The 72,089-nt window shown below is 41.7% G+C and overlaps 5 protein-coding genes across 5 annotated transcripts; all 5 read right to left on the bottom strand.

Moving 5' to 3' along the window:
- Positions 1 to 7,113: 7,113 nt before the first annotated feature.
- On the bottom strand, positions 7,114 to 10,090 carry LOC136884755 (cuticle protein 21-like). The gene is made up of 2 exons (XM_067157045.2): positions 10,079 to 10,090; positions 7,114 to 7,722 (listed from the first exon to the last, which is right to left on the bottom strand). Exons 1-2 carry the CDS (start codon positions 10,088 to 10,090, stop codon positions 7,114 to 7,116), a joined length of 621 nt encoding a protein of 206 aa, XP_067013146.2.
- A 9,379-nt stretch (positions 10,091 to 19,469) lies between these two features.
- Positions 19,470 to 23,903, bottom strand: LOC137502879 (cuticle protein 21-like). Its single transcript, XM_068230049.1, has 2 exons — positions 23,892 to 23,903; positions 19,470 to 20,078 (listed from the first exon to the last, which is right to left on the bottom strand). The coding sequence occupies exons 1-2, from the start codon at positions 23,901 to 23,903 to the stop codon at positions 19,470 to 19,472; spliced, it is 621 nt and encodes a 206-aa protein (XP_068086150.1).
- A 7,900-nt stretch (positions 23,904 to 31,803) lies between these two features.
- LOC136884756 (cuticle protein 21-like) lies at positions 31,804 to 35,974 on the bottom strand. Its single transcript, XM_067157046.2, has 2 exons — positions 35,963 to 35,974; positions 31,804 to 32,412 (listed from the first exon to the last, which is right to left on the bottom strand). The coding sequence occupies exons 1-2, from the start codon at positions 35,972 to 35,974 to the stop codon at positions 31,804 to 31,806; spliced, it is 621 nt and encodes a 206-aa protein (XP_067013147.2).
- Positions 35,975 to 45,031: 9,057 nt separating this feature from the next.
- Positions 45,032 to 49,275, bottom strand: LOC136884757 (cuticle protein 21-like). Its single transcript, XM_067157048.2, has 2 exons — positions 49,264 to 49,275; positions 45,032 to 45,640 (listed from the first exon to the last, which is right to left on the bottom strand). Exons 1-2 carry the CDS (start codon positions 49,273 to 49,275, stop codon positions 45,032 to 45,034), a joined length of 621 nt encoding a protein of 206 aa, XP_067013149.2.
- A 7,698-nt stretch (positions 49,276 to 56,973) lies between these two features.
- LOC136884758 (cuticle protein 21-like) lies at positions 56,974 to 60,678 on the bottom strand. Its single transcript, XM_067157049.2, has 2 exons — positions 60,667 to 60,678; positions 56,974 to 57,582 (listed from the first exon to the last, which is right to left on the bottom strand). Exons 1-2 carry the CDS (start codon positions 60,676 to 60,678, stop codon positions 56,974 to 56,976), a joined length of 621 nt encoding a protein of 206 aa, XP_067013150.2.
- Between the last annotated feature and the right edge of the window lie 11,411 nt (positions 60,679 to 72,089).

Genomic DNA, 72,089 nt, shown 5'->3' with positions numbered 1-72,089 from the left:
CCCTTGAGGTGGTAGAGGTGGGATCCTTCGCTGAGTCCGAGGGAAAACCCAACCCTGGAGGGTAAACAGATGAAGAAGGAGAAAAAGAAGAAGAAGAAGTATTCGAAATTTGAATATTTTTTTCATTTCGTTACACCTTGTTCCATTATGGGTCGATGACTTAGCTGTTAGGCCCCTTTAAATAACAAACATCATCAAATATCGCCCACTCGGCTCAAAATCGAACCCGGGACCGTCTCATCCTAATTCCTCGAAATTGACTATTCAACCCAGAAACCGAAAAAGTACATACACCAATTACTCGGTCACCACTGTCAGTTGTACCTAGTTGGAAATTTATCAAACATCTTGCGCGATAAATTATTTCAATTCCTAATTCCTCTTCCTATAAATTTGTCCTATTGAATTGCAATTTGATGTGCCTATCATGATCTTTCCTATGTTTAAGAACTCCACTCAAGCTTATATTCGTCTACTAATGTCATTACTCAATCCTAGCCATGCCGGACTGAGTGGCTCAGACTGTTGAGGTGCTGGCCTTCTGACTCCAACTTGGCACGTTCGATCCTGGCTCAATCTGGTGGTATTTGAATGTGCTCAAATACGCCAGCCTCGTATCGATAGATTTTCTGGCACGTAAAAGAACTCCTGCGGGATTAAATTTGCGTCTCCGAAAACCGTAAAAGTAGGTAGTGGGACGTAAAGCGAATAGCATTATTATTTAATACTAGCCATCTCTCCAATAACAGCTCGAAACATTCCACTTAGTCGAGTAGCTCGTGTCCTTACCTTGAGGTCTTGCCAGCCCAATGTCTGCAACATATTCCTCACACTGCCCTTCTGTCGAAAATCACTCAGAACAAATCGAGGATCATTTCCAGATCTCGTATCAGTGGAACCATACTCTAATTGGGTACTTGCCTCTGCTTTACATCCTTAGAACAACCACTAAATACCCTCATAACCATATGATGAAATCTGTACCCTTTATTTACAAACCCATTTATGTGATTATCCCAATGCAAATCTTTCCTTGTATTAACACCTAGACACTTACAGTGATCCCCATGAATTACTATCCTACCATCAATACAATAATTAAATTTGAGAGGACTCTCCTTCTCATTTTGTTTTCGTAATCTTCTTGCAGTCACTGACAGTGGCGTAAATTATTTGTTACGTTATACAGTACGATATCATCCACAGAAAGCCTGATCTGTGATTCTAGTTCCTTGATCATGTATATAACGGAACACAAAGGTCCGATAAAAATGCCTTGCGGGACACCCCTCTTAATTATTGCAGGATCAGGTAATCTTTTATCTATTCTAATTCTCTGAGTTGTATTTTCTAGAAATTTAGCCTCAAATTCCTTCACTATTTTGTGTCTGTTACCAGATGTATGCATAATTTTTGCCGGTTCGTGTGCTATAGAAAACACACAGTTTCAAGGGAATCCTTTCATTGTTTATTCAAAATATTGGTCATCGGCTTCTACACACTTCGCCGATCTTTCAGGTAAATTATGGAATCCATGCCAGAAAAACGGCTTGTCTTTTGCGGCAAACCATTCGTGAGCCATTTTCCAACTTCGTCGAAATTGCTGAAGTGCTGCTCTGCGAGCGCGTGCCCCATTGATGCGAAGAGGTGATAGAGGGTGCCAGGTCGGGGCAGTACGGCGGGTGCGGAAGGATGTCACATCCAAGCGATTTGAAGGTGTCTTTCGCTGGTGTGTGGGACAGCGCATTGTCGTATAACAAAATCACTTTGCCATGTCTTCTGGCCCATTCCGGTTCTTGCGGAACCATGAACCAACTACGCTGGCATAGCAGGGGGAGAGGTGATACACGTACATAATTTCAAGTATTTAGGATGTGTGTTCTCCCAGGATGGTAGTAGGCCTATAGTAACTGAGGTTGAATTAAGGTGCAGTAAAACTAACGCAGTGAGCTCGCAGTTGCGATCAACAGTATTCTGTAAGAAGGAAGTCAGCTGCGGACGAACTCTGCTTTGCGGGAGTGGAAGCTGGGTGGACTCAGGATATCTTATTCATAAGTTTGAAGCAACATATATGAAAGTAACGAGAACGATTACGTGTATAAACAGGTGGGGACAATGGCGGGAGGGTACAAATGAGGGTACAAAATGAGGAGATAAAGGATAAGGTTGGAATGAACTCGATGGATGAAGGTGTACGCGTAAACTGACTTCCGTGGTGAGGTCATGTGAAGTGAATGGAGAAAGGTAGGTTACCTAGGAGAATAATGGGCTCTGGTATGGAGTGTATGAGAATTAGAGAGAGAGAGAGAGAGAGAGAGAGAGAGAGAGAGAGAGAGAGAGAGAGACACCAAGACGACGATGGTTAGACTCACTTTCTAACGATATAATTATAAGAGGTATAGAACTAAACGAGGGTAGGATTGTGGCGGCGTTTAGTAAATTCACAGAGGCTTGCAGACCGAAAGCTGATACTCCCACGTAGCGCGTTCCAGGTGGCGGATAGGTGGGTAACTGGCTTGCCGGTGGACTTGCGGGAAATAAAATACCTCTCGCTGACCAATCACACAACCCCCTGTAGGTGGGGGATGCAGACGAAGAATTCACCCACCGTATTCCCTGCCTGTCGTAAGAGACGACTAAAAGAGGCGACCAAGGGATGATTGTATAGAACCATTAATCTACTTGTGATTAGTACCACCACGCTGGGAACATCATGGGTCGCTTTTACTTGCGCGTAGTACCACTATGTTAGGTACCAAATAGGATTGTAATTAGTAGCAACCGTAGCTTTTACAGTACCTGTGATTATTGCCAATTTTGGAGCGACACCATGGGTGAGCAACACCATGGTTCTTGATGATGATGCTTGTTGTTTAAAGGGGCCTAACATCGAAGGTCATCGGCCCACACCATTCTTCTAGCTTGCCTATGATTAGTACCCACTATATGAGGAACACCGCTGGTTTGCGTTGCCTGTAAATGGCTCCGCAATGTGCGAAACACCACAGGTCTATATTACATGTGCGAATTTAATTACCTGTGAATAGTACCATAATATGTGGAATACCGCGATTCTTCGCTACTTTTGATTCGTACCGCAATATTGCACACACCATGGTTGTACTTTCCCAGCGATAAGTACCGTTAAATAGGGGCCAATGATTTGGGTTTTGAACTCCTTTAGACTGCAAGCATCATCAAGTCAGTATCATGCTTTAGAAGCAGTCCCTTGGTCAGTAATACTATTGTTTTATGTCAGTTTCTGTGGATGTGAAGCATTGCGGGTCGGATCCACTGATTGTTTTAAATTCATATCCATCCTTTCATTCTTCGTCCTCACGTTTTGAATTCTGGTCAGTGGAGGATTTTGGACTTTTAATTTGTCATAACATTTCGTACCATTAGGGGCCGGTGACCTGGATGGTAGGCTTCTCTAAACAAGAAGCATCATCATCATCTTGCCGAAGGGATTTTTTGAAACCATGTCGTACATGTTCTAATCGATGGAGAGTGTTCACCATATGTTTCTACCAGCAAACGATGACTTTCCACAGCCTTTCTCTTTTGATTAAATAAGAAAAGCAATGCGTGCCGCAGATGTTCTTTTTTCGGGCACAAACGTCGACATGATCACTGAACGATACAACACAGACACTAGTGTTTGGCGGACTCTACTTGTGTGTGTTGATATGTCAGACGAACAAACTGACGTAAGTGTCAAATTCATACGCTGCGTACTGTTCGCTGGCGCCATCTCTTAGTGAAACTTGCAAACACCCCCCCCCCTCCCCATAGCTCTCAGGGAAAGGAAAACATCTAATGTAGTCAGGTGTTTTTCTTTCAAGAAAATGATTTAAAAGTCGATATTACGTAGGTGTGGTAGTACGGCCCCCACCCCCTCCTCTTCAACACGTAGGGGATACCGTGGGTGTTATTCTTCCGTGGAATACAAGTCGCCATTTTTCTTCCAAAATATTAAAAATACTACATACCCCCTTTCTGCCCCTCTCCCCCCACAAACTTTCATATGGGCGTCCATGCATAAGCCTACGAACATACATACATACGTGTCGGGACATAACATCGACAGCATCCCTTGCTTGTCGTACGAGGTGACTTAAAGCAAATACAGTAGAGACAATACGCGATACTCTGCGAGATATCGAGGGATAGCGATTAGAGCTCTACCTAGCGGAGTGACCTGGAGTTACTGATTCTGTCATAACAGCACGTGCAAATGTTTGTGAAGTTTTTGGTGTTACTTATGCGTTTGCATTAAGTTGTAAGTAAATAGTAGCCTGTGTCATTCCTTTATATCTCCTGTCAATATGAGTGGAAATATATATGCTGCGTTTGGCTGCAATAACTATGAAGTGCAGAAGGATTCGCGGTCTTTCTTCCGTTTCCCTCGTGAGTAAGTAAATACTGTGTTTGCATATATATTCTTACAGTTACAAATATATTTTTATAGAAGGCCGACTTCCTAAACCTCTGACCTACGCGACCCATATTTTAACTGGCTTAAAATATAATTTTATTTTATTGTATTAGTGCAGCAGTCAACCTTCAATACCGATGTGTTGTTGTAGGTGTGATCTGTGGGTTTGGTTTGATTCAGGGAAATGCATATGTGTGTGGCTGGTTGTGTTCCAAGTTACCCCATTTGGAATGCCATAATGCGTTGTCAAGCACTGAAGAAAATATGGGTGATTATAGAAATATACATATTTTGTTGAAACAATATGATGCAAATTTGTTTCACCCTAGTGTAATGGCAAGTATTGCTTATAGGGAAATTTTGAATGTTTTCGAGGCTAAATTTATAGATTTTCTTTCTGTTAGTAGGCTTCAAGTTAAAAGGAAAATTGTCCAGCTCTTCACTGTAAATTCATTGAATCATGTGTGTAAGAAATGTGTCTATAATTTTATTGACAATTAGTGTTTTAATGTGATGATACAATGCTTTTAAATGAGAAAAAAGATAAATCTAGCCGTGGAAGTTCAGGCAGGTATGCTAAAGCTAAAAAAGTAATGCATAAATGAAAGATCAAGCCCTTTCATAGCAGTCCATTTCACATCTTGATTATATGTCTAATTTCCGTCTTTAAATAATAGCCTGTTAAATGATTCTTCATTCATTTATCCAGAATTGCATTAGCAACTTTGAAGTTAATATTTAGTAACACTTTCTTTCTAGACATAATTTATTTATCCATTTCCGTATATCCATTTCCATTGATATTTGAATTTAGCGCGAATTTCCAGGTCACGCCACTAGGAGCGCCACTTGCGAATTGTCTCCAATTTTAACAAGGCTAAATCCGGAAGTGTCGCGTATGGTCTCTGTTGTATATGCTTAAAGCCGATGAATCGCTAGGCTGGCCTTCTGACCCTAACCTGGCAGGTTCGATCTGGGCTCCGTCCGGTGGTATTTGAAGGTGCTCAAATACGCCAGCTTCGTGTCGGTAGATTTACTGGCACGTAAAAAGAACTCCTGCGAGACTAAATTCCGGCACAGCGGCGTCTCCGAAAACAGTAAAAGTAGTTATTATTATTATTATTATTATTATTATTATTATTATTATTATTATTATTATTATTATTATTATGTATCACTAGGCATTCTCAATTTGGGGAGCATGGTTTGTCGACAGTGGTTTTCCTAGCCGAGTCTGCCTTTGCTTCCTCTGTCTTGTTCCAGACTCCGAACTTTCATCTTTCCTGTTCGACCTTCATTGGCGAACTCTTGTTTTCTTCCGACCCCTACAGTATTAGGTTTGCGAGTCTACTGTCTTTTAGAATGTGAAGCGGTTAATGGGACCTGTCGCATCATCACGGGATGTCTTCTGACTACACCTGTTACGGAGAAGGATATTGCAAAAGAGAAGCTAGTTAGAGCAATTTCGTACGCAGTGTTTGCTGTTGTAAAGTGCATTTTGTTGTTCAGATTGCTTTAGGGTTTGTATTATAATTGTAGTATTAAATTCCTAAATAATATTTTTTCATTCTTTGTTTGTTTGTTTGTTTGTTTGTTTGTTTGTTTGTTTGTTTCTTTCTTTCTTTCCTTCTTTCTTTCTTTCTTTCTTTGATTTATTTTCTGTGAAACCTTATATTATTATCCATGATACGATGCTTTTTTTTTAATTTCTTGCCACACTATTGGCTAAGTTCCATACTGTAACTTAGCATGAATATTTATATCGCAATAAAACTTATAATACCGGGCGAGTTGGCCGTGCGCGTAGAGACGCGCGGCTGTGAGCTTGCATCCGGGAGATAGTAGGTTGGAATCCCACTATCGGCAGCCCTGAAGATGATTTTCCGTGGTTTCCCATTTTCACACCAGGCAGATGCTGGGGCTGTACCTTAATTCAGGCCATGGCCGCTTCCTTCCAACTCCTAGGCCTTTCCTATCCCATCGTCGCCATAAGACCTATCTGTGTCGGTGCGACGTAAAGCCCCTAGCAAAAAAAAACAACAACTTATAATTGTCAAGTAAATAGATAATGCACTCTTGAATTCCTACTAACCCACACATCTCGCCATTGCAGTATTAAATTCCAGTAAAAATATTAATTCTTTATTTTTTGCTTTCTTTAAAATTTGTTACTGTTTCCTGTGAAACCATTTATTATTATCCATAACGTGATGTCCTTAATTTCTTACCGTACTATTGGCTGTTCCATACCTTAACTTTGCATGAGTATTTAGATCACAATAAAATTATAATAGAAATGTCAAGTCATTTAAATATACACACGTGCATTCAAACTAACACACACACAAAAAAAACCACACACACCAACTTCAAAGAGTTCTATATGGTGTGTTGTAATGTGTATGAAACACTATTAATTCTTTCGAACACTAAAACGCGATGCAAAGTATACCCATTTTACAGTAGTCTTGAAATGACCAGCTTCATTAGGGAAGAAGGCTGTTCCTAAAATCTTTGACTAAAGATGAGCAGGAATTTGCAGGTGTTAATAAATAAGTCAGATAACATTGTACTTCAAATTTTATTTGTATATTTACATTCTTAATCTAAGAGAAATAAATAATTGCCGGTTGTACAGAGAGAAGATGTTATGAGGCTTAACAGATGGTTAAAGTTTAACCGTAGTAAGCCCTACCAGCCAGAGGGGCGGCGTAACCGAGAGGAGCGGCGACCTTAGCGTAGGCGGGGGCGGCATAAGCGAGGGGAGCGGCGACCTTAGCGTAGGCGGGGGCGGCGTAGGCTACAGGAGCGTGGGCTACGGCGACGGGGGCGGCGACCTTAGCGACAGCGGCAACAGCGGGAGCTCTGTGCACTACAGCGTTGAATCCGTTGATGGGGTCAGCGGTGTACTCTACGGTACGGGTGGTGCCGTCGGGTTCGACCAGGCTGTAGCTACCCTGGACAACATCTCCTTGACGGCTCTCCTGCTGGTTCTTGGAGTCTCCGGTCAGAGCATCCTTGACGTCGTAAGCGTAGCTGTAGCTTGGGTTGGGGTCGAAGTCGGTGTCGACGGCGACCTTGGCAATGGCGGGAGCGGCTACAGCGACCTTAGCGACGGCGGGAGCAGCGGCGTAGGCTACGGGAGCGTGGGCGTAGGCGGGAGCGGCGTATGCTACGGGAGCGGCGTAGGCACGGGCGGCCAGAGGAGCGCCGGGAGCGTAGACGGCTGGAGCGCCGAGGAAACCGGCCTTAGCGACGGCCACGAGGGCGGCGAAGACGACGAACTGTGGACACACAAAAGAAAACAAGTGATCAGTGATATTCGGGCTTTTATGAAATATAATGCATTACATAATGTTTTCCAATGTGGATAATGGTTGTGTTTCCAGCCCTGTTCGGCTGGTAGTAACACTAACTCCCATAAGGTGCCGGTATTAGGTTTGTATGGTGGTAAAAAGGGAGCTCGTTTAGTTAGGTACTGTTTGTACTACTACTTCTAATATTTTTTCTATTACACCTCCCATGTTCTTCCCATTGGAATGAGGTTTCTGAAACCTTGAAAATTTTAACTTTCCAGTAAACTAAATTTACAGGCCTAGAAGATATCGCTGTTTTGCACCTTGAGATGCTCCATTACTATCAAGTGAGGTAGTTAAAACTGTTTATTCCCGTAATATTCAGGTCCAAATTATGCATGAGCAAATGCTCAATCAAGAATGTCTTTAAACCAGTAAATGTCCATAAGTGATCTAAATGAAATTAACATCAGATGAAGTTTGTCCACTAGTGTCAAGCTGATGATTTTAAAATTTACTATTCGACCTCCCTCAGTCAATTCTTGTTCTCTTCCGACGTAACTGCTCCAAGAGTTCCAAATGAAACATTTTTAACCGCTATTGTTTATGTAAATCTGTCTACAGGATATTCGGGTGGCTTGCAGAATCCTAGCAAAAATATTCTAGTGATATTTGACTTACTTTAGTGTGATCGCGAATAGTTCAGTAATTCATGTAAAAGAACAGATAATATACGAATTATATCCAGATTTTGAACTAACTTCACGAATTCAATGAGGTTTATTTGATCGAACTGCAGGAGGTTTCGACCACTGTGTAACATTGTCGGTCATAGTTTCAAATCCCTAACGAGGTCACATCTCATGAAGCATAATGTGACGTAATCTGACATTGTTTCTACCAGCGATTGACAGGCTCGTATCTTCCCTGTATAATACCCGTTCGGCAGCTCTTGTGTTATTCTTATTGTGAAAATATTATTTTTACTAGTTCAGGAAGTCCTTCTTTTCTCATTTTACTAGGCCCGTAATTTTCTTTAAATTTATACATCCATTACTTCGATTGATGTTGAGAGGGCTTGATCATCCCGTTTGTCTCCTAAAGTAACAATAATATTCATTTCACTGTGGTTATATTCCTAGTCCTCTAGAAGCTTGAAACTTTCCTGACTCCAACAACAGATTCGGAAGCTAATTTTGTGTTTCTTATTTAGTGCGACTGTACATTCCCTAGATTGATTTCATTTTCTCAGTAGTTTGTTTCGTAATCCTTTCCCTGTCATCTGCGACGCAATAAATTCCATTTCATAATACGTTGCTTCTTATTCCATCGATAGAAGATAACCTAGTGTAGGTCAGTGTAACTTTCACACCCGTTCTGAACTCAGACGCAGCCAACAAATAGTTTACCTACGTTGGGGAACCTCAGCTCATTAAGGCTACGGCATCTTCTTTCCCACTTCTAGCCGTAAAAAAATCTCTGTTTGAATTTTCACTATATTTTTATCTCGGCTTATACATCTGTGCACGGTTTTCATATCACCGTGAACAAATCGTTTAATTTCTGCTCGTTGGTTTCTGAACACACTCCCGATATACTCAGCGTTCAGGGCAAGTTGATTAAGTAAGTATGTGTGCAGTATCAAAACCCGACTGAATTTATAAGAGTTTAAATTCGGTTGATTCGAAATGTTTACTGGAGTCTTTCCAAAGTAATTTTCTGGGTATTTAGTGTTCCCCACGAGGTACTATCATCCCATCAACACAGTAATTAAAACTGAGAGGACTTTTCCACTTGGTGAAACAACTTGAATTTTCAAACCATTTACCATCATTCTGTTATCTGCTGTCCATCTCGCAACATTTTCTATGTTTTTTGTAGTCTCTCTCAATCCTGAAATTCATTTATTACCCTGTGTAGTATAACATTATCAGCTGTACATTTAGGAGACGGAGGTGAAGGGGCTGATTCTCACTGTCGGCTGTCCTCTGAATGGTTGTCCGTGGTTTTTCCATTCTCTGGCACTAAGGATAATCCCGGGTCACTTCGTATTTTAGGCCTGAGAGACGGCGTTACCGGAATGGAAACTTCTACCCACCCAAGATTGCAGCGATATGGAATATTGGAGACAAAAAAAAAAATGCACGTTCACTCTTTCACTCACTAGTGTATCGAATGAGAGGGAAAAGTCACTGTAGTTACTCTATAAAAACACTGCGATAACATCTGGAACTATTTAACACTTCCCTGGTATTACCCCTTAGATCTGTTATGAGAACTGCACGATTCTCGCACTGTATGAAGCACAAACGAACTGGCTTCACGAACCACAGGCTCCACTCACCTTGTATGCCATTGTTGGTTGATCGTTGACGAACAGATAGTGTTTCTCCAGTTTGTGTCCACTTTATATAGTATTGTGCGCTGTGGTGAAATTGAGGCAGGTTTTTTTCTCGAGGAGGCGGAGAGCCACGCCTGGTCACTTTGAACTTGACCCACATTATTCTACCCCTAGGTACGGTCTCTCTTTACTGACACAGTTTGGGCTGCACCCATACATCATTCTGGTGCAATACTCGTTACGAGAATTGTAGCGAAAAATTTCTCACTTCACCTCAAATGGATGTGACTTTCGTCTGTTGACTGCGATTGGAATCGCGAGCGCTTTTGTGACGAGTTACTGACTGCACCACTTAGCTATCTCGCCCTCTGCCTCACCGTATTGGAATACATAGTCTACATATATTTATACTGATTATCGAATTGAGGTATGGTAGCTTACGAAAACGACAGAGTGAATGGGATCAAACTTCGAAGGGTCCACTTAGAAAATTATTCTTGCCCGTTGTGACAGAGTTTTTCAACGAATTTCAGCACGATGGTGACTTGGCATGGCAAATTCATAGTCTATTTTCATCCTTTCAATCATAAACCTACTACGCTGGCGTAGCAGGGGGGAGAGGTGATATTCCCACGTGGCGCGTCCCAGAGGGCGGATAGGGGTGTCCTAACCGGCTTGCCGGCGGACTTGGTGGGGGGAAATGAAATACCTCTCGCGGACCAAACACACAACCCCCTGTGGGTGGGGTACGCAGACGAAGAATACACCCACGGTATCCCCTGCATATCGTAAGAGGCGAGTAAAAGGGGCGACAAAGGGATGATTGAATTAGAACCATGAAACAATTTGCGATTAGTACCACCACGCGGGGAACACCATGGGTCGCTTTTTCTTGCGCGTAGTACCACTGTGTTAGGTACCAGATAGGCTTGTGATTAGTATCAAAAGAGTACTGTGCCGGCTTTTACAGTACCTGTGATTAGTACCACTATATGAGCGACACCATGGTTCTGGCTTGCCTATGATTAGAACCTACTATATGAGGATAGCGCGAGTCCGTGTGGTTGGTACACTTACGTGATGAACACCCTAGGTTTGCGTTGCCTGTAAATGGCGCAGCAATGTGCGAAACACCATAGGTCTGTGTTACATGTGCGAATTTCATTACCTGTGAGTAGTATCATACTGTGTGGAATGCCGCGAGTCTGCGCTACTTTTGATTAGTACCGCACCATGACATATACCGTGGTTCTACTTTCCTAGCGATAAGTACCATTTATGACGGGCCGATGACTAGGATTTTGGACCCCTTTAGACTAAAAGCATCATCGATTCAGTATTGTGCTTTAGAAGCAGTCCCTTGGTCAGTAATACTATTATTTCACGTCAGTTTCTGTGAATGCGGGACATTGCGGGTCGGATCCACTGATTGTTTTAAATTCATATCCATTCATTCATTCTTCGTCCTCACGTTTTGAGTATTGGTCAGTGGAGGATTTTGGACTTTTAATTTGTAATTTCATTTTGTGTCATTTCGTACCAATAGGCGCCGATGACCTAGATGTTAGGCACCTTTAAACAGCAACCATCATCATCATCAGGTTGTAGATTACCTCTCAGTTGTTTACCTAGTTGGAAATTTATCAAACATCTTGCGCGATAAATTATTTCAATCCGTAATTCCTCTTCGTATAAATGAATATTTGCCCCAATTTGTCCTCTTGAATTGCAACTTGATCTTCATATTATGATCTTTCCTACGGTTAAGAACTCCACTCAAGCTTGTATTCGTCTACTAATGCCGTTACTCAATACTAGCCATGCCGGTCTGAGTGGCTCAGACTGTTGAGGCGCTGGTCTTCTGACTCCAACTTGGCAGGTTCGATTCTGGCTCAGTCCAGTGGTATTTGACGGTGCTCAAATACGCCAGCCTCGTATTGGTAGATTTTCTGCGGGATTAAATTCGTGTCTCCGAAAGCGGCAAAAGTAGTTAGTGGGACGTAAAAGAAATAGCATTATTATTATGATTATTATTATTATTATTATTATTATTATTATTATTATTATTATTATTATTATTATTATACTAGCCATTCCTCCACTGACAGCTTAAAACATTCCACTTAGTCGAGTAGCACGTTTCCTTACTTTCAGGACTTGCCAGCCCCCAATGTCTGCAACAAATTCCTCACACTATCCTTCTGTCGAAAATCGCTCAGAACAAATCGAGCTGCTTTCCCTTGTATCATTTCCAGTTCTAGTATCACTGGAACCATACTCTAATTGGGTCCTTACCAGAGACTTAAACTTCCTGTGCTTTACATCCTTATTACAACCACTAAATACTCTCATAATCATATGATGAAATCTGTACCCTTTATTTACAAACCGCCAATATCCAGTAATCGGGAGATAGTGGGTTCGAGTCCCACTGTCGGCAGCCCTGAAGATGGTTTCCGTGGTTTCCCATTTTCACACCAATCAAATGCCGGGGCTGTACCTTAATTAAGGCCACGGCCGCTTCCTTCCAATTCTTAGGCCTTTCCTATCCCATCGTCGCCGTAAGACATATCTGTGTCGGTGCGACGTAAAACAAATAGTAAAAAAAATTACAAACCCATTTATGTGATTATCCCAATGCACATCTTTCCTTGTATTAACACCTAGACACTTACAGCGATCCCCATGAATTACTATCATACCATCAATACAGTAATTAAATTTGAGAGGATTCTCCTTCTCATTTTGTTTTCGTAATCTTCTTGCAGTCACTGACATTGGCGTAAATTATTTGTTACTCTATACAGTACGATATCATCCACAGAAAGCCTGATCTGTGATTCTAGTTCCTTGACCATGTATATAACGAAACACAAAGGTCCGATAACAATGCCTTGCGGGACACCCCTCTTAATTGTTGCAGGATCAGGTAATCTTTTATCTATTCTAATTCTCTGAGTTGTATTTTGTGGAAATTTAGCCGTAAATTCCTTCACAATTTTTTCTCTGTTACCAGGTGTATCCATAAGTTTTGGGCAGTTTGTGTGGTAAAGAAAACACGCAATTTGAAGGGAAAATCATTTTCTGTTTATTCAAAATATTGGCCATCTGCTTCTACACACTTCGCCCATCTTTCAGGTAAGTTATGAATACCATGCCAGAAAAACTGCTCGGTATTTTGCGCAAACGATTCGCCGAGCCATTGTCCAACTTCCTCGAATTGGCTGAAGTGTTGCTCTGCGAGTGCGTGCCCTATTGATGCGGAGAAGTGATAGATGGCGCCTGGTCGGGGCAGTACGGCGGGTGTGGAAGGATCTCCCATCCAAGCGATTTCAGGGTGTCTTTCACTGGTTTTCCTGTGTGAAACGGCGCATTGTCGTGTAACAAAATCACTTTGCCATATCCTCTGGCCCATTCCGGTCGTCTTTCGATCAATGCGTGATTTCAATTAATCCTTTGTGCTTGATAGCGTTGTGCATTAACGGTTTTGCCGGCCTTCGCTACCAGAGCGCTCTGTCTGTCTTTCACATTGAAATCATCGCGTTTAAATTGTCGAAACCATGTCTCACATGTTGTAATCGATAGAGCGTGTTCACCATATGTTTCTACCCGCAAACGATAACATCCCACAGCCTTTTTTCTTTTGATTAAATAAGAAAAGCAAATACTTACCGCAAATGTTCTTTTTCAGGCACAAACGTCGACATGATCACCGAACGATACAACACAGACGCTAGTGTTTGGCGGACTCTACTTGTGTGTGTTGGTAGGTTAATGTCAGACGAACAAACTGACGTATGTGTCAAATTCATACGCTGCGTACTGTTCGCTGGCGCCATCTCTTAATGAACCCGGAAAAGACTTATGCATACACCTGGTACATACATACATACATACATACATACATACATACGGGTGGGGTCATAACATCGACAGCATCCGTTGCCTGTCGTACGAGATGACTTAAAGACGATGAATTGCTAGGCTGGCCTCCTGACCCCAACTTGGCAGGTTCGATCTTGGCTCAGTCCGGTGGTTTTTGAAGGTGCTCAAATACGTCAGCCTCGTGTCGGTAAATTTACTGGCTCGTAAAATAATAATAATAATAATAATAATAATAATAATAATAATAAGAATAATAATAATAATAATAATATAATAATAATAATAATAATAATAATAATCGTTTGGCCTGAGCTACCGTGTGCAGACATTTCAATTTGACGCCATCTGGCTGTCTGCTCGTCAATTTCGACGTTCCGTTTTACTCTAGGCTCACTAGACGGCAGAGCGAGTAAACGGAATCTCTCTTGGGCGTCTGTGGCTGAGATTTTAATGAATTTTGTCGGGTAAACGCCAAATGTGTCACCAAAGAACTTCTACATGCCGACATCGTACGACATGGAGTGTCGAATGGACTTTTTCCGCCCTTCAAAAATCCAACAATCTCTGCCGGGTTTGAACCCGCTATCTTGGGATCCGGAGACCTACATTCTACCACTGACCCTGCGGGACTAAATTCCGGCACATGTGCGTCTCCGAAAACAGAGACGTAGAGCCATTATTATTATTATTATTATTATTATTATTATTATTATTATTATTATTATTATTGTTACCGTGTTTTTGTGGTAGTTATGCGTGAAAGAAGGTGCGGGGTGGTGAACAGGTCTCAAGCTACTAAAGTAAAATTAATTATAAATTTAACCAGGTTATATTTTCTTTTCAAAACAAAGAAATAACAAGCATGGCAGGTACAAAGTAGCAAGTCCAAAGGGTAGTTACAATATTTACAGAATTTGGGGCTTAGCGCCCTGACTTCACAATGCTAGGGTTATCAGCTCAGTTTTACCCCAAACACAAGTTTCAACAGAGGGGCAGAAAACCCCATTCATGCCTAGGAGCCCTTGCTCCAAATTACACTGAAAAGCCTCCACGAGGCATACAACACTCAATTTTCAAAAGAGCCACTCGCTCTCAAATTTAAGCCTCTCCCAGGCCACACCAAACTCTACCTTCAAGCTGTCCTCAACGGACATAAACACAGGGGTAAAATACCCAATCTACTGAGGTCTATTAAATGAAAAGAAGGTTAATTAAATGACCTCTAAAATAACAATTTGCGAGGAGGCGAACTTGCACTCCTAATACACTTTGATTAAGACCTACTTGGCACTAGGCCGTTAATAAAAGGGCTAATCCCATACTAAAGAGGTGACTTAAGAAGAGAACAATTTGTTTTACTTTAACGAAGAAAAGGTTGAGAAAAATAAGTTCACCTCAAAACAATATGAGTGGGAACTCGAGAGGGTTAGCACTCTCTATCCCAGTATGTAGCTTTGAAAGAGGATATATGAAACGAGTAGTTACATTTAGGAAAAGGTTACATGGTGGAACGCTTCGAACCCGCCCCGAGAGTTAAACTGCTGAGCTAGCAAAGAAAGAAGTTATTAATTGGCCATTACCTTGTTGTTGACCGCTGCCGAGGAAAGAGGCGCTTCCCGCCTCCTGCTATGTACTTAATACACTGAAAGATGGAACAGAAGTGGCCCGGAGACCCTAAAATCAGCAGTTTAAATACTCTCGCGGAAGGTTCTAGGCGTTAGGGGAATGAAAACACCCTCCCACGAGGATTTTATTGGTTGATCAATAAACCCCCTACACAATACTAAGAAGAAACACATAATTGGTGGAAAATTAATTTAAGAAATTCGGGATAGGCTAGATTTAAAACAAGGGGAAAGAAGGGGTAAATATTGCCAACTTAACTAAAGACTGAAAGAAATTTAGCAAAGAACAAACATTTGAAATAAAAATTTCTCCAACAAAATAGTTCTTTGACTCCGCACTAGGTTGCACTATTGTTGATCTTCAGTAGTGTCCTCTAGAAGAGAAAGTTCACACTTCTTACTTCAAGCGAAACAAAACACATAAAAAATGACACAGTTCAAAAACTCAAAGTTTTCCACGTGGTGACATCTTCAGTGAAAGTAGAGAATTAATAGCGTAGATAAAGTTCAGACTTCCTCCAGCAGAGGAGTTTCAACAGGCGCAATTTTTAAATTAGCGGCGTGGAGGTGTACCGCCCGGTACAATTATTATTATTATTATTATTATTATTATTATTATTTATCGTTAGGAATCCTCCTTTTGGGGAGCATGGTTTGGCGACAGTGGTTTCCCTAGCTGAGTCTGACCTTGTTTGCTCTTTCTGGTTCCTGACTAATAACTTTCATCTTTCCTGTCCAACATTCATTGGTGAACTCTTGTTCTCTCCCGACCCCTACAGTATTAGGTTCGCGAGTGTAGTGTCTTATACCGAGCGAGTTGGCTGTGAGCTTGTATCCGGGAAATAGTGGGTTCGAACCCCACTGTCGGCAGCTCTGAAGACGGTTTTCCGTGGTTTCCCGTTTTCACGCCAGTTAAATGCTGGGGCTGTAACTTAATTAAGGCCACGGCTGCTTCCTTCCCATTCGTAATCCTTTCCTATCCCATCGTCGCCATAAGACCTATCTATGTCGGAGCGACCTTAAAGCAATTAATAATAATAATAATAATAATAATAATAATAATAATAATAATAATCTAGTGTCTTTTTGATTCTGAAGCGGTTAATGAGACCTGTCGCATCATCATGGGATGTCTTCTGACTACACCTGTGGAGAAGTTGTACTGCCTTGCTGGGAATACACCCCCTGACACTCGGCGAGAAGTGAGATGAAGAGGATGTCGACATGTGAAGCCTACCCTCTCTGTACGGCTATCTGCCGGCACAACCAAGATAGAAATCGAGTAGAAGATTTCTAGAGCCCTGCACGGATGCGGATATCCGCGGATTTATCCGCGAAGTTAGCGTCTTGGCGGGTGCAAATTGTGTGGCATTGCTAATGATTTTGCCGATAATTTCTAATTAATGAATTTAATTGATTTTCGGTCAAATATACTCTCATTTTTGTCTGTGGTTAGGCGACCCTTGACAGTGGTATGGGAGAATGGTGATATATAAAGAGCCTTGAGTCCATAATGCCGTAAATCTGACCTAAGTCTAATTGGTTCCTGCCCGCAGTTAGTAGAAGGAAGGAACAAAAATCAATACGTTGGTAATTGTCGCAAGAGAAAATCCCTCATAAACCCGTGATTGTAGGGGCTCTGGTTCCAGGTGTCAGGCCGATTACATTAAGTTAACAGATCTATCATTTTTAATACCTTGGGTGTAATTTACTATTGTTACATATTTCCATTAACCGCGGATAACAATTCGCGGATGTGGATCACGATACGCGGGTGCGGATAAAGTTCTGCACACACCAACGCGGAATGCGGGAGCGGGAACGATCCCGACGCGAACTATTATGAGTACATCGGGATATGGGTCCATTCAAATCGGTGCATCACTCTCCCGCCTACATGGCGGTATTGCAGCGAACCATTTCATTTCGGAGCATGCAGCGTTTTTCCGCGTCCCGCATTCAGTGTGACAGTAGCATTGGCGACTGAACAGTTGATAGAATGCGTTAAGAAACATCCAATGCTTTACGACATGAGTAATGAAGATTACAAGAATGTAACGAAGAAAGATGTGCTGTGGGATCAAATAGGAAAAGAACTGCGTATACCTGGTAAGTATCAATTCTTTAATTATCACTGGTTGTGTGTGACTTCTTTGCACACATTTCTCCGTTCGTAAACTTCCAGATACATGTAAGATGTATACTAAAACTATGGAGAAGGGCCAACGGGGCGAAAACATGGAGCTGCTGTGTGATTTTTCTTAAGGTTTCCTCTAAGACATATTTATGTATTGACTAAGGTGGACTAATTATACCTATTTTTGGTTTAGAAGAGGGAACAAATATGAATTTTTTTGAAAGATCATCTTTGGCAAATCTGTTTACGAGATTTCCACTGGACCTTTCTTTTGATGGACCTCCTTTAGCTTTGCGATTTGAGACTGAAAGCATATAACTCTTTGGGACTCCTGTGTCTGATTTTAATTTTTACTGCTTTAGCGGCAAAGATGAACAGACATGATATATTTCGCCGTATGTAAAGAGCAAACCTCATGGAATCCTTAGGTTTCACGCAGGACTGCGCGCCCTCAGATGAGGAATTCAGTTGACCACAACTGTTCTCAAAGTTTTAACGTGACTAAAAATCCACATGGCAGAAACACAAAATACAGAGTGTTTCTAAATTAGACCATGGGACTTTGGAATCGAATAGGTAAAGTTCTTTAAGTCACCCATGGGTTAAGATGCTTCGTTTCAGTGGAAGAATAAAAAAATGTGGGATGTATCTCGAATATGTAAACCATCTGAAATATTTGCTGACAGGAGCTCGGTTTGGGTACTAATATCCAGTGTTATATTTCTTGTTTCCTCTGGTACGTCTGTAGAGGAACGTAGATATAAATTCGAAGACATTAATGACAGTGTAATTCTGCGTTCTGTAGAAGGGGTTTACTTTGCACCTTCAGAGGTTAAGTTGCATTAAAAGTGAAAAGAGAGAGAACCTCCATCTGCTGGACAGAAAGCGAACTGAAATTAAGTAGTTTTTGGCATAGTCCAGTAGATGGAACTTCAAAGGAAGCCTTTGAACAATTTTAATATATATTCCCGTCATTTTGGTTAATCTGCTGTCATATGTACATTCTTGTGACCATAAGCTGTTTAAGAAGTGGTCGGAATCCACCAAATTGTTAAACTATTCTATGAATGGAAGAGCCTTATTGGAGGTATACACCCCCGAAAGAGATTGGGTGAGAGTGAAGTTTTTAGAACTACTGAACTCGAAAGGAAATTGTAATATTGAAGCCAGTTTGGTGTAACTTCGTACACAATGTTTGCTGTTATAAATTGTATTTTGTTCATCAGATTGTTTTTAGGTTTTGGATTATAATTGTAGTTTTCAATTCCAGTAACATCATTATTTCTTTCTTTCTTTATAATTTGCTATTTTTCCTGTGAAACCTTTATTTATCTTTATCTTTATCTTGGCATGAATATTTAGATCGCAATAAAACTTATAATTTTCAAGTTATTAAATAATGAACACTTGAATTCCTACTAACCTACACATCTCCTTTAAAGAGTTGTGTGTATTTTCTGGCGTTATATTTACTCTAAAACAGTGTTAGTTCTTTCGAAGTATAAAATGCAAAGCAAAGCGTGCCCATTTTACGGTAGTATTGAAATGGCGAGCTTCATCAGGGAAGAAGGCTGTTCCTAAAATCTTTGACTAAAGATGAGCAGGAATTTGCCGGTGTTAATAAATAAGTCAGATAACATTGTACTTCAAATTTTATTTGTATATTTACATTCTTAATCTAAGTAGAAATAAATAATTGCCGGTTGTACAGAGAGAAGAGATTACTGGCTTAACAGATGGTTAAAGTTTAACCGTAGTAAGCCCTACCAGCCAAAGGAGCGGCGTAACCGAGGGGAGCGGCGACCTTAGCGTAGGCGGGGGCGGCATAAGCGAGGGGAGCGGCGACCTTAGCGATGGCAGGGGCGGCGTAAGCTACGGGAGCGTGGGCTACGGCGACGGGGGCGGCGACCTTAGCGACAGCGGCAACAGCGGGAGCTCTGTGTACGACGGCGTTGAATCCGTTGACGGGGTCAGCGGTGTACTCTACGGTACGGGTGGTGCCGTCGGGCTCCACCAGGCTGTAGCTACCCTGGACAACATCTCCTTGACGGCTCTCCTGCTGGTTCTTGGAGTCTCCGGTCAGAGCATCCTTGACGTCGTAAGCGTAGCTGTAGCTTGGGTTGGGGTCGAAGTCGGTGTCGACGGCGACCTTGGCAATGGCGGGAGCGGCTACAGCGACCTTAGCGACGGCGGGAGCAGCGGCGTAGGCTACGGGAGCGTGGGCGTAGGCAGGAGCGGCGTATGCTACGGGAGCGGCGTAGGCACGGGCGGCCAAAGGAGCGCCGGGAGCGTAGACGGCTGGAGCGCCGAGGAAACCGGCTTTAGCGACGGCCACGAGGGCGGCGAAGACGACGAACTGTGGGCACACAAAAGAAAACAAGTGATCAGTGATATTCGGGCTTTTATGAAAGATAATGCATTACATAATGTTTTCCAATGTGGATAATGGTTGTGTTTCCAGCCCTGTTCGGCTGGTAGTAACACTAACTCCCATAAGGTGCCGGTATTAGGTTTGTATGGTAGTGAAAAGGGAGTTCGTTTAGTTAGGTACTGTTTGTATTACTACTTCTAATATTTTTTCTATTACACCTCCCATGTTCTTCCCATTAGAATGAGGTTTCTGAAACCTTGAAAATTTTAACTTTCCAGTAAACTAAATTTACAGGCCTAGAAGATATCGTTATTTTGCACCTTGAGATGCTCCATTACTATCAAGTGAGGTATTTAAAACTGTTTATTCCCGTAACGTTCAGGTCCAAATTATGTATAAGCAATCTCTCAATCACTAGAAATGCAAGCCGCAAATCCAGGAGGCAGATCGTAGTTCGGAACGAACCGCCAGATGGAGGCAGAAACAGACAATGAATTCAGTGTCGGCTACTCATTCTTAGACAAATATTGATTAAGGTTTATAGGTATTTTAGATTTAAACTACTGTCTACGAACAATAAATTACAACATTCCTTTTACAATTATTTCTCTAAAATCTGAGATTATTTCATTTGAAGCTATTTTTAGGCACGCCAGCGTGTTCGTCAGTTAAACGAGACTTTGCATAGTTCATTTGTAAAACCACTTGTTGTCACAAGTAAGTAGAAGTGATAATAGCCAAAATTTGAGCTGCAAATTTTCCTAATTTCGTGTTCTTTAAAGCCTTAAAAAATGTTTGAATAGCCATCATGTACTCCAAATTTGCCGTGATACAGATATCAAATGAAATGAAATGGCGTATGGCTTTTAGTGCCGGGAGTGCCGAGGACATGTTCGGCTCGCCAGGTGCAGGTCTTTTGGTTTGACACCCGTAGGCGACCTGCGCGTCGTGATGAGGATGAAATAATGATGAAGACGACACATACACCCAGTGCCCGTGCCCGTGTCAACGAAGCTAACCAATTATGGTTAAAATTCCCGACGCCGTAGGGAATCGAACCCGGAACCCCTATGACCAAAGGCCAGTACGCTAACCATTTAGCCATGGAAAAGGACTACAGATGTCAAAAAGGATACGTAATTTTTTTACTGATATTTGTAGACATTAGGACTTTGCAACATGAAATTGTTTTTTTTTTTTCATTTCGTGAAATTTGCCTGTATATGATTATTTCGTTAGTTAAAATGTGTCTTGGACAATTTCCAACTGGAACTAGACCATTATTCGCTTTACGGTACGAAACAGTGATGGACAAATAGACACAGACCTTCCAGCTCTTACGTCAAGAATGTCTTTAAACCAGTAAATGTCCATAAGTGATCTAAATGAAATTAACATCAGATAAAGTTTGTCTACTTGTGTCAAGCTGATGATTTTCAAATTTACTATTCGACCTCTCTCAGTCGGTTCTTGTTCTCTTCCGACGTAACTGCTCCTAGGGTTCCAAATGAAACATTTTTGAACCGCTATTGCTTATGCAAATCTGTCTACAAGGTTGTTTGGTGCGTTGCAGAAGCCTCAAAATTTTTAGCAAAAATATTCTAGTGATATTTGACTGACTTTAATGTGATCGCGAATATGCAGTAGCATCATGCAAAGAAGCAGATAATATCCAGATTTGTCACTAACTTCACGAATTTAATGTGGTTTATTTGAACGAACTCTGGGAGGTTTCGACCACTGTGTAACATTGTCGGTCATAGTTTCAAATCCCTTACGAGGTCATATCTCATGAAGCATAATGTGACGTAATCTGACATTGTTTCTACCAGCGATTGACAGGCTCGTATCTTCCCTGTATAATACCCCTCCGGCAGCTCCTGTGTTATTCTTATTGTGAGAATATCATTTTTACTAGTCCAGGAAGTCCTTCTTTTCTCATTTTACTTGGCCCGTAATTTTCTTTAAATTTATACATCCATTACTTCGTTTGATGTTGTGAGGGCTTGATCATCCCGTTTGTCTCCTAACCCTTTCAGACCGAGTACGCACAATTGTGCGGGTTCGTATTTTAGTTATCCCTGACCGTATTTGATGTTTTTTCGGCGCTACACCGGACTGCAGTGATTGTGCAGGACACGTGGCGTGTATTTCAATTGATTTTAGTATGCGCTTGACCGCCAGGGCGAAGGAAGAAGAGTTTAAAAAGCACAGTTGATCGGCGAGATGGCAGGAAGCAGTAGTGCCGAAAGTAAGTATTTATTTACTGCGTTTATATTAATCTAGAAGCTTTACTGAATACCGGAATATATTCAATGAAGTGTGTACTTTGGTTAGTGAACGTAAATTTTGAAGCTACACCATCGTACGTGATACAACGGGGTTTTGAATTTTGATACGCACGATTGTGTGGGTCCTGTTTTTCGGATGTTAGTTTTTATTTTGTAAAATAAACTATTAATATGTGTATTGAGGAGCATTTTAGTCAGTTCTTGATGTACAAACAAAAATTCACACCTCCAGTTTTCTTTCAGGTCTGAAAGGGCTAAAGCAACAATAATAATCATTTTTTCTGTGGTTATATTCGTAGTCCTCTTGAAGCTTGAAACTTTCTTGACTCCAACATCAGATTCGGATGCTAATCTTGTGTTTCTTATTTAGTACGACTGTACATTCCCTAGATTGATTTCATTTTCTCAGTAGTTTGTTTCGTAATCCTTTCCCTGTCATCTGCGACGCAATAAATTCCATTTCATAATACGTTGCTTCTTATTCCATCGATAGAAGATAACCTAGTGTAGGTCAGTGTAACTTTCACACCCGTTCTGAACTCAGACGCAGCCAACAAATAGTTTACCTACGTTGGGGAACCTCAGCTCATTAAGGCCACGGCCGCTTCTTTCCCACTTCTAGCCGTAAAAAAATCTCTGTTCGAATTTTCACTATATTTTTATCTCGGCTTATACATCTGTGCACGGTTTTCATATCACCATGAACAAATCGTTCAATTTCTGCTCGTTGGTTTCGGAACACACTCCCGATATACTCAGCGTTCAGGGCAAGTTGATTAAGTAAGTATGTGTGCAGTATCAAAACCCGACTGAATTTATAAGAGTTTAAATTCGGTTGATTCGAAATGTTTACTGGAGTCTTTCCCAAGTAATTCTCTGGGTATTTAGTGTTCCCCACGAGGTACTATCATCCCATCAACACAGTAATTAAAACTGAGAGGACTTTTCCACTTGGTGAAACTTACAACTTGAGTTTTCAAACCATTTACCATCATTCTATTATCTGCTGTCCATCTCGCAACATTGTCTATGTCTTTTTGTAGTCTCTCACAATCTTGAAATTCATTTACTCTGTGTTGTATAACATTATCACCTGTAAATTTAGGAGACGGAGGTGAAGGGGCTGATTCTCACTGTCGGCTGTCCTCTGAATGGTTGTCCGTGGTTTTTCCATTCTCCTGCACTAAGGATAATGCCGGGTCACTTCGTATTTTAGGCCTGAGAGACGGCGTTGCCGGAATGGAAACTTCTACCCACCCAAGATTGCAGCGATATGGAATATTGGAGGCAAAAAAAGAAAAAAATGCACGTTCACTCATTCACTCACTAGTGTATCGAATGAGAGGGAAAAGTCACTGTAGTTACTCTATAAAAACACTGCGATAACATCTGGAACTATTTAACACTTCCCTGGTATTACCCCTTAGATCTGTTATGAGAACTGCACGATTCTCGCACTGTATGAAGCACAAACGAACTGACTTCATGAACCACTGGCTTCACTCACCTTGTATGCCATTGTTGGTTGATCGTTGACGAGAAGATAGTGTTTCTCTGGTTTGTGTCCACTTTATATAGTATTATGCGCTGTGGTGTAATTGAGGCAGGTTGGTTTCTCGAGGAGGCGGAGAGCCACGCCTGGTCACTTTGAACTTGACCCACATTATTCTACCCCTAGGTACGGTCTCTCTTTACTGACACAGTTTGGGCTGCACCCATACATTATTCTGGTGCAATACTCGTTACGAGAATTGTAGCGAAAATTTTCTCACTTCACCTCAAATGGATGTGACTTTTGTCTGTTGAGTGCGATTGGAATCGCGAGCGCTTTTGTGACGAGTTACTGACTGCACCACTTAGCTGTCTCGCCCTCTGCCTTACCGTATTGGAATACATAGTCTACATATATTTATACTGATTATCGAATTGAGGTATGCTAGCTTACGAAAACGACAGAGTGAATGGGATCAAACTTCGAAGGGTCCACTTAGAAAATTATTCTTGCCCGTTGTGACAGAGTTTTTCAACGAATTTCAGCACGATGGTGACTTGGCATGGGAAATTCATAGCCCATTTTGATCCTTTCAATCACAAACCTACTACGCTGGCGTAGCAGGGGGGAGAGGTGATATTCCCACGTGGCGCGTCCCAGAAGGCGGATAGGGGTGTCGTAACCGGCTTGCCGGCGGACTTGGGGGGGGGGGGTAAATAAAATACCTCTCGCGGACCAAACACACAACCCCCTGTGGGTGGGGTACGCAGACGAAGAATACACCCACGGTATCCCCTGCATATCGTAAGAGACGAGTAAAAGGGGCGCCAAAGGGATGATTGAATTAGAACCATGAAACAATTTGTGATTAGTACCACCACGCGGGGAACACCATGGGTCGCTTTTACTTGCGCGTAGTACCACTGTGTTAGGTACCAAATAGGCTTGTGATTACTATCAAAAGAGTACTGTGCCGGCTTTTACAGTACCTATATGAGCGCACCATGGTCCTGGCTTGCCTATGATTAGTACCCACTATATGAGGATAGCGTGAGTCCCTGTGGTTGGTACACTTATGTGATGAACACCCTAGGTTTGCGTTGCCTGTAAATGGCGCAGCAATGTGCGAAACACCATAGGTCTGTATTACATGTGCGGATTTCATTACCTGTGGGTAGTATCATACTGTGTGGAATGCCGCGAGTCTGCGGTACTTTTGAGTAGTACCGCACCATGACATATACCGTGGTTCTACTTTCCTAGCGATAAGTACCATTATGAGGGGCCGATGACTTCGGTTTTGAACTCCTTTAGACTGCAAGCATCATCGAGTCAGTATCATGCTTTAGAATCAGTCCCTTGGTCTGTAAGACTATTATTTCACGTCAGTTTCAGAGAATGCGGGACATTGCGGGTCGGATCCACTGATTGTTTTAAATTCATATCCATTCATTCATTCTTCGTCCTCACGTTTTGAATATTGGTCAGTGGAGGATTTTGGACTTTTAATTCGTAATTTCATTTTGTGTCGTTTCGTACCAATAGGCGCCGATGACCTAGATGTTAGGCACCTTTAAACAGCAACCATCATCATCATCATCATCATCATCATCATCATCATCATCATCATCATCATCATCATCATCATCATCAGGTTGTAGATTACCTCCCAGTTGTTTACCTAGTTGGAAATTTATCTAACATCTTGCGCGATAAATTATTTCAATCCGTAATTCCTCTTCGTATAAATGAATATTTGCCCCAATTTGTCCTCTTGAATTGCAACTTGATCTTCATATTATGATCTTTCCTACGTTTGAGAACTCCACTCAAGCTTGTATTCGTCTACTAATGCCGTTACTCAATACTAGCCATGCCGATCTGAGTGGCTCAGACTCTTGAGGCGCTGGTCTTCTGACTCCAACTTGGCAGGTTCGATTCTGGCTCAGTCCAGTGGTATTTGAAGGTGCTCAAATACGCCAGCCTCGAATTGGTAGATTTTCTGGCACGTAAAAGGACTCCTGCGGGATTAAATTCGTGTCTCCGAAAGCGGCAAAAGTAGTTAGTGGGATGTAAAGGAAATAGCATTATTATTATTATTATTATTATTATTATTATTATTATTATTATTATTATTATTATTATTATTATTATTATATAATACTAGCCATTCCTCCACTGACAGCTTAAAACATTCCACTTAGTCGAGTAGCACGTTTCCTTACTTTCAGGACTTGCCAGCCCCCAATGTCTGCAACAAATTCCTCACACTATCCTTCTGTCGAAAATCGCTCAGAACAAATCGAGCTGCTTTCCCTTGGATCATTTCCAGTTCTAGTATCACTGGAACCATACTCTAATTGGGTCCTTACCAGAGACTTAAACTTCCTGTGCTTTACATCCTTATTACAACCACTAAATACTCTCATAATCATATGATGAAATCTGTACCCTTTATTTACAAATCGCCAATATCCAGTAATCGGGAGATAGTGGGTTCGAGTCCCACTGTCGGCAGCCCTGAAGATGGTTTCCGTGGTTTCCCATTTTCACACCAATCAAATGCCGGGGTGTACCTTAATTAAGGCCACGGCCGCTTCTTTCCAATTCTTAGGCCTTTCCTATCCCATCGTCGCCGTAAGACATATCTGTGTCGGTGCGACGTCAAGCAAATATTAAAAAAATTTACAAACCCATTTGTGTGATTATCCCAATGCAAATCTTTCCTTGTATTAACACCTAGACACTTACAGTGATCCCCATGAATTACTATCATACCATCAATACAATAATTAAATTTGAGAGGACTCTCCTTCTCACTTTATTTCCGTAATCTTCTTGCAGTCACTGACAGTGGCGTAAATTATTTGTTACGCTATACAGTACGATATCATCCACAGAAAGCGTGATATGTGATTCTAGTTCCTTGATCATGTATATAACGAAACACAAAGGTCCAATAACAATGCCTTGCGGGACACCCCTCTTAATTATTGCAGGATCAGGTAATCTTTTATCTATTCTACTTCTCTGAGTTGTATTTTCTAGAAATTTATTCGTAAATTACTATTTTTTTCTCTGTTACCTGGTGTATCCATAAGTTTTGGGCAGTTTGTGTGGTAAAGAAAACACGCAATTTGAAGGGAAAATCATTTTCTGTTTATTCAAAATATTGCCCATCTGCTTCTACACACTTCGCCAGAAAAACTGCTCGGTATTTTGCGCAGACGATTCGCCGAGCCATTGTCCAATTTTCTCGAATTTGCTGAAATGTTGCTCTGCGAGTGCGTGCCCCATTGATGCGGAGAAGTGATAGATGGCGCCTGGTCGGGGCAGTACGGCGGGTGTGGAAGGATGTCCCATCCAAGCGATTTCAGGCTGTCTTTCACTGGTATTCCTGTGTGAGACAGCGCATTGTCGTGTAACAAAATCACTTAGCCATATCTTCTGGCCCATTGCGGTCGTCTTGCGATCAATGCGTGATTTCAATTAATCATTTGTGGTTGATAGCGTTGTGCATTAACGGTTTTGCCGGCCTGTCTTTCACATTGAAATCATCGCGTTTAAATTGTCGAAACCATGTCTCACATGTTGTAATCGATAGAGCGTGTTAACCAGATGTTTCTACCCGCAAACGATAACATCCCACAGGCTTTTTTTCTTTTGATTAAATAAGAAAAGCAATACTTACCGCAAATGTTCTTTTTCAGGCACAAACGTCGACATGATCACTGAACGATACAACACAGACGCTAGTGTTTGGCGGACTCAACTTGTGTGTATTGGTAGGTTAATGTCAGACGAACAAACTGACTTATGTGTCAAATTCATACGCTGCGTACTGTTCGCTGGCGCCATCTCTTAATGAAACCGGAAAAGACTTATGCATGCACCTGGTACATACATACATACATACATACGGGTGGGGTCATAACATCGACAGCATCCGTTGCCTGTCGTACGAGATGACTTAAAGACGATGAATTGCTAGGCTGGCCTCCTGACCCCAACTTGGCAGGTTCGATCCCGGCTCAGTCCGGTGGTTTTTGAAGGTGCTCAAATACGCCAGCCTCGTGTCGGTAAATTTACTGGCTCGTAAAATAATAATAATAATAATAATAATAATAGTAATGATAATAATAGTAATAATAATAATAATAATAATCGTTTGGCCTGAGCTACCGTGTGCAGACATTTCAATTTGACGCCATCTGGCTGTGTGCTCGTCAATTTCGACGTTCCGTTTTACTCTAGGCTCACTAGACGGCAGAGCGAGTAAACGGAATCTCTCTTGGGCGTCTGTGGCTGAGATTTTAATTAATTTTGTCGGGTAAACGCCAAATGTGTCACCAGAGAACTTTTACATGCCGACATCGTACGACATGGAGTGTCGAATGGACTTTTTCCGCCCTTCAAAAATCCGACAACCTCTGCCGGGTTTGAACCCGCTATCTTGGGATCCGGAAGCCTACATTCTACCACTGACCCTGCGGGACTAAATTCCGGCACATGTGCGTCTCCGAAAACAGAGACGTAAAGCTATTATTATTATTATTATTATTATTATTATTATTATTATTATTATTATTATTATGTATCGTTAGGAATCCTCCTTTTGGGGAGCATGGTTTGGCGACAGTGGTTTCCCTAGCTGAGTCTGACCTTGTTTGCTCTTTCTTGTTCCTGACTGATAACTTTCATTTTTCCTGTCCGACATTCGTTGGTGAACTCTTGTTCTCTCCCGACCCCTACAGTATTAGGTTCGCGAGTGTAGTGTCTTATACCGAGCGAGTTGGCCGTGGGGTTAGGGGCGCGAAGCTGTGAGCTTGTATCCGGGAAATAGTGGGTTCGAACCCCACTGTCGGCAGCTCTGAAGACGGGTTTCCGTGGTTTCCCGTTTTCACGCCAGTTAAATGCTGGGGCTGTAACTTAATTAAGGCCACGGCTGCTTCCTTCCCATTCGTAATCCTTTCCTATCCCATCGTCGCCATAAGACCTATCTATGTCGGAGCGACCTTAAAGCAATTAATAATAATAATAATAATAATAATAATAATAATAATAATAATAATAATAATAATCTAGTGTCTTTTTGATTCTGAAGCGGTTAATGAGACCTGTCGCATCATCATGGGATGTCTTCTGACTACACCTGTGGAGAAGTTGTACTGCCTTGCTGGGAATACACCCCCTGACACTCGGCGAGAAGTGAGATGAAGAGGATGTCGACATGTGAAGCCTACCCTCTCTGTACGGCTATCTGCCTGTCACAGCCAAGATAGAAATGGAGTAGAAGATTTCTAGAGCCCTGCACGGATGCGGATATCCGCGGATTTATCCGCGAAGTTAGCGTCTTGGCGGGTGCAGATTGTGTGGCATTGCTAATAATTTTGCCGATAATTTCTAATTAATGAATTTAATTGATTTTCGGTCAAATATACTCTCATTTTTGTCTGTGGTTAGGCGACCCTTGACAGTGGTATGGGAGAATGGTGATATATAAAGAGCCTTGAGACATAAAGCCGTAAATCTGACCTAAGTCTAATTGGTTCCTGCCCGCAGTTAGTAGAAGGAAGGAACAAAGATCAATACGTTGGTAGTTGTCGCAAGAGAAAATCCCTCATAAACCTGTGATTGTAGGGGCTCTGGTTCCAGGTGTCAGGCCTATTATATTAAGTTAACAGATCTATCAGTTTTAATACCTTGGGTGTAATTTACTATTGTTACATATTTCCATTAATCGCGGATAACAATTTGCGGATGTGGATCACCATACGCGGGTGCGGATAAAGGTCTGCACACACCAAACGCGGAATGCGGGAGCGGGAACGATCCCGTCGCGAACTATTATGAGTACATCGGGATATGGGTCTATTCAAATCTGTGCATCACTCTCCCGCCTACATGGCGGGATTGCAGCGAACCATTTCAGTTCGGAGCATGCAGCGTTTTTCCGCGTCCCGCATTCAGTGTGACAGTAGCAATGGCGACTGAACAGTTGATAGAATGCGTTAAGAAACATCCAATGCTTTACGACATGAGTAATGAAGATTACAAGAATGTAACGAAGAAAGATGTGCTGTGGGATGAAATAGGAAAAGAACTGCGTATACCTGGTAAGTATCAATTCTTTAATTATCACTGTTTGTGTGTGACTTCTTTGCACACATTTCTCCGTTCGTAAACTTCCAGATACATGTAAGATGTATACTAAAACTATGGAGAAGGGCCAACGGGGCGAAAACATGGAGCTGCTGTGTGATTTTTCTTAAGGTTTCCTCTAAGACATATTTATGTATTGACTAAGGTGGACTAATTATACCTATTTTTGGTTTAGAAGACGGAACAAATATGAATTTTTTTGAAAGATCATCTTTGGCAAATCTGTTTACGAGATTTCCACTGGACCTCCTTTAGCTTTGCGATTTGAGATTGAAAGAATATAACTCTTTGGAACTCCTGTGTCTGATTTTCATTTTTACTGCTTTAGCGGCAAAGATGAACAGACATGATATATTTCGCCGTATGTAAAGAGCAAACCTCAGGGAATCCTTAGGTTTCACGCAGGACTGCGCGCCCTCAGATGAGGAATTCAGTTGACCACAACTGTTCTCAAAGTTTTAACGTGACTAAAAATCCACATGACAGAAACACAAAATACAGTGTGTTTCTAAATTAGACCATGGGACTTTGGAATCGAATAGGTAAAGTTCTTTAAGTCACCCATGGGCTAAGATGCTTCGTTTCAGTGGAAGAATAAAAAAATGTGGGATGTATCTCGAATATGTAAACCATCTGAAATATTTGCTGACAGGAGCTCGGTTTGGGTACTAATATCCAGTGTTATATTTCTTGTTTCCTCTGGTACGTCTGTAGAGGAACGTAGATATAAATTCGAAGACATTAATGACAGTGTAATTCTGCGTTCTGTAGAAGGGGTTTACTTTGCATCTTCAGAGGTTAAGTTGCATTAAAAGTGAAAAGAGATTGAACCTCCATCTGCTGGACAGAAAGCGAACTGAAGTTAAGTAGTTTTTGGCATAGTCCAGTAGTTGGAACTTCAAAGGAAGCCTTTGAAGAACTTTAATATATATTTCCGCCATTTTGGTTAATCTGCTGTCATATGTACATTCTTGTGACCATAAGCTGTTTAAGAAGTGGTCGGAATCCACCAAATTGTTAAACTATTCTATGAATGGAAGAGCGTAATTGGAGGTATACACCCCCGAAAGAGATTGGGTGAGAGTGAAGTTTTTAGAACTACTGAACTCGAAAGGAAATTGTAATATTGAAGCCAGTTTGGTGCAACTTCGTACACAATGTTTGCTGTTATGAATTGTATTTTGTTCATCAGATTGTTTTTAGGTTTTGGATTATAATTGTAGTTTTCAATTCCAGTAAAATCATTATTTCTTTCTTTCTTTATAATTTGCTATTTTTCCTGTGAAACCTTTATTTATCTTTATCTTTATCTTTATCTTTATTTCTTGCCATACTATTGGCTATTCCATATTGTAACTTGGCATGAATATTTAGATCGCAATAAAACTTATAATTGTCAAGTTATTAAATAATGAACACTTGAATTCCTACTAACCTACACATCTCCTTTAAAGAGTTGTATGTATTTTCTGGCGTTATATTTACTCTAAAACAGTGTTAGTTCTTTCGAAGTATAAAATGCAAAGCAAAGCGTGCCCATTTTACGGTAGTATTGAAATGGCGAGCTTCATCAGGGAAGAAGGCTGTTCCTAAAATCTTTTCGTTGACCAAAGATGAGCAGGAATTTTCAGGCGTTAATAAATAACTCTGATCAGACTTGTACTTCAAACTTTATTTGCATATTTACATTCTTAATCTAAGTAGAAATAAATAATTGCCGGTTGTACAGAGAGAAGAGATTACTGGCTTAACAGATGGTTAAAGTTTAACCGTAGTAAGCCCTACCAGCCAAAGGAGCGGCGTAACCGAGGGGAGCGGCGACCTTAGCGTAGGCGGGGGCGGCATAAGCGAGGGGAGCGGCGACCTTAGCGATGGCAGGGGCGGCGTAGGCTACGGGAGCGTGTGCTACGGCGACGGGGGCGGCGACCTTAGCGACAGCGGCAACAGCGGGAGCTCTGTGTACTACAGCGTTGAATCCGTTGATGGGGTCAGCGGTGTACTCTACGGTACGGGTGGTGCCGTCAGGTTCAACAAGGCTGTAGCTACCCTGGACAACATCTCCTTGACGGCTCTCCTGCTGGTTCTTGGAGTCTCCGGTCAGAGCATCCTTGACGTCGTAAGCGTAGCTGTAGCTTGGGTTGGGGTCGAAGTCGGTGTCGACGGCGACCTTGGCAATGGCGGGAGCGGCTACAGCGACCTTAGCGACGGCGGGAGCAGCGGCGTAGGCTACGGGAGCGTGGGCGTAGGCAGGAGCGGCGTATGCTACGGGAGCGGCGTAGGCACGGGCGGCCAGAGGAGCGCCGGGTGCGTAGACGGCTGGAGCGCCGAGGAAACCGGCCTTAGCGACGGCCACGAGGGCGGCGAAGACAACGAACTGTGGGCACACAAAAGAAAACAAGTGATCAGTGATATTCGGGCTTTTATGAAAGATAATGCATTACATAATGTTTTCCAATGTGGATAATGGTTGTGTTTCCAGCCCTGTTCGGCTGGTAGTAACACTAACTCCCATAAGGTGCCGGTATTAGGTTTGTATGGTGGTAAAAAGGGAGTTCGTTTAGTTAGGTACTGTTTGTACTACTACTTCTAATATTTTTTCTATTACACCTCCCATGTTCTTCCCATTGGAATGAGGTTTCTGAAACCTTGAAAATTTTAACTTTCCAGTAAACTAAATTTACAGGCCTAGAAGATATCGCTGTTTTGCACCTTGAGATGCTCCATTACTATCAAGTGAGGTAGTTAAAACTGTTTATTCCCGTAACGTTCAGGTCCAAATTATGTATGAGCAATCTCTCAATCACTAGAAATGCAAGCCGCAAATCCAGGAGGCAGATCGTAGTTCGGAACGAACCGCCAGATGGAGGCAGACAGACAATGAATTCAGTGTCGGCTACTCATTCTTAGACAAATATTGATTAAGGTTTATAGGTATTTTAGATTTAGACTACTGTCTACGAACAATAAATTACAACATTCCTTTTACAATTATTTCTCTAAAATCTGAGATTATTTCAGTTGAAGGTATTTTTAGGCACGCCAGCGTGTTCGTCATTTAAACGAGACTTTGCATAGTTCATTTGTAAAAACACTTGTTGTCACAAGTAAGTAGAAGTGATAATAGCCAAAATTTGAGCTGCAAATTTTCGTAATTTCGTGTTCTTTAAAGCCTTAAAAAATGTTTGAATAGTCATCATGTACTCCAAATTTGCCGTGATACAGATATCAAATGAAATGAAATGGCGTATGGCTTTTAGTGCCGGGAGTGCCGAGGACATGTTCGGCTCGCCAGGCGCAGGTCTTTTGGTTTGACACCCGTAGGCGACCTGCGCGTCGTAATGAGGATGCAATGATGATGAAGACGACACATACACCCAGTCCCCGTGCCAGCGAAGTTAACCTATTATGGTTAAAATTCCCGACCCCGCCGGGAATCGAACCCGGAACTCCTATGACCAAAGGCCAGCACGCTAACCATTTAGCCATGGAAAAGGACTACATATGTCGATGAGGATACGTATTTTTTTTTTTACTGATATTTGTAGACATTAGGAATTTGCAACACGAGGATGTTATCTTCTTCGGGAATACAGTATAACTGCTTTTTTTTTTCATTTCGTGAAATTTGCCTTTATATGACTATTTCGTTAGTTAAAATGTTTCATGAACAATTTCCAACTGGAATAAAGCTATTATTCGCCGTTGATTGTTATACAGTTTTACGGTACAAAACAGTGAAGTACAAATGGTCACTGACCTTCCACTTCTTACGTCAAGAATGTCTTTAAACCAGTAAATATCCATAAATAGTCTAAGTGAAATTAACATCAGATAAAGTTTGTCCACTTGTGTCAAGCTGATGAGTTTCAAATTTCCTATTCGACCTCCCTCAGTCAATTCTTTCTCTCTTCCGAAGTAACTGCTCCAAGAGTTCCAAATGAAACATTTTTAACCGCTATTGTTTATGCAAATATATCTACAGTATAGTCGGATAGGTTGCAGAATCCTAGCACAGATATTCTAGTGATATTTGACTTACTTTAGTGTGATCGCGAATAATTCAGTAATTCATGTAAAAAACAGATAATATACGAAGTATATCCAGATTTTGAACTAACTTCACGAATTCAATGAGGTTTATTTGAACGAACTGCTGGAGGTTTCGACTACTGTGTAACAACGTCGGTCATAGGTTCAAATCCCTTACGAGGCCACATCTCGTGAAGCATAATGTGACGTAATCTGGCATTGTTTCTACCAGCGATTGACAGGCTCGTATCTTCCCTGTATAATACCACTTCGTCAACTCTTGTGTTCTTCTTATTACTTTCATTAGTCCAGGAAGTCCTTCTTTTCTCATTTTACTAGGCCCTTAATTTTCTTTAAATTTATACATCCATTACTTCGATTGACGTTGAGAGGACTTGATCATTCAGTTTGTCTCCTAGAGCAACAATAATATTCATTTCAGTGTGGTTATATTTCTAGTCCAGATCCCGTGAGATCTCCGAAGTTCAGCAACATTGGGTGTGGTCAAGAATTGGAGGGGTTGCCATGTGCTGTTGGTGGGGGGTTAGAGAATGGAGGAGCGCAAAGGAGCTGGCCACCCTACCCCACGTAAACTCCGGCTCAGGCATACCTCTGTGGAGGTTCGGACCTGCCTTTGGGTAGAATACACCCTTACTTTACCTTACCTTCAAACTTCCTTGACTCCAACATCAGATTCGAATGCTAATCCTGTGTTTGTTATTTAATACGACTGTACATTCCCTAGATTGATTTCATTTCTCAGTAGTTTGTTTCATAATCCTTTTCCTGTCATCTCCGACGCAATAAATTCCCTTTCGTAATACGCTGTTTCTTATTCCGTCGATAGAAGATAACCTAGGTCAGTGTAACTTTCACACCCATTGTGAACTCTGACGTAGCCAACAAATATTTTACCTACGTGAGGGAACCTCAGTTCTTTAAGGCTACGGCCATTTCTTTCCCACTTCTATCCGCTTCCTATCCCATCGTTTCCATAAGACTTTCATATGTCGTTGCGGCGTGAACGAAAAATCTCGTTTCGAATTTTCACTTTATGTTTATCTCAGCTTACACTTCTATGCACGGTTTCCATATCACCGTGAAAAAATGGTTCAATTTCTGCTCATTGGTTTCGGAACACACTCCCGATATACTCAGCGTTCAGGGCAAGTTGATTAAGTAAGTTTGTGTGCAGTATCAAAACCCAACTTAATTTATAAGAGTTTAAATTCGGTTGATTCGAAATGTTAACTGGAATCTTTCCCAAGTAATTCTCTGGGTACTTAGTGTTCCCCACAAGGTACTATCATCCCATCAACACAGTAATTAAAGCTGAGAGGACTTTACCTCGTGGTGAAGCAACTTGAATTTTCAAACCATTTACCATCATTCTATTATCTTCTGTCCATCTTGCAACATTGTCTGTGTCTTTTTGTAGTTTGTCACAATCTTGAAATTAATTTACTCTGTGGTGTATAACATTATCAGCTGTACATTTAGGAGACGGAGGTGAAGGGGCTGATCCTCATCGTCGACTGTCCTGAGAATGGTTGTCCGTGGTTTTTCCATTCTCCTACACTAAGGATAATGCCGGGTCACTTCGTATTTTAGGCCTGAGAGACGGCGTTGCCGAAATGAAAACTTCTACCTACCCAAGATTGAAGCGATATGGAATATTGGAGGCACAAACATGCACGTTCACTCATTCACTCACTAGTGTATCGAATGAGAGGAAAAAGCCACTGTAGTTCCTCTATAAAAAACACTCCGATAACATCTGGAACTATTTAACACTTTCCTGATATTACCTCTTAGATCTGTTAAGAGTACTGCACGATTCTCGCACTCTTTGAAGCACAAACAAACTGGCTTCACGAACCACTGGCTCCACTCACCTTGTATGCCATTGTTGGTTGATCGTTGACGAGAAGATAATGTTTCTCGGTTTTGTGTCCACTTTATATAGTATTGTGCGCTGTGGTGTAATTGAGGCAGGTTGGTTTCTCGAGGAGGCGGAGAGCCACGCCTGGTCACTTTGAACTTGACCCACATTATTCTACCCCTAGGTACGGTCTCTCTTTACTGACACAGTTTGGGCTGCACCCATACATTATTCTGGTGCAATACTCGTTACGAGAATTGTAGCGAAAAATATCTCACTTCACCTCAAATGGATGTGACTTTTGTCTGTTGACTGCGATTGGAATAGCGAGCGCTTTTGTGACGAGTTACTGACTGCACCACTTAGCTATCTCGCCCTCTGCCTCACCGTATTGGAATACATAGTCTACATATATTTATACTGATTATCGAATTGAGGTATGGTAGCTTACGAAAACGACAGAGTGAATGGGATCAAACTTCGAAGGGTCCAATTACAAAATCATTCTTGCCCATTTTGACACGCAGATTTTTGCAACGAATTTCACCGCGATGGTAACATGGCATGGGAAATTCATAGCCTATGCACGAATCTACTATAGACTGGTGTAGCAAGGGGAGAGGTGATACTCCCACGTGGCGCGTCCCAAGTGGCGGATAGAGGGGTCCTAACCGGCTTGCTGGGGGACTTAGGGGAAATAAAATACCTCTCGCGGACCAAACACACAAACCCCTGTGGGTGGGGGATGCAGACGAAGAATACGTTCACGGTTTCCCCTGCCTGTCGTAAGAGGCGACTAAAAGGGGCGACCAAGGGATGATTGAAATAGAACCATGAAACTACTTGTGATTAGTACCACTATATGAGCGACATTATGGTTCTGGCTTGCCTATGATTAGTACTCACTATATACGGAACACGACGGGATAGCGCGAGTCCCTGTGGTTAGTACACGTATGTGATGAGCACCATAGGTTTGCGTTGCCTGTAAATGGCGCCGCAATGTGCAAAAAACCATAGGTCTGTATTACATGTGCGAATTTCATTACCTGTGAGTAGTACCATACTGTGTGGAATACTGCTACTTTTGATTAGTACCGCAACATGAAAAGTACCATAGTTCATCATCGATTCAGTATTATCCTATAGACGCAGTCTCTTGGTCAGTGATACTATTATTTCACGTCAGTTTCTGTGAATGCGAGACATTCCGGGTAGGATCCACTGATTGTTTTAAATTCATATCCATCCATGCATCATTCGTCCTCACGTTTTGTATTCTGGTCAGTGGAGGATTTTGAACTTTTAATTTGTCATTCCATTTCGTCTCATTTCGTACCATTTGGGGTCGATGACCTAGATGTTAGGTCCCTTTAAACAACAAGCATCATCATCATCATCATCATCATCATCATCATCCTTTCAACATTTTAGCTCGGGAAGTGCTAGACTTTTGAGCTCAATTTGGCAGTTTCGATCGTTCCGCATTCCGTTGGTATTTGAAAGTGCTCTTATACAGGAAGTCAGCAGATAGATAGTCGGTAGATTTACTAGTACGCTCTAGAACTCCGACGGGGCAAAGTTCCTGCGTCTGCGAAAACCAAAAGTGGTTCGTTGGATGTAAAATATTATTATTATTATTATTATTATTATTATTATTATTATTATTATTATTATTATTATTATTATTATTATTATTCATTTTAGCCAACTATAAACCACGTAAATAACTCTTCATGATTTCAGTTTTGTTTTGCTCTAGTATTCCTTCATTCTCTTGTTTACACCTTCTTTCGTTTCAGCCGACCAATGTTGTTTCTTCTTTGTCACTTTTTCTGGCCCTAGGAACTCTCAAATGTGTGTGTATGTTGTTCGTGAAAGCGGTTCTGTTGTGGATATCTTGATTTTTTTACAGCGTTATGCCTATTTTCAGCGCGATAGAACTAATTTTGCTTATGTTGATTTTTCTTCTGGCAAAAACTCTTCATCTGGGCACTGAACATTTTCCTCCGTTCTTTAGTCCATGACTTATTAGTCCTGCTTTTTATTTTCTCAGCAAAATGGTGGTTGTTGACTGCTTTTTTGAATTTGAGTCGATCTCGAGAACAAATGGCAAATAAGTTAATATGGGAAGGGCACCTGATTGAGAAAGTGATGTTACCAACTAGAGGGAATACTATTCTAGATGTTGTTCTGGTAAAACCAGAAGATCTCTATAGAGAAACCGAAGTAAAAGACTGTATTAGTGATCACGAAGCTTTTTTTGTGGTAATTAAAAATAAATGGGAAGGAAAGGAAGAGATAAAAATTAGGACTATTAGGCAGTACCATATGGCTGATAAAATAGGCATGAGGGAGTTTCAATAAGTAACTATGATCGGTGGTAAACGGTAAATAAAAATGTAAACAGACTCTGGGATGGGTTTAAAGCAATTGTTGAGGAATGTGAAAATAGGTCTGTACCTTTAAAGGTGGTAAGGAATGTTAAAGTTCCACTATATTATAACAGGAAAATAGAGAGACTAAGAAGGAGGTGCAGGTTGGAAAGAAATAGTTAGAAATGGCTGTGGAAGTAAGGAGAAATTGAAAGAACTTACTAGGAAAATGAATCTAGCAAAGAAGTCAGCTAAGGATAACATGGTGGCAAGCATAATTGGTGGCCATACTAATTTTAGTGAAAAATGAAAGAGTATGTATAGGTACTTTAAGGCAGAAACAGGTTCAAAGGAGGACATTCCAGGAATCATTAAAAAGGAAGGGGAGTGTGTATGTGAGGATCTTCAAAAGGAAGAAGTATTCACTCAGCAGTATGTAAAGATTGTTGGTTACAAGGATAATGACCAGATAGAGGAGGTGACTAATACTAAAGAAGTATTAAAATTTACCTACGACAGGAATGACATTTGCAGTAAGATACAAAAGTTGAAAACTAGAAAAGCAGCTGGAATTGATAAGATTTCGGGGATTTACTAAAGACAATGGGTTGGGATATCGTACCATATCTAAAGTACTTGTTTGATTATTGTTTGCATGAAGGAATTTCACCAGATGAATGAAGAGTTGCTATTGTAGGCCCTGTATATAAAGGAAAGGGTGATGGAAATAAAGCTGAAAATTACAGGCCAGTCATTTTGACATGCATTGTATGTAAGCTTTGGGAAAGCATTCTTTCTGATAATATGACATGTTTGCGAAATTAATAACTGGTTTGATAGAAGGCAGTTTGGGTTTAGTAAAGGTTATTCCACTGAAGCCCAACTTGTAGGATTCCAGCAAGATATAGCAGATATCCTGGGTTCGGGAGGTCAATTGGACTGTATCGCGATTTACCTGTCTAAGGCATTTGATAGGGTAGATCATGGGAGACTACTGGCAAAAATGAGTGCAATTGGACTTGATAAAAGAGTGACTGAATGGGTGGCTCTGTTTCTAGAAAATAGAACTCAGAGAATTAGAGTAGGTGAAGCTTTATCTGTCCCTGTAATAATTAAGAGAGGAATTCCTCAAGGCAGTATTATTGGACCTTTGTTTTCTTATACATAATGATGATATGTGTAAAGAAGTGGAATCAGAGATAAGGCTGTTTGCAGATGATGTTATTCTGTATAGAGTAATAAATAAGTTAAAAGATTGTGAGCAACTGCAAAATGACCTCGATAATGTTGTGAGATGGGCAGTAGGCAATGTTATGGTGATAAACGGGGTTAAAAGTCAGGTTGTGAGTTTCACAAACAGGAAAAGTTCTCTCAGTTTTAATTACTGCTTTGATGGGGTGAAAGTTACCTTTGGGGATCTTTGTAAATACCCAGGTATTAATATAAGGGAAGACCTTCATTGGGGTAATCACATAAATATGATTGTAAATAAAGGGTACAGATCTCTGCACATGGTTATGAGGGTTTTTAGGGGTTGTAGTAATGATGTAAAGGAGAGAGCATATTTGTCTCTGGTGAGACCCCAGCTAGAGTATGGTTCCGGTGTATGGGACCCTCACCAGGATTACTTGATTCAGGAACTGGAAAAAATCTAAAGAAAAGCAGCACGATTTGTTCTGGGCGATTTCCGACAAAAGAGTAGCGTTTACAAAAATGTTGCAAAGTTTGAGCTGGGAAGACTTGGGTGAAAGGAAACGAGCTGCTCGACTAAGTGGTATGTTCCGAGCTGTCAGGGGAGAGATGGCGTGGGAGGACATTAGTACACGAAAAAATGTGGGTGACGTCTTTAAAAGTAGGAAAGATCACAATACGAAGATAAAGTTGGAATACTAGGGGACAAATTGGGGCAAATATTCGTTTATAGGGAGGGGAGTTAAGGATTGGAATAACTTACCAAGCGAGATGTTCAATAAATTTCCAATTTCTTTGCAATCATTTGAGAAAATGGTAGGAAAACAACAGATAGGGAATCTGCCATCTGGGCGACTGCCCTAAATGCAGATCAGTAGTGACTGATTGATCTAAATAATTTCCTAAATAAATATTATTGTGAATCTCCTAAGGGCTATGGCCTCCTGCAATGCAGAGGCACTCTCAGTTTAACTCATCAGGTGAGCAGGTCCTGAAGGCAAAGAGTGGAAAGAGCTAGGAAAAATTGTGTGCAGAGATCACTAACCTTACGGGATACACATTTGGTTCAAGCCGTGTGACAAGCTAGAACGAAGAATACAGCCACGTTATCCCCTGCCTGTCGTAAGAGGCGACTAACAGGGGCGGCCAAAGGATGATTGTATTAGAACCATGAAACTACTTGTGATTAGTTGCAACAGAGTGCGTTGCCGGCTTCTACAGTACCTGTGATTAGTACCACTTTAGGAGCGAGTCCATGGTTCTGGCTTGGCTATGATTAGTACCCACTATATGAGGAACACCACGGGATAGTGCGGGTCCCTCTGGTTAATACGCGTATGTGATGAGCACCATAGGTTTGCGTTGCCTGTAAATGGCGTCGCAATGTGCGAAACACCATAGGTCTGTATTCCATGTGCGAATTTCATTACCGGTGAGTAGTACCATACTGTGTGGAATGCCGCGAATCTACGCTACTTTTGATTAGTACCGCAACCTGACAAATACCATGGTTCTACTTTCCTAGCGATAAGAACCATTATGAGGTGCCGATGACTTTGATTTTGGACTCCTTTGGACTGCAAGCATGATCGATTCAGTAATACTATTGCTTCACGTCAGTTTCTGTGAATGTGAGTCATTGTGGGTCGGATCCAGTGATTGTTCTAAATTCATACCCATCTATTCATTCTTCGTCCTCACATTTTGAACTCTGGTCAGTGGAGGATTTTGGACTTTTAATTTGTCATTCCATTTCGTCTCTTTTCGTACCATTAGGAGCGGATGACCCCTTTAAACAACAGGCATCATCATCATCATCATCATCATCAGCGTCTTTTCCAACTCTTTCTTTTGCCATTACCTATGTATGTTGAGTATTCAGCCCGAAGGCTGGTTTGATCCTCCACAGTTCCGCCAAAAAGTGTCATCTGTGCTGGCCTTTGGTCCCAGGGGGCCCGGGTTCGATTACCGGCAGGGTCGGGAATTTTCACCATAAATGGTTAATTTCGCTGACACGGGGACTGGATGTATGTGTCGTCTCCATCATTATTTCATCCTCATCACGATACGCAGGTCGCCTCCGGGAGTCAAAAATCGAAATTCCTGCATCTGGTGAACCGAACTTGTCCTCGGACACTCCCGGCACTAAAGGCCATACGCTATTTCATTTCATTTTTTCAATGATTCCGCCGCGAGTTCCTAATGCACACCATTTGCTGTACTCTTTTTTTTTTCCTTTACCCAACCGCAAGTAAACTCCGGCTCAGGAATACCTCTGCGGAGGTTCGGACCTGCCTTCGGGCAGAACAACCCCTTACCTTACCTACCTTTTTTCCTTAGCTTTCCTCTTAACTTCCTTGTGCTATGTTCTTCGTGTTGGATGCTGTCTGCATTTCTTACGTCAAGTCTCTGAACGCACAGTTTCCTTTCTTCTGCCAGATTGCGCAATGATGCTTTTTCTAGTAAGTGACGTGTGATTCACTTTACGTAGGTACTTACTTTAGTTGAAAAATCTGTTCACAATCTGAAGAAGCAAAGACAAAACCAGCGGACAATATCGGTACATTTCTAGAAACTTATTTAAACTATGAAGTACTGTAGAGTGTTCGTCATTTTGATTGTGCCAAGACGGCGAAGAGGGAGAGTTCAAAAGTTAAAGGGTGAATTAATAGGATTATGGGTCGCAGATCTCGACTAGAGTTTTTTGATAACCCGTATAAAGGCTATGAAGGCCACGTACAGAGGCGAACTCCTGAAAGTGAGTGAATTAAAAGGAAGCGAGTGAAGCGGGCATAGATGGCATTTACGGACCTTATTTTTATTTTTAGTTAAAATAATTTGAAGCTCTTTGGTTGAACAATGTTCAATATCACTTAAAATCTCTCCGTGCACTGTGCATCGGTGCCGCTCGGTATGGCTCGGATCAACGCTTCGTCTCTGGGCTACTCGGCTATGCTCGGCTCTACTCGGCTATACTCGGCTCTACTCGGCTCAACTCAGCCCGGATTTGGAGCGCTACGACGCAAGTGGGGAGAGGGAGACAGGGGGAGCGAGCGAGACAGGCGTGAGGAAAGAGAGAGTTAGCGCTATTGCTCCAAATCGAGGAGTGGGGGGTCTGCACTCTGGTCAACCAAGCCAAGTCGTCTTTTGCATCGTGCACAGTGCATGCACCCTGAGAGGCCCTGACTTAAAGTCTCATCAACAGCTTCCTCTTACTCTTCATGTTCTCACACATCCTCTGACAATGTTGCACTCACCACTTCCACACTAATGACTGCCACTAGAACATTAAAATGGAAGCCATTACTGTCCCCACGTGCAGTGGTCTTAAGGAATCTGTATGTTTCACGAAGTGCTGCGAGTCCTCAGAAATAAAATTCACTTGGCCACAACGGTAATTGTTGCGGTTTTAAGGAGAATATTCCGTACAGTTTACATCTTTCTTTGACACTTTTTGAAGGAATCCATGAGCTGCGATGCTTCTTTTTGTTGGAAGAATAACAAATCTAAAAGTTACAAAAATGGGTTGTGCCCATTTTTTAAAACCACCTAAAAATTCGCTGGCAGAAGGTTGGTTTGGATCCTAATATTCAGTTTTATATTTCTTGTTTCCTGTTCTACGTGTGTAGAGGAAGGTAGAGATATTAGCTCGAAGGCAATACTGGGAGCATAATTGTGCGTTCCGTAGATAGAGATGGGAATTATAGGCACGAATAGGTTAGAATGCAAATGTATTTGAACAAGGCGCAAGTGTATGTTACCCGCATGACGGTTCTGCGGTGAGATTTGCATAAATATTATCGATGTGAATTATCAGAACCCCTAAAATTTATGCAACTCCCCGACATATCTGTAGAGCGGCTAGTTTTCACTTGCGCCTTGTTCAAATTCTAACCTATTCGTGCCTATAATTCCCATCTCTAACCGTAGAACGGGTATACTTTGCATCTTCAGTGTTACTTTGCACCAGAAATGAAAACCGATTTACCCCGATCTGCTGGACAGAAATCTTACTGAAGTTATATAGTTCCGGCATAGTCCAATAGATGGAACTGAGTGGCTAAGACGGTTGAGGCGCTGGCCTTCTGACCCCAACTTGGCAGATTCGATCCTGGCTCAGTCCGGTGATATTTGAAGGTGCTCAAATATGTCAGCCTCGTGGCGGTCGATTTACTGGTACATAAAAGAACTCCTCCGGGACAGAATTCCTTAACTCCTAAAACAGTAAAAGTAGTGAGTGGGACGTAAATCAAGTAGCATTATTTATTATTATTATTATTATTATTATTATTATTATTATTATTATTATTATTATTATTATTATTATTATTATTATTATTATAGTATGGCCTCAGCTACCTTGTACAGACATTTCAATTTGACGCCATCTGGCTGTCTGCTCGTCAATTTCGATGTTCTGTTTTTCTCTAGGCTCACTAGATGGCAGGCCGAGTAAACTGAAACTCTCTTGGGCGTGTGTGGCTGAGATTTAGTGAATTTTGTCGGGCAAAAACCAAACGTGTCACCAGAGTTCTTTTACATGCCGACATCGTGCGACATGGAGTGTCGAATGGACTTTTTTTTACGCCTTTCAAAAATCCGGCTACCTCTGCCGGGTTTGAAGCCGCTATCTTGAGATCTGGTGGCTGACACTCTACCACTGATCCACAAAGGCAGCTATCGAACTTCAAAGCATGTCTTAAAGAAAGTTAATAGACATTATCGCCATTTTGGTTCATCTGTTTTCATGTGTTTATTCTTATTTCTTTAAACTGTTCAAGAAAAAGCCGGAAAAATCCGTAAAACTGATAAATTATCACATGAATGGTAGGAGGTTATTTTAGGATTTGACCCCCCCCCCCAAAGAGATTTAATAAGCGGGGTATTTTTCAAATTCCTGAACTTGAGAGGAAATTGTAAAATAAAGCCAGTTAGTTCAACTTCGTACACAGTGTTTGCTGTTTTAAATTATACATTGTTCATTACATTATTGTAGGATTTAGATTATAATTGCAGTATGTAATTCTTTTAGAATAGTATTTCTTTATTTAAGACTTGTTATTTCTCATGGATAATAATGTGGTGCCTTTGTTTCTTGCCATACTCTTGGTTATTCCGTACTGTAGCTTTGCACGAGAGTCTAGATCACAATAAAACTAATAATATAATTGATAACTCGTTATTACACACACGAGCATTCCTCCTCACACATCACCTTCAAAGTTTTGTGTATTTTCCGGTGTTCTAACGTCTCTTCTTACCAACTATAAAAAGCAATGCAACTTATACCCAATTTAAAGTAGTCTTGGAATGGCCACCTTGACCAGGCAAGATTGCTGCTCCTAAAAGCTTTCCGTTGACCAAAGATGAGCAGGAATTTGCAGGTGTTAAGAAATAAGTCAGATAACATTGTACTTCAAACTTTATTTGTATATTTACATTTTAATCTAAGTAGAAATAAATAATTGCAGGTTGTACAGAGAGAAGAGATTACTGGCTTAGCAGAAGGTTAAAGTTTAACCGTAGTAAGCCCTACCAGCCAGAGGGGCGGCGTAACCGAGGGGAGCGGCGACCTTAGCGTAGGCGGGGGCGGCATAAGCGAGGGGAGCAGCGACCTTGGCAATGGCAGGGGCGGCGTAAGCTACGGGAGCGTGAGCTACGGCGACGGGGGCGGCGACCTTGGCGACAGCGGCAACAGCGGGAGCTCTGTGTACTACAGCGTTGAATCCGTTGATGGGGTCAGCGGTGTACTCTACGGTACGGGTGGTGCCGTCGGGCTCCACCAGGCTGTAGCTACCCTGGACAACATCTCCTTGACGGCTCTCCTGCTGGTTCTTGGAGTCTCCGGTCAGAGCATCCTTGACGTCGTAAGCGTAGCTGTAGCTTGGGTTGGGGTCGAAGTCGGTGTCGACGGCGACCTTGGCAATGGCGGGAGCGGCTACAGCGACCTTAGCAACGGCGGGGGCAGCGGCGTAGGCTACGGGAGCGTGGGCGTAGGCAGGAGCGGCGTATGCTACGGGAGCGGCGTAGGCACGGGCGGCCAAAGGAGCGCCGGGAGCGTAGACGGCTGGAGCGCCGAGGAAACCGGCTTTAGCGACGGCCACGAGGGCGGCGAAGACGACGAACTGTGGACACAGAAAAGAAAAGAAAAACTATCAGTGAAGTTGGGGATTTCATGAAAGATTTTGTACTAGATAATGTTTTCCCAAATTGGATAATGTATGTGTCCCCAGCCCTGTTTCTCTGGTAGTAACACTAACTCTCTTAATGATCCGCTATTGGTTTGTATGGTGGTAAAAATGGCGTTTGTTTAGTTAGGTACTGCTTGTACTACTACTTCTGATATTTATCCCATTGCACCTCCCATGTTCTTCCCGTTAGAATAAACATTCCGAGACTTTGAAAATTTTTTAACTTTCCAGTAAATTAAATTTACAAGCCTGGATGATCACGTTATTTTATACCTTAAGATACTCCATTACTATCAAGTGAGGCAATTAGAATAGGTTATCCCCGTTACGTTTAAGTTTAAATTATTTATGAGCAAAAAACCTGCAAAGACGGCAAGCACAGCGTAGTTTGGAACGAACTGTTTGATGCAGGCAGAGAGATAGTGACTGCAGTGCCTGTTACCTATTCTTTGACAAACACTGATTACAATTCATGTATATTTTAGGCTACTCTAAAAGAACAATAAATTACAGTGTCGTTAATGTCGTTAATTTTAATGAAATTTCTTTTACATTTACAAATCATTACACAAAAATCTGCCTGTTCGTCATTCAAGCGGGACCGACATAGTTAATTAGTGAAAATACTTGTGAGAACTAGTAGAAGCAAACATTACTAATATATGAGGCGCAAATAATCTTAATTTCATGTTCTTAGAAACTAAAAAAAAAATGTTTGATTACATGTACTCCCAATATTGTGGTGACCCAGATGTTTAAAAGATGCAACAACACACTGGGCAGTTGGCCATGCGGTTAGGGGCGCTCATCTGTGAGCTGCATCCGGGAGATAGTGGGTTCTAACACCACTGTGGACAGCCCTGAAGCTGGTTTTCCGTAGTTTCCCATTTTCACACCAGGCAAATGCTGGGGCTGTACCTTAATTAAGGCCACGGCCGCTTCCTTCTCCATTCCTAAACCTTTCCTCTCCCATCGTCGCCATAAGACCTATCTCTGTCAGTGCGACGTTAAGCAAAACAGCAGAAACAATGTCCAGTCCACTTGAAACTTTCCTGACTCTAACATCAGATTGTATTTTAGACGCTAATCTTGTGTTTGTTATGTGTTACAAATGTACATTCCCTAGATTGATTTCGTTTTCTCACCGTTTTATTTCGTAATCCTTTCCTGTCATCTCCGACCCAATAAATTCGTTTGCGTAATGTGGTGCTTCTTATTCTAACGGTACAACGTAACCTAGGTCAGTGAAACTTTCACATGTATTCTGAACTCTGACGCAGCCAGTAAGTATTTTTACCGACGTGAAGGAACCTCATTAAAGATACGGCCGCTTCCTTCCCACTTCTAGCAATTTTCTATCCCGTTATTGCCATAAGACCGTTCTGTGTCGTGCGACTTTAAAAAATTCTCAGTTCGAATTCGTACATTATGTTTAGCTTTGTGCACGTTTTTCACATCCCCTGAAATAATGGTTCTGTTTCTGCTGGTTGGATTTTCAATACACACTCTACCAAGTTCTCTTGACTGTGTGAACTAAGCATTGAACGTATTGTGTTAGAGCGCTGAATTGGAACGCGACTGAATTTATAATATCGTAGATGCTGTAGATTCGAGAGGTTTACCGGAGTTAAAAAAAAAGAAACTATAATACATTCCAGTTCCTTAGTGTTTAGAAAAGTAATTCAATTTTCAGGAGACATGCTCCTGTTGAAGGCAACTGTAAGTTTAGGATGCGTGTAATTTATACGTATCTAGTGCATAGTAAAGCGTTGTCATCAAAGGACATGAAAATCCGAGGAGTAAATTAAGATGAACTTTTAAATATCCCTAGTCTCTGAGTCAAATAGAATACGATTGGTCAGTTCTTTGTCTGCGTATAAAATAATGACTATCTTTTTGTTAACCTTTTCACTAAATACTATGATTTTTGTAATGAATCATCTCTGTATCCATGAGATATTGGAAGGTAAAGGTTTCATATATTTCTAACTTCGGCCCTAAATGGAACCACTCTACAGGGTGAAGCGAAATTCGCGCACTCGGGCGTCACAGCGCGACTGCTCACGTGCTATCATTAAAAAATGTCTCTCACAAAAGTTCGTCCTGCGAGTATATCCGGCAGAAAAAGGACGTTGAAGAGTGGCAATCTGGCAACACTGTAACCACATGTAGGGTGACTACCTCTGTCAGGACATATTAGTCGTGCTGTACAATTGGTGCAATGGATAGGGTGTGGGTTAGCATGCTTGGGGTCGAGGGGTCGATCCTGGGTTGAGGCGTATGCTTTTTATTTCGTAAATGTAGTCCAGGTGGTATGGTATCTGGCATCTTAATCGTCAACAGAGAATAAATTCAAGCCCACGACGTGGAAAGGGCGTCTTTCACATCTGACCATTGAAAACGACTGTTCGTCCATTTCTAGGATCGTAGTGTGTGAGTGCAAATGGCTTCCAGACGACCCGCTGCAATCTCTGTTGACGATTAAGATGTCAGTTACCATACCACCTGGACTGCATTTACGAAATAAAAAACATACGCCTCAACCCAGGATCGACCCCTCGACCTCCTGCATGTTAACCCAAAACGCTATCCACTGCACCAACTGTACAGCACGACTGATATGTGCCGACAGAAATAGTTACCCTACATGTGGTTACAGTGTTGCCAGATTGCCACTCTTCCACGTCCTTTTTCTGCCGGATATACTCGCAGGACGAACTTTTGTGAGAGACATTTTTTTATTGCTGGCATGTGAGGAGTCGCGCTGCGACGCCCGAGTGCGCGAATTTCGCTTCAGGCTGTATAGCTGGCTGCGTCCGTGTATATGACGTATCCTTAACGTTGGCACTAAAGTGATGGGATGTTATCTCTTTGCCACGTCACCTGTGCCACCAGCCGGGCGAAAGCGTGTTCTCGGTGACCACATTCAGGTAGAAACTAATGAAACGAGGAAATTTCAAAATTTAGAATAAGATGTGTTCAAATAAACCGGAAATTAAATAAGAAAAAGATAAAGGAACACTTAAGTCTAATGCCAAAATATACTAATTTACATCGATGATGTCGTAGTGCCAAAACTAAAAGCTGTTTCACAGAAGAAAAGACGTAGATGTCAGATTGCACTCGGGAGGATAGTGGGTTCGAACCCCTCTATCAGCAGCCTGTATCCTACTTTAGGCCACGACGGCGCCCACCTTACCTTCTCCGAAAATCACACCTCTGCCACAAATCTTCCTGGCCTGAAAGGCGGTTGTACCGTTTAGGAGGCTCACCATAGCCTGTCCAGGTATTGAATTAGAACTGTTTCGCAACCCAAGAAAACCCCTCAAACAGTTCCAGTTATATTAAATATTTTTTATAAATGCGTTCTTTCACGGGTGTATCGAATTAGAAGACAAAAAGTCACTGTAGTTACTCCATAAAAACACTCCGATAACATGTGGAACTATTTAACACTTCCCTGGTATTACCCCTTAGATCTGTTATGAGAACTGCACGATTCTCGCACTGTATGAAGCACAAACGAACTGACTTCACGAACCACTGGCTTCACTCACCTTGTATGCCATTGTTGGTTGATCGTTGACGAGAAGATAGTGTTTCTCTGGTTTGTGTCCACTTTATATAGTATTGTGCGCTGTGGTGTAATTGAGGCAGGTAGGTTTCTCAAGGAGGCGGAGTGCCACGCCTGGTCACTCTGAACTTGACCCACATCATTCTACCCCTAGGTAGGGTCTCTCTTGACTGACATAGTTTGGACTGCACCCAAACGTTCTTCTGGTGCAATACTCGTTACGAGAATTGCAGCGAAAAATTTCTCTCACATGCTTTATCTCAACATAAGCAAGACAGCTAGCTTTCAGATTTATGTGGTTGTTAATATTACGTTGTGTTTAGTGACACTGGACCTCCAGTTTTGTGTAAAATCCGAACAACATGGATGCGGCTTTCATAAATTTCTGTTTGTTGACTGGGATTCGAATCGTGACCGCCTTTGTGATGAGTAGACCTAGAATTTTAGGCTCTACATCATGTTTGTTAGGCACCTAAAACAGACTTTTAAAATAAGTAAATAGGGTTTTAAAGGGGAGAATTGGCACTCAAAATATGCTTTAAAATGTGTCAATGGGAAGTCATCATTTATACGGTATGGGTAAAGGAAAATAAAGTTTTCCTGATCGGGGAAACATGTACAGCGGGGAAATTCCAAAATTTAAAAATATGTAAGTTCATTTTATCCTAAGATAAATAGTGTGAAAATTACTACCTATTTGATACCGTACGGTGCCCCTTGTTCTAGGGCAGCTATTCTTTGTGGATTCTCTTGCTCTCTCTTAGACATAAAATGGCAAAGTCACCTCCGTACAGGCCATGAAGGCCCTTTAAAGGGTGGAAGGTAAAGACTTCCACTATCCATAACCTCGGCACTTGGTGAGGTAGAGTGGTTACCTCTACGTCCGGTTGCCTTTGCCCCGAGGAATTAACCTGGTATTCATTTCTGGTGCAGACTGACTTATCCTCAGGGCTATATGCACCTCCGGAAGAGGAAATCTCATTTCTTAAATTTTTCGACTTTCTGACGGGGAATAGAACCCACGTCCTTCCGCGTAAACCAGCACGCCTTTACCGCCTCGGCTAGGCAGCCCCTAGACAGAAAATACGGGGCAAACCGAAATTCGCGCACTCGGGCGTCGCAGCGCGACTTCTCACATGCCAGCAATAAAAAATGTCTCTCATAAAAGTTCGTCCTGCAAGTCGATCCTGGGTTGAGGCGTATATTTTTTGTCATAAATGTAGTCCAAGTGGTATGGTATCTGTCATCTTAATCATCAACAGCGATTGCAGCGGAACCTCTAGAAACCATTTCCACTACGATCCTAGAAATGGACGAACAGTCGTTTTCATTGGTCAGCTTTGAAGGACGCCCTTTCCACGTCGTGGACGTGAATTTATTCGCTGTTGACGATTAAGATGCCAGATACCATACCACCTGGAGGACATTTACGAAATAAAATACATACGCCTCAACTCAGAATCGACCCCCCCCCCACCTCCTGCATGCTAACCCAAAATTCGATCCACTGCTCTAAATATACAGCACGACTAATATGCGCTGACAGAGGTAGTTACTCTACAAGTGGTTACTGTGTTGCCAGACAGCCCCTCTAGAACGTCCTTTTTCTGCCGGATATACTCGCAGGACGAACGTTTGTGAGAGATTTTTTTTTTTGTTGCTGGTATGTGAGGAGTCGCGCTGCGACGCCCGAGTGCACGAATTTCGGTTCATCCCGTATACTTCAAAGTATTACAATATATACTTAAACTGTAACGTTATCTTTGTTTTACTTTAAGAAACTTGATATACCTATTCTTAACAGAAATAACAGCTAAATTAAGACAGAATTAAGGACATTTACCAAAAACAATTCGGCATTAAAATGAAAAGTCATAATCAGTACTGAAGTAAAACCTTAATACTAAGGTCACTGAACACAGTTACAGCACTTTAAGCATAAGGGTGTAAACGCGAACGGAATATGTGTTTATTTGTGAGGAACATTTCTACAACACTTTCATTTGCAGTTTGCTTTACAGTACATTATAATAATAGTCTGCAAATTTTCCACAGTCAGACATGTTCAAGAAATCCTTGTAGCGGCTAATGTGCAAAGTCTGGAAAAACTGGACGGCATATTACGCAGGCTAGATGAAACTCACACCCAGATTGAAAATAAACTCAATAAACCGAAGGACGTGACTGCACATTCGGTTCGATTTGCCGTACCAGAACTTGCCGAGAAAGAAGGCTGTGTCTTTTGTGTGTGAAAATTATTTTGAAAGCAAAAAAAAAAGTGCTCCACACTCACAGATGTTAGAGAGGCACAGGAAAATTTACCTACATTTTTTCAGTTCAATTTCACTAGGTAAGTCTACTCTGTCCCTAACCATTGCCCGATGTACCCTTATCAATACTGAATAACCTGGATTCTTCTGCAGTACACAAACACATGTGTCCATATTTTATCCCGCACATGTTGAACACTGAAGTTTAATAAACACTTCAGTCATTTTAATCTTATGATTTTCATTACTTGCATTTTGCTTTCATTATAGAAATTTTAGACACTAAAACGTAAAATAGCCTCTAAAAGTCCAAATAGGAATTTTAGGGCACCATAAAACTCTTTAAATTTAAGGGATTCATCATGAAATATCAAGATATGTAAAAATGTTCGTATTATTTCTTAAGGAACAAAATAGGCATTTGATTTAAAGATCATATCTGGTGATGAGCTACTGTACAGGTGAAGCCGAACTCTACCGACAAACTTTCGGATTTTCTTCAGGCATAACTTCTGAGTATAATGATATAAGGGACGTCCGACTCATTGGCTGAGTGGTCAGTGTTGAGGCTTTCAGTTCAAAGGGGTCTCGGGTTCGATTTCCGGTTTTAATCATGTTTGATTAATTCTTCTGTCTCGGGTACTGGGTGTTTGTGTTTGTTCCAACATTTTCCTCTTCATATACAGACGACACACTACACTACCAACCACCACAGTAACACGCAATAGTGATTACATCCTTCCATATAATATTGGTGAGAGGAAGAGGGAGAGTTCAAAAGCTAAAGGGTGAATTAATAGGACTAGGGGTCGCAGTTCTCGACTTCAGTTTTTGAGAGCCCATATAAAGGCTATGTAAGCCACGTATAGAGGCGACCTCCTGGAGAAGAGTGAAACAAAAGGAAGTGAAATGAAATGGCGTATGGTTTTTAGTGCCGGGAGTGTCCGAGGACAAGTTCGGCTTGTCAGGTGCAGGTCTTTTTATTTGACTCTCGTAGGCGTCCTGCGCGTCCTGTTGAGTTAAATTTCCCGACGCTGACGGGAATTGAACTCGGGACCCCTCTGACCAAAGGCCAGCACGCTGACCAGTTAGCAATGGAGCCGGACAAAGGGAAGTGAAGCGGCCACTGATGGCATTACGTACCCTACTTTTGGTTAAGATTTCTTGAAGCTCCTCGCTTAAACAATGTACAATATCACTTAAAGCCTCATCGACAACTTCCTCTTACCCTTCATGAACCTCCTCCATGTTCTCGACAATGTTGCTCAAACCACTTGCACACCAAAGGTAGCTACTGGCTGCCACTAGAATATTAAAATGGAAGCCGTTACTGTCCTCCTGACTTTTCATGAAGTGCTACGAATCCTCAGAAATGGAAATCAGTTGGCCACAACTGCAACTGTTGCAGTTTTAAGGAGAATAATCCGTGCAGTTTCCATCTTTCATATGGCAGAAACCCAAAAATACAGATTGTTTCTAAATTCGACCGTCAAACTTGGTGTCGAATAGTTAACATTCTTTGACATTTTTTTGAAGGAATCCATGAGCTGCGATGCTTTGTTTCGGTGGAAGAATAAAAATTGTAGAAGTTACAAAAATGGGTTGTACCTCAATTTTTTAAAAGCACACTGTCTCTGCTGACCTGAGCTAGTGAGCAGACGTGCGTGGTAACGATCCGGAAGTGCAGGAAAAGCAGTATGGGCGTAGCAGTGCAGCAGTATAGGAGTGTGATAGGGCGATGGCACAACCGGGTCAAGCGGATCAAGACGGAGTGTAAATTAGGAATTAATAAAGAAATAGGCTGACAGAGCTAATGATGGCGGCAGCTATAGTGGATATTTTATTCGTCATCGGACGCGTCGAGATGAATCCAGGCCCATTGACATGGGAGGACGTGGAGAAAATCAAGGAAATTGTCCACGATGCTTCTCAGGCTGACCAGACCAAAGAAATGTTCGAAGCACAGTTTCAACAAATTTTTCAAACCACGTAAAATTTCGCTGGCAGAAGCTTGGTTTGGATCCTAATTTTCAGCTTAATATTTCTTGTTTCCTGTGGCACGTTTGTAGAGGAAGGTAGAGGTATTAGCTCGAAGGCATTACTGGGAGCGTAATTGTGCGTTCCGTAGAACAGGTGTAGTGTGCATCTTCGGCGTTATTTTGTACCAAAAGTAAAAACAGATTTACCCCGATCTACTGGACAGAAATCTAACGGAAGTTATATACACTGACTGAGCAAATGTCACGGGATAGCGGAGCACTGATGCGCAGGTGTGTTGTCTGCGCACCACACGCCCCCTGTGCCAGCGGAAGTTGTATAGGAGGCCTTGTGAGCAGTGGTTGTGCATGTGATAGGTGTAACATGGAATGTAGTCGTGATCTTACACCGTTCGAACGGGGTATGGTGGTCGGTGCCCGACGGATGGGAAGTGTCCAGGGTGTATCGTGAATGGTTGAATGTGGGTGTCACCGTCCACAACAGAGGAACGACCTGCCGTCCAGCCACCCTCGATGACCGTGACCGGCGACATCTGAGACGGCTTGTCAATAGTGACAAACGGGCAACCGTGCAACAAATCACGGCTCAATTCAACACAGGCCGTGCTAGACACTTCTCCCATTGGACAATCCGTAGGAACATGGGTTCTTTTGGGGGTATGGGAGCTGGCGCCGCACACGGGTGCCACTGTCAACCCAACGTCATCGGGCACAACGACGCGCATTTGTCGCCATTCACCAGAGATGGACACTGGAACAATGCTGTAACGTGATATGGTCGGACGAGTCACGATTTCAACTGCTCCATGCCGATCGGAGGCACCGTGTATGGCGCAGACCACATGAAGCGATGGATCCCGCCTGCAGTGCCAGAGGAGGCCCCACTCGCTATTAGGTGACTATCCCATGACATTTGCTAAGTCAGTGTAGTTTTGGCATAGTCCAGTAAATGGAAACTCAAAGCATGTCTTTAACAATTTTAATAGACATTCTCTCCACTTTCTTTCATCTGTTTTTGTGTGTTCATTCTTATTTTCTTAAGCTATTCAACAAATATTTGGAAAAATCCATCAAACTGTTAAATTATCCTATGAATTGTAGGAGCTTATTGGAGGATTAGACGCCCCCATAGAGTTTTATTAAGCGGGGTATTTTTCGAATGCCTGAACTTGAGAGGGAATTGTAAAATTGAAGCCAGTTAGTTCAACTTCGTATACAGTGTTTGTTGTTATAAATTGTACTTTGTTCATTAGATTATTGTAGGATTAGGATTGCAGTATGCAATTCCTTTAAAATTTATTAGCGACAGAAACACTTAAACTAACAAGAACTGGAGGTCTCGAAAAACTAGAGAAGGTAGAAAGTAAAATTTTGAGAAAAATACTGGGAGGTAAACGAAATAATAATGGAGAATACAAATCAAACAGCGAGCTATATTTGAAAATTGAAAAACTAATTGGTGTAATGAGGAAAAGACAACTACAATTTTTTGGACACGTTTACAGAATGGATGACAGACTAACCGAATGCATCTTCAACTTTCTGAATAGTTACAAACCTAAACCCGCATAGTTAATTGGAATTGAGAAAGACATGAAAAATGCTGGAATTAAAACAGAAACAAGCAAAAATAGAACACTTTTTAAAGAAGCCCTTCAAAAGGCAGCGTTTCAGGAGCGGAAGAAACCAATCAATAGAAGAAAGTGGACTCAAGAAGGGAAGGAACGGCACTCTCGAAGGATGAAGGAAATTTGGAAGCAAAGGAAATCGAACACAATTAAAAGCAACCAAAGTTGATTTACCGTACCCTCCTAATGGGTTACCACGAACCTGCTACGAAGGCGTAGCAGGGGGAGAGGTGATACTCCCACGTTGCGCGGCCTAGGTGGCGGATAGGGGGGTCCTAACCGGCTTGCCGCGGACTTGAGGGAAATAAAATACCTCTCGCGAACCAAACACACTACCCCCTGCGGGTGGGAGACGCACATGTAGAATACACCAGCGGTATCCCCTGCATGTCGTAAGAGGCTACTAAAAGGGACGACCAAGGGCTGACTGAATTAGAGCCATGAAACTAATTTTGAATCGTACCATCACGCGGGGAACACCATAGGTTGCCTGTACTTGCGAGTAGTACCACTAAATTTGGTACGAAATAGGTTTGTGATTAGTAGCAGTAAAAGCCTGGCCTGGTGGATTCCAGTACCCGTGCGTCGTACCCATGTGTGCAACACCGCGGGTCTGGGCGTAGCCTGTGAGTTGTACCACTATATGAGTAGCACCGTGGGTCAGCGTTGCCTGTGATTGGTACCCACTATGTGAGGAACACCACGGGAATATCGGCGCCCGTGACTAGTACACCTAGGTGAGGAACCTTCTCGGTTTGCGTTGACTCTGAGTTGGGCCATTGTGTGAGACGCACCGTAGGTCTGCGTTACTTGTACGTATTGCAATACTTGTGAGTAGTACCATATTTGTGGAACACTCTGAGTCTTCGCTACTTCTGATTAATACCCCAACATGACACATACCATGGTTCTATTTTACTCGCGACATGTACTATTCTGTGGGGCCTTAAACGTGGATTTTGCACCCCTTTAGACACCAAGCATCATTGTGCTTTATACGTGGTTCCTAGGTCGGTAATAATGTTATTTTCTATCTGTTTTGAGTCTGATCCACTGGTTTTTGTTTGTTTTGTGTTTTGTTGGGTTCCTGTCCATCCATTCATTCTTCATGACATATTGTATTTTTATTTTGGTCAGTGGATGCCTTTGAAATTTTTGTTCTTTCATTTCGTACCATTAGGGGCGATGACCTTCAATGTTAGGCCCTTAAAACAACAAGCATCATCATCATCATCATCATCATCATCATCATCATCATCATCATCATCACCTAATGGGTTATTGGAAAGGAGTAGTATTTCTTTATTAAAAATTTGTTATTCCTTATGGATGTAGTATTATCCATAATGTTTTGCCTTTGTTTCTTGCCGTACTCTTGGTTATTCCATACTGTAGCTGAGTATCTAGGTCACAATAAAACTTATAATATAATTGATAACGCATTATAATATATACAGATGAGCATTAATCGTAACTCACACACCACCTTCAAAGTTGTATGGATTTTCCGGTGTTCCAATGTCTCTACCACAGTGTTTCTTCTTAGCAACTATAAAAAGCAATGCAATGTTTACCCAAATTAGTCTTGAAATGGCCACCTTGACCAGCGAAAAAGGCTGCTCCTAAAAACTCTTCGTTGACCAAAGATGACTAGGAATTTGCAGGTGTAAAGAAATAAATCTGATCAAAATTGTACTTCAATATTTATTTGTGTATTTACATTCTTAATCTAAGAGAAATAAATAGTTGCCGGTTGTGCAGAGAGAAGATGTTATTAGGCTTAGCAGAAGGTTAAAGTTTAACCGTAGTAAGCCCTACCAGCCAGAGGGGCGGCGTAACCGAGAGGAGCGGTGACCTTAGCGTAGGCGGGGGCGGCATAAGCGAGGGGAGCGGCGACCTTGGCAATGGCAGGGGCGGCGTAAGCTACGGGAGCGTGAGCTACGGCGACGGGGGCGGCGACCTTGGCGACGGCGGCAACAGCGGGAGCTCTGTGCACTACAGCGTTGAATCCGTTGACGGGGTCAGCGGTGTACTCTACGGTACGGGTGGTGCCGTCGGGCTCAACCAGGCTGTAGCTACCCTGGACAACATCTCCTTGACGGCTCTCCTGCTGGTTCTTGGAGTCTCCGGTCAGAGCATCCTTGACGTCGTAAGCGTAGCTGTAGCTTGGGTTGGGGTCGAAGTCGGTGTCGACGGCGACCTTGGCAATGGCGGGGGCGGCTACAGCGACCTTAGCAACGGCGGGGGCAGCGGCGTAGGCTACGGGTGCGTGAGCGTAGGCGGGAGCGGCGTAGGCTACGGGAGCGGCGTAGGCACGGGCGGCCAAAGGAGCGCCGGGGGCGTAGACGGCTGGAGCGCCGAGGAATCCGGCCTTAGCGACGGCCACGAGGGCGGCGAAGACGACGAACTGTGGACACAGAAAAGAAAAGAAAAACTATCAGTGAAGTTGGGGTTTTCATGAAAGATTTTGTACTAGATATTGTTTTCCCAATTGGATAATGTATGTGTCTCCAGCCCTGTTTCGCTAGTAGTAACACTAACTCTCTTAATGGTCCACTATTAGGTTTGTATGGTGGTAAAAAGGGCGTTTGTTTTGTTAGGTACTGCTTGTACTACTACTTCTGATATTTTTCCTATTACACCTCCCATTTTCTTCCCGTTGGAATAAAGATTCTGAGACATTGAAAAACCTTCCAGTAAATTGAATTTACAAGCCTGGATAATCCAGTTATCTTGTACTTGAAGATACTCCATTACTATAAAGTGAGGCAGTTACAGTAGATTAGCCCCGTGAAGTTCGAGGCGAAATTATGTACGAGCAAACAACCCGCAAAGCCAGCAAGCACTGCGTAGTTGGGAACGAACCGTTTGATGCAGGCACAGAGAGACAGTGACTACAGTGACTGTTACCTATTCTTAGACAAACACTGTTTACGATTCATATATCTTTTAGGCTTCTCTAAAAGAACAATAAAATACAGTGTCGTTAATTTTAATTTCATTTCTTTACATTTACAAATCATTACACTAAAATATGAGTTTCTTGTTTTCAACTGCACCAGCGTGTTCGTCATTCAAGCGGGCTGGTATAGTTTATATGTGAAAATACTTCTGAGAACAAGTAGAAGCAAACATTACTAATATATGAGGCGCAAATAATCTTAATTGCATGTTCTTAGAAACTTTAAAAAATGTTAGAATACATGTACTCCACATTTGCCGTGACCCAGATATTTAAAAGAAGCAACAACACACCGGGAGAGTTGGCCGTGGGATTAGGGGTGCGATCTGTTAGCCTGCATGCGGAAGATAGTGGTTTCGAACCCCACTGTTGACAGCCCTGAAGCTGGTTTTTCCGTAGTTTCCCATTTTCACACCATGCAGATGCTGGGGGCTGTACCTTACTTAAGGCCGCGGTCACTTGCTTCCCACTCCTACGCTTTTCCTACCCCTTCGTCGCCGTAAGACCTATCTGTGTCGGTGCAACGTTAAGCAACTTGTAAAAAAAAGGCAACAGGATTTTGCACTGATATATCCTCTAGTCATTTTTAACATAAAATTCAGAGGATGTTTTCTCCTTCGGGAATGAAAAAAAGTGGTTTTCTCATTTCGTGATATTTACCTTTATGTGCTGATTTAATTAAGGTTGGGCGTACCATGAAGAATTTCGAACTGTTACTCAGATTTACGATACAAACTGTGACGGACAAGTGAACACTCACATTCTCCAGTGCCATCTGTTAGGTTAAGAATGATTTGTAGTTCGTAAACCAGTAAAAGTCCTTAAGTGATCTAAATTAAATTAACCTAAGATAAAGTTTCTCCATTTGTGTCAATCTGCTCAGTTTCAAATTTCGTCTCCGACCTCCTAGTCATCTCTTGTTCTCTTCCATCCTAACCGCCCTATCAAAATTTCCACATAAAATATTTTTAACTCCTTTTTTCTTATGCAAATCTATCTACAGGATAGTCGGATGGGTTGCGGAAGCCTGGAAATTTCTAGCAGAAATAATCTAGTTTAGGGTATTAGATTGACTTTAGTCTCATCACGAATAGTTCAGTAATATTTCCTAAAATACAGATATAGGTTATACATCTCTATATTTTCACAAACTTCACAAATTTAATGAGGTTTATTTAAACACACTGTAGAAGGTTTCAAAAACTGTCTAATAACGTTGGTTTTCGTTTCAGTTCCCTTGTGTCCCATCCTGTGAAACATATATGACGTAGTCTGACATTAGTATAATTCTACCAACGTTTGATAGGCTCGTATCCTTCCGATATAATACCTGTTCGTCAACTGTTCTGTTCTTATTTTCAGGTTGGATATTACCTTGCTAGTCCAGAGAGTCCTTTTCCCAATTTACAAAGACCTTTACTGAGCTCGATAGCTGCAGTCGCTTAAGTGCGGCCAGTATCCAGTATTCGGGAGATAGTGGGTTTGAACCCCACTGTCGGCAGCCCTGAAAATTGTTTTCCGTGGTTTCCCATTTTCACACCAGGCAAATGCTGGGGCTGTACCTTAATTAATGCCACGGCCGCTTCCCTTCCACTCCTGGTCTTTTCCTATCCCATCATCGCCATAAGACCTATCTGTGGCAGTGTCACGTAAAGAAGATTGTGAAAAAAGTAATGGGTACAATGATTTTCTCTATAATGAATCGTCTGTGTCCGCGAGTTAGTGAAAGGTAAAGGTTTCAAATATTTTCAACTTTGGCACTAAATGGAACCACCACCCTACCATTCTATAGCTGGCTGCGTCTGTGTATATGACGTATCCTTAACGTTGGCACTAAAGTGATGGTGTGTTACCTCTTTGCCACGTCGCCTGTCCGACCAGCCGGGCAAAAGCGTGTTCTCGATGACCACGTTTAGGTAGAAACTAATGAAACGAGGTTATTTCAAAATGTAGAATAAAATATGGGATGTTTGTATTCCTTTCAAACAAACCGAAAATTGAAAAAAAAAAAAAAAAAAGAAAAAGAAAAATTAACACTTAAGTATAATGACAAAATATACTAATTTACGTCGATGATGTCGTAGTTCCATAACTGAAAGTATTTCACAGGAGAAAACGCGTAGATTCATTTGGGAGTATAGAGGGTTCGAACCTTTCTATTAGCAGCCTATATCCGATTTTAGGCCACGACTGCACCCCTCCTTACCTTCTCCGAAAATCACACGCTTGACACAATTCTTGCTGGCCTGAGAGGAGGCTCGCCGTAGCCTGTTCAGGTATTGAATGACAACTGTTTCTCATCCCGAGAAAATCCCTCAAACCGTTCCAGGGATATTGAATATTTTAAAAAGTGTCTTCATTCACTGGTGTATCGAATTAGAAGACAAAAAGTCACTGTAATCTATAAAAAAACACTTGGATAAAATTGGAGCAATTTAACGCTTTCCCTGATATTCCCTGATACTGCACGATTCTCGCACTGTATGAAGCACAAACGAACTGACTTCACGAACCACTGACTCCACTCACCTTGTATGCCATTGTTGGTTGATCGTTGACGAGAAGATAGTGTTTCTCTGGTTTGTGTCCACTTTATATAGTATTGTGCGCTGTGGTGTAATTGAGGCAGGTAGGTTTCTCAAGGAGGCGGAGTGCCACGCCTGGTCACTCTGAACTTGACCCACATTATTCTACCCCTAGGTAGGGTCCCTCTTGACTGACACAGTTTGGACTGCACCCATCCATTATGCTGGTGCAATACTCATTACGAGAATTGCAGCGAAAAATTTCTCTCGCATGCTTTCCTCTCGACATAAGCAAGAAAGCTAGCTTTCAGATTTACGTGGTTGTTAATATTACGTTGTGTTTATTGACACAGGACCTCCAGTTTTCTGTGAAATCCGAACAACATGGATGCGACTTTCATAAATCACTGGTTTGTTGACTAGGATTCGAATCGTGACCGCCTTTGTGATGAGTAGACCTAGAATTTTAGGCTCTACATAATGTTTGTTAAGCACCTAAAACAGACTTTTAAAATAAGTAAATGGGTTTTAAAGGAGAAAATTTGCACACAAAATATGCTTTGAGTCAGTGGGAAATCATCATTTGTACGGTATGAGTAAAGAAATACAAAGTTTTCCTTATCGGGGATAGCTGCACAACAGGGGAATTTCAAAAGTCAAAAATATATAAGCTTACTTTATCCTAAGATAGACAGTGCGAAAATTATTATCTATTTGATGTTATTGCACGGTAACCCATGTTCTAAGGCAGCTATCCCTTGTGTATACTCTCTCTCTCTCTCTCTCTCTCTTAGACAGAAAATAGCAAAGTCATCTCCGTACAGGCCAGGAAGGCCATGAACCTCGGCACTTGTTGGGGTAGATAGGTTACCTTTACGCCCGGCCACCTTTGGCCTCAGGCATTAACCTGGTACTCATTTTATGTGTAGACTGAGTGAACCTCAGGACTATATGCACCCCCGGAAGTGAAAATTTCGTTTCTTAAATGTTTCGACTTCCTGACGGGGATCGAACCCACGTCCTTCTGGGTGAACCAGCACGCCTTTACCGCCTTGGCCAGGCAGCCCATAGAAAGAAAAAAGACTGTAAAATATTGCAATATACTGTACACTTAAACTGTAACGTTATCTTTCTTTTAATTTTTTTTTTGCTTTACGTCGCGCCGACACAGATCGGTCTTATGGCGACGATGGGACAGGGAAGGGCAGGGAGTGGGAAGGAAGCGGCCGTGGCCTTAATTAAGGTACAGCCCCAGCATTTGCCTGGTGTGAAAATGGGAAACCACGGAAAACCATTTTCAGGGCTGCCGACAGTGGGGTTCGAACCTACTATCTCCCGAATACTGGATACTAGCCGCCGCACTTAAGCGACTGCAGCTATCGAGCTCGGTTCTTTTAATTTAAGAAACTTGATATACATATTCTTAACAGAAATAACAGCTAAATTAAGACAATTAAAGGCATTTACCAAAAACAGCTATGGATTATATGAAAAGTCATAGTCAGTACTAAAAACTCGTGTCGTCTTCCCGAGGTGGTGCAGGTCTGTACAGGCGCACTCCCAATGGAGGTGAGCTGTTTGTACCAGCCCTCCTGCCGTTCTTAAATTTCTGGCAGTACCGGGAATCGAACCCGAGCCGCCAAGGACGGCAGCTAATAACACTAACAATTACGCTACGGGAATGTTCGCGTTTATATGAAAAGTCATAATCAGTACTGAACTAAAACCTTAATACTAAAATCACTTAACACAATTACAGCACTATAGGCTGTAAACGATGTAAACGCGAAATAAATACAGTATGTGTTTATCTGTCCGCCTCTATGGTGTAGTGGTTAGTGTGATTAGCTGTCACCCCCCGAGGTCCGGGTTCGATTCCCGGCTCTGCCACGAAATTTGAAAAGTGGTACGAGGGCTGGAACGGAGTTCACTCAGCCTCGGGAGGTCAACTGAGTAGAGGTGGGTTCGATTCCCACCTCAGCCATCCTCGAAGTGGTTTTCCGTGGTTTCCCACTTCACCTCCAGGCGAATGCCGGGATGGTACCTAACTGAAGGCCACAGCCGCTTTCTTCCCTCTTCCTTGTCTATCCCTTCCAATCTTCCCATCCCCCTACAAGGCCCCTGTTCAGCATAGCAGGTGAGGCCGCCTGGGCGAGGTACTGGTCATACTCCCCAGTTGTATCCCCCGACCAAGAGTCTGAATCTCCAGGACACTGCTCTTGAGGCGGTAGAGGTGGGATCCCTCACTGAGTCCGAGGGGAAAAAGCCGAACCTGGAGGGTAAACAGATGATGATGATGATGATGATGATGATGATGATGATGTGTTCATCTATTTGTGAGGAATATTCTTACAAAATTTTCATTTGTAGTTTGCTTTACAGTACATAATAATAATATTCTGCAAATTTTCCACAGTCAGGCATATACCGTACAAGAAATCCTTGTAGCGGCTAATGTGCAAAGTCTGGAAAAACTGGATGGCATATTACGCAGTCTAGATACAGCTCACACCCAGATTGAAAATAAACTCAATAAACCAAACGATGTGACTGCACATTCGGTTCGATTTGCAGTACCAGAACTTACCGAGAAAGAAGGGTGTGTCTTTTGTGTGTTAAAATTATTTTGAAAGCAAAAAAGTGCTCCACATTCACAGATGTTAGTGAGGCATAGGACAATTTTCCTACATTGTTTCAGTTCAATTTCACTAGGTAAGTCTACTCTGTCCCTAACCATTGCCCGACGTACCCTTTTCAGCACTGAATAACCTGGATTCTTCTGCAGTACACAAACACATTTGTCCATATTTTATCCCGCACATGTTGAACACTGAAGTTTATAAACACTTCAGTCATTTTAAACTTATGATTTTCATTACTTGCATTTTGCTTTCATTATATAAATTTTAGACACTAAAACAGTAAAATGGGCGCTATAAGTCCAAATACGCATTATAGGGCGCATGTAAGGGATTTGTCATGAAATATCAACATATGTAAAAATGTTCGTGTTATTCCGTAAGGAACAAAATAGTCATTTGATGTCTAGTGATGAGCTAGTGTCTAAAGCACTTAGCTCTTTCTCACTATATTGCCATAAATATGCAGGTGAAGCCGAACTCCACCGACAAACTTTCGTAGTTTCAGGGATAACTTCTGAGTATATTGGTATAAAGGACGTCCGACTCATTGGCTTAAGCTACGTGTGGATTTAGCAACACAGAATCACAAAGCCCGTTTGAATTCACTCGCGAAGCTATCTGATTGGCTAACTTAAGTAGCTGATCAAATGACAACGGGCACGAGATGTAATAAGCTAACAATACCTTGTATTTTCACAGATACCGAACAGTCACCGAACGACCACATTAGCAACATTAAGCAATAGTTTTCTCTTGGCTCTTTCTGGTAGTGTTTCGTCTGCTCACATTCATTGTTGCGCTGTTCTAGGATTCACCAGTTGGAAATTATCAGTATGTATCGCACCTTTGATTTAATTATGGAGTACCCCAGGGATCTGATTTAGACCCGTAGGTATTCCAGAAATTGTTAATGGAGTGATAAATGTCTACAGCTTGTTTCACTGCAATTTACTATCAAGGGATACCTCAGGGATCTTACGTAGATCTGTTGGTATTCCTGAAGTTTCTTAATGATCTATATCAAGTGCTCTTAATTGTCTTCTACTGTGAAAGCCATTTTAAGTGTTGACGGCTGCGAGACAATATAAATCACAGTAGATAATTGAAGGGAGTTAATTCAAGCGTAGCGAAATGTGTGTCAATGTCGACCACACAAAATTAATCTGCAGCTTCGGTCGTTTACTAGAGTAGGTCACGTTAACATAAGATCCGTGAATGAGAAGAGGGACCTCGGAATATTATTAGACTAACTTTCACTTTACACACGCGGAAGATGATTGTTTAGTCGTACAACACTGGAAGAGTTATCACCGCAAGTGTTAAATGTTTCAAACGATAAAAATGAGTACTTATCTCTATAGCATCGTTGACAGTCTGAAATATGTATGTGCTGGTATGAAATCATATGCGAGAAATTTTTAGACAGATTTTAAGGCATTTATTTAGATTTTTTTCTCTTTCGTCTCGTCTATGGACCAAGTTTGACAATCTTTGCGGCATTTTTAGCCTTCTGTCTCTGTCAGTGTAGTTTCATTCTTTCTCTCACTTCCTTCATCTGTTCGCTTCTCTGCAGGCTCCCCTTTTTCTCACTAGTGTTTCCCCAGTCTCTTGGAAACCACAGAACATTTTTGACGAGTTGTCTAAATCGATTTCTGGCCATGATATAATCTTCCGGAACCTCCATCTTCGTCAAGTCCAACCTCACTTCTCGAAATTATTTCAGCTCTGTCTTCCTCTTCCTGAAGAATTCAAAGATTCTCTTTGCTACTCTGTTTCTGTCCATCCTCAAGAAGTGTCCATAGAACTGTAACCTTCTCTTCCTCATCAATTTAAACATTTCTTCTGTCCTTTGATACAATTCTTTGTTAGATTCGAGTCTCCTCACTCAATTTTTTTTTTTCTTACTGTTGGACCTCGAGTTTTCTTTCTCTCTTCTGTATACCTACAGGTCCACATTTCCCAATAATATCCAATATTTTGCTGCATGCACACACTGGTACCTCAGTTTAGTCTCATAAGATAAAACTTTTCTCTTGTGTGTGTTTCTCGTCAGTTTAAATAACATATCCATTCTTCTCGTATAATGTTTCTCCTAAATACTTACAGCTTTTAACTCACTTAATTTTTTTCGTCTCCTAACTTCAACAGCTGAAAGGCCCCTTTAATATTGAACATGGACGCAATCTTCTCAAAAGAAATTTAAAGCCGTGTCTTCTTTGCTATCATCTGGAGTTCCTCGATCGTTTTCTAGTTAGTTATTGTTATTATTATCATCATCATCATCATCATTATTGTTATTATTGTTAAAAAGAGTGTGCATACATAATGGAATAAATATTAACACGTATAAAAATATTTTTATTCAACCTTTTACAAATGTACTGGGAGTTGTTTCCGTCGACATTGTTAATGGGATGGTGTCGAGAACCGGGCATATCATAGTCGGTAGTTACTATCCTCCTTTGGAGTGTGGAATCTGCTGGTTAAACATATCTTCCCATGGACACCAAAGCGTACCTTGGACGTAACTTGCAGTTATACTTTCCCCCAGATACTGGTCTTCACTACCTCCGTGTTGAAGAACTCTTCTGGAATATCCTGAGCTTCCTGTTATCATTGTACAAGAACATTAATCAACGCTCCATTTCCAGTGAGTCCAAATGTAGATTTTTTGTCCTGCAAGAATGATTTGATTTTGATTTAATTTTGATTTATTTGTCATCAACAGAGACAATACTTCTCCAATTATAGATAGATAGTAGATGGATAGATAAATTGATGGACTTTGTTTATTTAAACTGGCAAATATAGGGACACGTATCCCAGTCTTACACTTAACCAGTGAAATACATAAATAACGTACAATAAAAACATTAAAATATTGAATAAATGAAAAAGAGACAAACAATTTACTACTGTGTTATCCTACTGTATGTAAAATATCTATTATAATACACAATATAAATTAATATTTTGCTTCCTAAGTACAATAATACAATACCTACGAAGAGATTAAAATACAATGAATGACAAAGAGAAGAAGAACTGGCACTTGAACAGACGCACTACGAGCTCGTCTCATGGAGATGTTTTGAGCATCTACTTTTTAATCTTCTGTGGTTTGATATCCCCCTGATATACTGCAGAAGGAAGTTCCATTCACGGCTGGCCACGACTGTAAACGAGTTGTTGTAGGTTGAGGACTTATGCTTAGAAATAGTGAGTAATATCGAGTTGAACAATCTGGTGTTTTTTATCATGGTGTTCAGAAAGGTAAGGTAAGGGTTACTCTGCCCGAAGGCAGGTCCGAACCTCCGCAGAAGTGTTCCTGAGCCGGAGTTTACGTGCGGTAGGGTGGCCAGTTCCTTTCCGCTCCTCCATTCCCTTACCCCCAACCAACAGCGCGTGGCAACCCATCCAACTCCTGACCACGCCCAATGCTGCTTAACTTCGGAGATCTCACGGGATCCGGTGTTTCAACACGGCTACGGCCGTTGGCGTGTTCAGAAAGGCTACAATAAATACAAATAAAACAATTTGTTTTTGTTTTTCGAATTGAGTCTCTGTGGACTGCATGTTAACAACCAACCTCGTTTTCAGTGTCTGTGTCTTGTTCGTCTGTCGGCTTTGACGTCCTTCCAGTATCTATTGAGCCCATGGATCAGCGCTTTCTTTCGCTCGTCTGGTACAGGGCACCTCCATCTTCAGGGTTCTGTCTCCACCATAAAACCCTGATAGTTTTTCACCATCCTTCTGAAACTAATCCTGTCATTATCCGTAATGCCCACCTCTCTGAGATCTTTCTCACTCACTTGGAACCATCTCAACTTAGATGCCTTTGGTTTTAGAAAATTCCAGATTTTCTTTGTGAGCCAGTCATTATTTACGCGAGAGATGTGCTCATAAAACAGCGATCTTTTCTTTCTAGTTGTTGTTATCGGTTTCATCTTGCTGTATTCTTGGATTTCAGTGGAACCTACGCGTCAACCCATCTGTTGTCCAAAATCTTCCGTAGTAGCCTGCGTTCTCCTTAAAGTAGCTGATTGACTTGTCCTTTTCGATTCATGCACAAGGTTTCCGAAACATGTAAACTTCCTGGTCTAACAACAGTGCTGTATTGTCTTAATTATACTATTTATTTATTTATTTATTTATTTATCGTATGCCATTACACATGAAATAAAATGTTCAAAGTATAGGGTAATAAAAACAAACTATTAGAATTTAAATGTGGATTGCTCAGTCCAATGAAGTGCGATTGGAATAGCCAACAAAAAGGCATTTGTATCTCTATAGTACAGTCGCTGAGGGCATTGTCACTATGTGTTGGGATAGTTTGTCGAGCCGCACCACAATTGCATGCCAGTGATTGTACTTTGCCCCACTTATGTAGGATGTAGTCACATCTCCACTCTGTTTAGAGTTACCCAAGTTTTACAAGCAAGCTCAAATCCAGGGGTCTTTGTCTTCGTGTCCAGGAAGTCGTGAAGTATTTGCAAAAGTCGCATGGCATTTTAAGGAATGCAAACGAGAATTAAATAAAATTATTTCCATCCTTTTTTTGAAACGTTAAAATCGATATTCAGTTTCTTGTGTTTATGTAAAATTTCACTTTTGTCGCATGTCACCTTTTTTGCATTTGCCGATTCACTTGTGTAAGTTTGCATTCTCTCTAATTTGGTCTCTAATCAAAATATATCTACGACAACTTTGTTTACAAACAATTTATACTGATTCATTTCGGGAATCGGATCTGTACTCGCTTTAAGGCATTAATTAATTATTGCTGTTAAGGGAGTACATACCTCAGAGCAGTAGTCTAGACTCGACCTTATGAGTGAGAAATAGAGGGTTTTCAATGAAACGCTTGATTTAAAAGTCCTACAATTTCTTTTCAGGAAGCCTACATTTTGAAATGCTTTATTGAGTCGTTGACTATTATTATATCATTCGATTTTATACATACTTTGGGAATTTATATTATTTACCGGGCATGATTGCCGACTAATATCGTCAGTGGATTCTCACCAAAGCATCATTGGTTCGAAACCCGGCAATACAGGACGAAATTTCGAATTGCAACGTCTCGTAGCTATGACCACGATATGAGCAATCTCTTGAAACTACCTTACTTTATTACGTTTGTCCAATAAACCGTAAAAATGCACTGATCCCCGAACACACATGGGAAACAACCCAGAAAATATAGTTTGATGACACACTAATAAATGCTAAAATCTATGATGAGAATTACATACAGAATTAATTGAAATTTGTAGGCAGCCAAGAAAATATACTGGTGCCAGAAGATAAACTTCACCAATTAATTATAGCCCCCACTCGTTCAGAAGGAACAAGTAGTTCACTCCGAACACGCCTACCGCGTTTGATGTGAAAACATTGTCTATCTCTGTCTCCCGTGGCAATATATACACACGAAAAAGGTACTCCTTAGTTTGAGGTGTTCTTGTACCACAATAGACTATGTGTACTTCGTTCTGTTTCTCAAATTTGTTTGTCAGGAAGAAGAGTGGGAGGTTATACAGGAATTTTATTCATAAATTCGAGTAGATTCATAGTAACAAGTGTACTATGAATTTATACATTTGTTAGTTGATCATAACATGTGATATTAACTGGACTTACACTAAACTCATTACTCCCCGCTTGGTTGTATTCGGATTCCTCAACTCCTGTGGCTGGAAATGTTTTGCGCAAATTGTACTGTTTGACAATTTCACAGGACCATATTTCGGCTTAAAAAACTCACTGAGCACAGCTGCAAGATTGGAATACAATATTATAACAATATTTTATGAACTAATATAAAAATAAAGATGGTGTTATTTATAATAAGGAAGAATAGTTTATTTTAATCGGACATCATTATTTACGTGAAAAACGACAGACTGCCACGCTTCCATTGATATTCTATGCAAAAAATTATAGTGAACACACTTTTCCAGCTTTACAGCTCACATAAGAATTGACTTTCCCATTAACGCGACCACCAGAAATTCTTGTTTAGCTGCAGTGTACTGTCACGTTCCTGGAAACTAGTCTCAACAGATGGAAGTCTTTGGCCTAAGATATGCCTAATCTTCTCGCCTTCACTTGCAGTCACTGACTAGCTGACGTAACAGAAGAGACGTTTGTCTGAAGATGAATCTGTAAGTGATATTAGTTGTTAACAGTAGTGATACTGATTTGATACATTATTCGGTTGATGGGGTTGGTTTTCCTAGTGAATCAAATAAGTTATTACGTCGGAAACTACGGTGTGAAAAATGTAGCACATACATTCGTGTGGAAAAATGTTAAGAGTGGAAATAGTGCATGATCTAATATAATTCCATTTACGAGATATTCTGTTGTCAGGGGTAGACTATTATTAGAAGTGAGTGCGTTTGAGTGTTAAGAACTATTTCTAACAGATGGTGTTGAACGTTTGGAAGTGATCAAAACCAGTTCTTATGCTTAAATCTGCGTCGAAAAACGTGTAAATAAATCCCCACATACATTGGCACCGTTTTGGAAATAAACCATCTCTTGCGTTAGTTTTGTATCCGACTCCTTGGCTAAATGGGCAGCGTTGAGACATTCGGTTCAGAGGGTCCTGGGTTCGATTCCCGGCCTGATCGGGGATTTTAATCGCACCTGATTAATTCTTCTGGCTCGGAGAATGTGCGTTTGTGTTCGTCCCAACACTCTCCTTTTCATATTCAGACAACACACTACACTATCAACCACCATAGAAATACGCAATAGTGATTAAATCCCTCGGCACAGGGTGAGCGTCAGGAAGGACATCCAGCCGTAAAACAGGACTAAATCCACATGTGCGACCTAGTGCGCACCAGCCACTCCACAAAATTGCGAAAAAAGCGGTATAAGAAGAAAATTTCATTATTTTCTTTTTGTTAATGGGAATAATTCTAAAGCCGGAGATAACAACCTATTAGAAAAGACGATACTGTCAAGACACTAATAAAAACCAAAAGAAAGGCTCAGGAAGGCTTATTACAAAAAAGTGCAAATATGTAATAACCAAAGAAGTTTATGTGAATGTGTTAGCATTATTTGCCCTTAATAACTGCAGTAATCCCTTGCTTATTACAAATATATAATTTCTTGGGTATAAAACCTCAGATTTCTGGCACTAGGACTCTGTGAAAACCCGCCATTGAAAAGGTTAATGTGCAGGAAAAGCTCATTTTTCCTTAATACTAGCACCGGAAGATTAAAATACGACTACCAAGACAGACACCCCTGACATTCCGGTTACTAGGCAGATTTTACACTCATATAGCACATGATACAATTGACTGCAATGTCGCTAGTCCATCAAATGAAGCAGCAGTATCAACACCAATTGCTTTAGTCTCGAAAATAACTTAAACTCTTCGTCTGTGTAGTAATAGAGAAATGTCTCAATCTCTAGGAGTGTTACATTACACCTTCTGCGAAGAGGTGCCCCGGGGCGAAATCTGATTGCTCATTCCGGGTGTATTATCCCCGCCTAACAAGCCTACGCTTTCTTAATGTTCGTGTAATATTTGTCGAGCGAATGCAAAGCAGTGCACTTGGGTGAGGCTTAGTTAACTGGACTAGCGCCAATCAGCAATGCCGAGCTACTGAGGTGGCGATTTCAAAATGCAGCAAAACATCAATTATAGTAGCCCACTTATAATGCAATTCAGTGTAAGGTATGTTTCGGGAAAGCCTCGGTAGAAGTCTGCGTCCAATGAGAAAGTATTCTGTATTGCCTTTACATTCCGCTTGTAATACAATCCGCGGAGTTCGTGATTTTCGACCTGTTTGAAGTTAGTTCGTATTGTAGTACATGAAATGTCCTTTAACTATCGCTTATATACTATGTATTTCATGAAAATGAAAATGAAAACCTGCAACCTGTTTTCCAGTCATTGACCGGGTCAGGGATGGAATGAATGAAGCAGATATAGGCTATTAGTACGATGGGGTCGCCACTCCCAAAGTGATACATCAATGACTGATAGATGCTATGAAATGAGAATGGAGAGTGTTGTTGGAATGAAAGATGACAGGGAAAACCGGGGTACCCGGAGAAAAACCTGTCCCGCCTCCGCTTTGTCCAGCACAAATCTCACATGGAGTGACCGGGATTTGAACCACGGTATCCAGCGGTGAGAGGCCGACGCGCTGCCGTCTGAGCCACGGAGGCTCTACACTATGTATTTTATACTAAGACGTAATTGTCTCCTTGAAAATGAAATTCCTCAGCCTGTTTCCATTCATTCGACCGGGTCAAGAAATGAATGAAGCCCCCATCTAGCGGCGAGGAAAGGAATTGTACCGACTGTCCAAAACCTGTCACACTCCTCTGGGGCAACGATTTACGACTGACAGATGCAATGAAATGATACAGCCTCCGTGGGATAAGCGGGAGCGCGCCGGCCTCTCACCGCTGAGTTCCGTGGTTCGAATCCCGGTCACTCCGTTTGAGATTTGTGCTGGACAAAGTGGAGGCGGGGCAGGTTTTTCTACGGATACTCCGGTTTTCCTTGTCATCTTCCATTCCAGCAACAATCTCCAATATAATTTCAGTTCATCTGTCAATCATTAATCATTGCCGTAGAGGAGTGCGACGGTTTCGGCAGCCGGCACAATTCCTATCCTCGCCGCTAGATGGGGCTTCATTCATTCCATTCCTGACTCGGGCGAATGATTGGAAACCGGCTGTGGACTTTCAGCTTTGTCCAGCACAAATCTCACACGGAACGATCGGGATTTGAACCACGGAACC

This window comes from Anabrus simplex, chromosome 13, assembly GCF_040414725.1.
Source record: "Anabrus simplex isolate iqAnaSimp1 chromosome 13, ASM4041472v1, whole genome shotgun sequence".
Taxonomy (NCBI): domain Eukaryota; kingdom Metazoa; phylum Arthropoda; class Insecta; order Orthoptera; family Tettigoniidae; genus Anabrus; species Anabrus simplex.
Note: the sequence above shows the minus strand (reverse complement) of the source record. Positions and strands in the feature narration are given on the sequence as shown.